This window comes from Bubalus kerabau, chromosome 18 (genome assembly GCF_029407905.1).
Source record: "Bubalus kerabau isolate K-KA32 ecotype Philippines breed swamp buffalo chromosome 18, PCC_UOA_SB_1v2, whole genome shotgun sequence".
Taxonomy (NCBI): Eukaryota; Metazoa; Chordata; class Mammalia; order Artiodactyla; family Bovidae; genus Bubalus; species Bubalus kerabau.
This window is the reverse complement of record NC_073641.1, coordinates 33,237,698-33,298,645: the sequence shown is the minus strand read 5'-3', so window position 1 is coordinate 33,298,645 and position 60,948 is coordinate 33,237,698. Positions and strand designations below refer to the sequence as shown.

General features: G+C 42.3%; 1 protein-coding gene and 1 long non-coding RNA gene across 6 annotated transcripts; one reads left to right on the top strand and one right to left on the bottom strand.

Annotated features, from left to right (window-relative positions):
* Nucleotides 1–6,362: 6,362 nt before the first annotated feature.
* HMGCS1 (3-hydroxy-3-methylglutaryl-CoA synthase 1) lies at nucleotides 6,363–36,457 on the bottom strand. Of its 5 annotated transcripts, XM_055554442.1 has the most exons (12): nucleotides 36,394–36,448; nucleotides 24,375–24,435; nucleotides 15,778–16,235; nucleotides 15,334–15,459; nucleotides 14,655–14,819; nucleotides 12,829–12,994; nucleotides 11,859–12,029; nucleotides 11,275–11,381; nucleotides 9,411–9,536; nucleotides 9,135–9,298; nucleotides 8,068–8,170; nucleotides 6,363–7,551 (listed from the first exon to the last, which is right to left on the bottom strand). In XM_055554442.1, the coding sequence occupies exons 1-11, from the start codon at nucleotides 36,419–36,421 to the stop codon at nucleotides 8,081–8,083; spliced, it is 1,662 nt and encodes a 553-aa protein (XP_055410417.1). In that variant the 5' UTR covers nucleotides 36,422–36,448; the 3' UTR covers nucleotides 6,363–7,551; nucleotides 8,068–8,080. The 5 variants fall into 5 exon arrangements, with proteins under 5 accessions (XP_055410417.1, XP_055410416.1, XP_055410418.1 ...); XM_055554441.1 differs by having other exon boundaries at nucleotides 6,363–8,170; nucleotides 36,394–36,457; XM_055554443.1 differs by lacking the exon at nucleotides 36,394–36,448 and adding an exon at nucleotides 30,775–30,916 and having other exon boundaries at nucleotides 6,363–8,170.
* Nucleotides 31,115–33,934, top strand: LOC129632766 (uncharacterized). Its single transcript, XR_008704660.1, has 3 exons — nucleotides 31,115–31,330; nucleotides 32,895–33,071; nucleotides 33,410–33,934. It is a non-coding gene; the product is annotated as an uncharacterized LOC129632766 (long non-coding RNA).
* Nucleotides 36,458–60,948: the final 24,491 nt, after the last annotated feature.

Below are 60,948 nucleotides of genomic sequence, written 5' to 3'. Positions count from 1 at the left end.
CTGTCATCCCTGCCTGCAGGGGGCGGTCGTCACTGAGCTTGTGGGAATTGGGGTGCCCCCCTCCCCACTGCAGTCTTTGTTCCTGTGTGAAGGCAGTGTCCTGGGAACTTAGGTGGTTCTTCAGTCTCACATAATGAATCCATTCTAACAGTAACACCTCTTGGAACTTTCTGAGCCTTTCCTTAATCGTGTAGCACAGCAGTTCTACTATCTCCACCTCGCTGGTATGCCAGACTCACATCCAAACCTCAGTAGCCATCCCAGCAGTGATATCAGGACCAGCTTCAGGTGACCTTCACCTCATGGGGACAGGCTCCCATGATAATAAACTCTCCGTCATCCTGCCTCAACCTCCATCCCCAGCTCCCTATCCTCAGGGTCTACTCGCACACATTCCCCTCTGGTTCCTGACAGTAGCATATTAGCCAGCTTCTTTAATCCCTTCAGTGTCTAGGTGCTTTCTCCCTGACAGAGGTTGTATTTCTCTGCTCAGACTATGTTGAGACAGGACCAGTTCCTTGTTTGGAGAATAATGGTATTGGAAGAACATCTTGAGGTCAAGCATCCTCGGTGTTGGTCTCACCAGTGGTCTTGGCAGGCTCTTCAGGAAAGGAAGTACGAGCTACTCCTACCAGCCCCACACTCGAGGGATCCTGGTCTTCAGCATTTGCAGGCTCTTCTACCCTGTTTGCCCTGCCTTGTCCTGCTCTTGCTATCGAGGCTGCGACTTTGATACGGAATGGTCAAGACTGAGTATTTCATTTCCTTTGCAGCTCAGCCTACCTTACAGTAGACCTGGTGCCTGTTTTATGTAGTGTTCTCTCTGCTGCAGGAGAGAAGCTCTCCTTAACTCGCACTTCAAAGGCTTTCAGTATACCTTGAGCTGATTGTTGTCACTGTTCAGTCTCAGTCATGTCTGACTCCTTGTGACCCCACGGACTGCAGCACGCCAGTCTTTCCTGTCCTTCATCATCTCCTGGAGCTTGCTCAAACTCGAGTCCATGGAGTCAATGATGCCATCCAACCATCTCATCCTGCCCCCCCATTTCCTCCTGCCCTCAACCTTGAGCTGACAGTTGACTTAAACCTATCATTGCCCCCCACAAACCCCAACAGGTTTTCGAAACAGTTAACAAAAGCTAGCCAACCAGCCCATCCAACGATGTGGGGCCTACCCAGGAGTGGACTGGCAGATGGACTTCACCCAGATGCCAGTTTCTCAAGGGTATAAATACCTATCAGTTATGATAGATACATTCACAGGATGAATTGAAGGCTTTCCCACCTGGACTGAGAAGGCTGAGGAGGTGGTAAAAAAACCTGCTCCATGAAATCAGTCCAAGATTTGGTCTGCCCAGGTCATTACAAAGTAACAATGGGACATCATTTACTTCTAAGGTCACCCAAGGAGTCTCGAAAGCATTGGGCATTGCTTATTATCTCCATTGTGCCTGGAGGCCTCAATCTTCAGGAAAAGTAGAAAGAGCCGATCAATTCTTAAAATCAGCGGTAAAAAAGATAACCCAAGGAGACCTCCCTGGGATGGAAGGAGGCTTTACCAATAGCTCTCCTCTGCACCCGCATTGCCCCTAAGGAACAGGTTGGTCTTAGTCCTTATGAGATGCTATATGGGAGACCTTTTGTTTATGTTAATGAACTTTTCCTATATCCAGAGGTTCAGACCCTCCAGTCTTATACCATGGCCATTGGGAAACTCCAACAGGATATACGCTTGTGGGGTATGAACCAGGACCCAAAAGATTCTAAAGAGTCACCACTATATGCTCCAAGAACTCAAGTCCTTATTAAAGTCCAGCCCACATGGAAGGGCCCCTATCCTGTAATACTTTCTACCCCCACAGCAGTCAAGGTACCAAGACATGACTTCTGGATTCACTACTCACGAGTCAAGCCATGGAAGAAAACAGAAGAGGACACTCAATACACCTGTGAGCCCCTGGGAGATCTCAGATACCTATTAAGAACTACAAATGACTGCCATTCTAATGAACACCCCCAAAATCTGGTTTCTGGGGATAACATTTCTCAGGATAACTCTAAGGAGCCAACACAGCTTGACAGAGATTGTACTCCAAGACAGATACGAGATAGATCTTCTGATCCCTGAACAAGGAGGGACTTGAGCTATCCTGGCGATGTGAATTTAAAATTGACCAATGTCCCTACTAGTCCTTGTTATGCTATATTGATGATGATTATGATTATTCCATGTACTGTCAATTGTCTAACCTGTTTTGTCTCTGCCCAGGTCAACCAGCTACAACATGCAGTGCCAGTTCAACAAAGATATAAAACTACAGCTAACCATGGAATATATCACACACCCTTGGACACTGCTATAAGGGCTCTGAGGATTGAGACTAGCAAGAGGGGGAGGCCCAATACACCTCACCGCCCCAGTTCAGCAGGAAGTAGCCAGAAAGACCTCGACGCCCCTATTCCCAAAGAATTGGGCCTCCCATATCTTGAGGGGGGAATGTTAGGAAGGTAGAATAGGGGAAAGGAGTCCAAAATGGCGGTGGCTAAGACAAGGAAGGTCCGAGGACCAGAGTGAAGACTTCAGGCAGAACAAACAGAACAAACAGCACTCCTGGCTAAGCCCAATTTGCATAGGGCAGGCCCAGGTGGAGGAAAAAACATATAAAAGGAGGGGCCAAAGCGCTTTCTCTCAGACTCTCTCTCCCACGTGCGTGCACTCTTTTCTTTCTCTCTCTCTCTCTCTCACTCTCCTGCTATCTTCTAAATAAAATAGAGCTGTAACACTGGGGAAAAAAAAAAAAAAGCTAGCCAAATCCAGAGGCTTTATCATTGCCCCATTCCATCAGGTGCCACAGGTGCCACATGATCCAGTATTTCACCTTCTATCTGTACCTACAGACCACAGGCTCAGCAGGAGTTGTGCTGCTCCTGCAAGCCAGGGTTGTCAGCACCCTGCTTACCAACAGCACATCAGCTTTCTATTGACAGTGCTGTGAGACAAAAGTCCACCATGTGTCTCTTGGGGCTAAGATCCAAGTGGCATCAGGCCTGATTCCTCGTCAGGGGAGCACCCACTGCCTTGCTTTTACCTGCTCCTAGAGGTGGCCCATCGGAGAAGGCAATGGCACCCCACTCCAGTACTCTTGCCTGGAAGAACCCCATGGACGGAGGAGCCTGGTGGGCTGCAGTCCTTGGCGTCGCTATGAGTTGGACACGACTGAGCAACTTCACTTTCACTTTTCCCTTTCATGCATTGGAGAAGGAAATGGCAACCCACTCCAGTGTTCTTGCCTGGAGAATCCCAGGGATGGGGGAGCCTGGTGGGCTGCCGTCTATGGGGTCGCATAAAGTCGGACACAACTGAAGCGACTTAGCGGCAGGAGCAGCAGCAGAGGTGGCCCATATGCCTTTCCTTTCCCCATCTTCAAAGTTAGCAATGGGCCATCTCTTTGGTCATCCTTTTATAGTCACATCTCATTCAGACTACAGCCCAGAAAGGTTCTCTGCTTTTAAGGGACCCTGTAATTATGATGGGCCAATCTGGACAATCTAGCATATCTCCCCGTTACAAGGTCCTCAAGCTTGATCACTTGTGGTTTTACCATGTAAGATCACATATTCATAGGTTCCCAGAGGCAGACCTTTGGCTGGGGCGTGGGAACCATTCTGCCTACTGCAAATAGCAGTGGGGTTTTTGCCATGACTGTCAATAAACCAGCTCCAACCATCTATCCTGAGAGTCGGGCTGTTCTGGGTACCAACTGTATTAGCCTGGCTTCTCCAAAAGAACAGAGCCTGAGACAGAGGCTTCCATGTAAGTCATTTATTTGGGAAATGTTCCTACAATGCAGGAATGAAATATAAAAGAGGCAAGCCAATAAAAGGATGTATTGCCAAATTGGCTGAAGTGAAGTGAAGTGAGTCGCTCGGTCATGTCTGACTCTTTGCAACCCCATGGAATTCTCTAGGACAGAATACTGGAGTGGGTAGCCTTTCCCTCTCCAGGGGATCTTTCTGACCCAGGGTTGAACGAGGGTCTCATGCACTGCAAGCGGATTCTTTACCAACTGAGCTGCCAGGCGCCTGGTGGTTCAGCAGAGGAACTGCCAGCCTGGAAGGCTTCCCTGCCCAGGCGAGGGAAGGGAGGAAGCATTTATCGACCAGCAAGTAAGGGTCCACTGTTGTCAAGAGTGGTCCTGTGGGAACTTAACTTCTCTATACTTCTGGGCCATGAAATTATGAGTTCCAATGACCTCTGTGTGGACTTCGTATCACCGTGAGACCAAAATGAGGGGTGTGCAGCAGGAATCCCAAGAGAGGTACTATCATATTCTCTGAGATCCCACTCAGAGACCGCATGGACATAGCTGTCACAAATGCGACTGCTGTAGAAGGCAGGGCAAAGGAGGCCTGCAGTGGGGCCCACGGACCGAAGGCGCTAAGGCTGGAGTAAGTGAAGTGCAAGTGTTAGTCGCTCAGTCATATCCAACTCTTTGCAACCCCATGGACTGTAGCCTGCCAGGCTCCTCTGTACACGGAATTCTCCAGGCAAGAATACTGAAGTGGGTAGCCCTTCCCTTCTCCAGGGGATCTTCCTGACTCAGGGATCGAACCTGGGTCTCCTGCACTGCAGCTGGATTCTTTACCATCTGAGCCATCAGGGACACCCAGGGTGGAATAAACTTGGCATATTTGAGGAGCAGAGAAGGCAGGGGCAATGAAAACACAGGAGGCCTTAGTGGTACTGAGTAGGCAGTGGCCAGATGCCTCAGGACTTGGCAAGTTTGAAAAAGGAAATCTGATATGTAGGGTGAGAAGTGCTTACTACTCAGGTAGTCCAGGCAGCCTTCAGGGAGGAAGCAGATCTTGAGCAGAGATCCCCAAAGGTCAACAAGGCTTTGCTAAGATGAAGTGGAGGTGCTAGTTTAATAGCATGCAGAAACAGCTGGAGGCAAAAGGAAGCTTTAGTTCAAAACTTTCATTATTTTTTACTCTAGATGCCTGCACAGTAATGAAATAAGACAAAGAAAAGGTGAATTCTTTGCTTTGCACTTCTAAACATTTAAAATGAAAAGTACATTTTTTGTTATAAGCTAGACCCCTGATAATATATAAACTTTCTGAGGCTTGGTATTCATAATCTTCAGCACCACAGTATTGACTTTGTACTAGTTTGAGGGGGAAAAAACTAAAAAATCACAGGTCAATTATTTCTTTCTCCCACTAACTAGGAAAAAAATAGGAACTTCTAATTAAGAGTGGTTGCTAGAAATTTTAAAGGAAGTGTTTGCTTTTATATGAAGATTACATAGCTCTAATTATTTAAAGATCCTGTTACATCCCTTGGTCTCTCCACTTCTACTTTAGTGTGTCAGGACATTTCAAACAGCAAACAAGAGATGAAGGGTTTCAACCGAGTCCCAGGAGGATCAGAAGTAGCTGTCTGCATCTGTGAGTTCTGTCTAGCGTTCATCTTCAACGTAGTCATCACGGTTCATGAAATAAACAAAATCCAGAAAGTAAAAAAATAAAAAGTTAACTGCAAAAACTCCAAAAAGGAGAAGGGGAAGGATAGAATTCTCAAAGTCATATTAATTAGGATCTTAGACTTTGCAGAATTAGGATCTAGAATTCCTAGAACTGCAGGATTAGAGAACACAGGCCTTATCTTCTATCACCCAGAGAAATTGGGAGATGGGCCCCAAAAATAAAATCATTACTAAGTATTGAGTCTAGACATGACAATATGATAAAATAACTGATCAGTACTAGAAATATTCTGATTTAATTCCCGATTCACATAATCCTAAAAATTGATAGCGATTGAGATTATCTTATCCAATATTACTGCCAATGTAAAAATTCTCTCTATAAAACATCTGGGAGAACACCAGCAACCTGAGACACTCAGGCTGGAGGCTCTAGTTGGTAGTAGGCAGTTCTATATTGGCTATAAAATCTGCTTTTAATGTTTAATTGCCAACCCTTAATCTTAGGTTGTTGTTAGGAAAACACAGTAACTCTCTTCACAACTATTTATGGCAAAATTTATACATGTTAATTTGGGAGTTAATTTCTTTGTTTGAAGTATAAGAATAATAAACTATCAGTATATGTTCCTCCATACTAGACAAATAGCTCCTTGAAGGCAAAATCATAGCTCTTGTAAGTCTTTATTTCTGACTTAAGTGCTATAAGTAGGGTGCCCTGCTTATATCAGGTTTACAAATTTTGGTGAAAGAGTTAGTGAATCAGTGAACTGAAATGAAATGGATGCCTGCACTTAAAAATAGCATATTAGCTGCTTTCTTGCCTTAACTGTTAGTTCAGGAGGGGGAAAAAAAAAAGAATATTCAAGTATCTAAAATATTTCTCTAAAACTTTATTCAAAGTTACCCACCTCACTGTTAATAAGGTGTACAATTGATGCTCTGTGCCAGTTTCACTAGGCCTGCCCATTGCCGGCAATGGACTTTGAGAAAACCCGTTTCCTGACACCCCCAAAGTTAAATTACTCTTTTCAAAACGTACTGAACTCCTGATACTTGCAAAAAGTATTACATGCACCATGTTCCCATCAATCTTTAAATCTGAACTTACATTATTAATCTACATCAGTGTATGTTAAAATGAAGTCATTTCAACAAATCATAACTGTACAAATCAAAACACCACTAGTTAATATTAAGAGTATTTTACAAACACTACATTACATATTACCTTGCAATCTGAAACATTACATTTCATATTTGTGTAAGTTTATTTTAGATAACTGAAACTTCACAGAATTCAACGGCAAATAAAGTTTAAAAAATTTAGTTCTGTACATTAGTTCCAACTATCTCTATTTTACAATCTATAAGGCTCATGTCATAGTTCAGCACCAGAAAGATCTAAGAAACTGTCGAACCAGTCTTCTTATTCATTCCATGTGATCGTTTGTTACTGTTGCTATTTTTAAGGTGAAAATCTGAGAAAATGCTTTATATATCCTACTTCTAGACCTTGAGAAGTGGAATACTTTTTGGCTGGTCATACTATGTAAAAAACTTGAGTTGTATCTTTTCATTTAACAGATACAAAAACAAAAAAAGGAAAGGAATACTTACAACATGAGTTGAGGCTGTCAGTCTTTAAGTTGAATTTATAATACTGAAGCATCAGAAATAACTTCACAATGCCCTGTCCCTGTCCTTCCTTTTTGTTTTAAAATTTTGAAAGGCAGCCAGAAAAATGTTTTATTTATTCCTCAAAATAAGGGACAAGGGAAGGATCACAGACACAAGCTTTCTCATACACAGCTTCAATAACATCAAGGCTCTTCCGCAAAATACACTTTGAACTGAGTCAGGAGCAGACCTAGGGAGCAGACCCATAGCCCCCAAAGGTACCATGTTTTCCATACCACAGTCTGCTCAGTGCTGGCATCCCTCTGTTCACAGAGGTCATGACAGTAACTCATCACTGCCAGCCTGGATTTAAAGTAACAGTTTCCAGAACCAGTGTCACCGTTCCCAATTCTTCTCTCTCTCTCTCAAGGATTCACAAATTCTAGAAAAAGAGTGTGTTTGTCTTGTCATTTTCAAACCGGGTTTGTGCATATTACATTAAAACCACACATTCCCTAAAAACTTTTTTTTTTTTTTTTTTTTTTTTCAAAAACCACAGGAACCTTCAGTAATCTTGTTTGTTCAAAGTATAAAATTCTTACATGTTTAAAAAAATTAAAATTGGAGACTAGTACCACTGCTTTCCTCACCAGAAGTGCACGATTTCAGGCTACATTTAAAAACTAAGCTTCATGCATACACATGGCCAGAGAGGTATGAAGTCTTACAGAGCCCTTAACATCCATCATTCGAGTACAGTCAGCATCGGCTAGATCACAACAGGAAGCATGTTAGCAAACTGAGCAAAGAGACTTTCTCAAGGACACGATAGTTTTCCAGGCTCCATGTCAGTCACGTAAAAATTTAAGCAATATGTAATCTTTTAAAATTGACCCCAGATGTCCCGTTCCCCCAACCGTTCCCATACACTGCCCCGACGCCCCCTGCAGTCCCCCACCTCACAGAAGTCTCTAATGCTGCCCGTTACTGACGACAGCTGCTGCCACTTCTGCCGCTGTTGCAGGGAGTCTTGGCACCTTCTTAGCAGGGCTTGGAATATGCTAAAAAGAAAAAAATATATACGGTCACCTCTTAAGAGTTTTTTTCCCCAGGAAAAATCATGTTGCTAACCAAAGTTCTAATAGGAAAAGGGCAGCTCTGGAGAGAAATATATATATATATATATATTTATACATATATAAATATATATTCTGTAGAACTTTTCATGGAGGGAGCAAAAATGTCCATTCTTTACCTTATGGTGAACGTATCATATGATTACCCCGTAGCAAGGGAGAGGAGGGCCACGGAGATCTATCTACCATACCCAGCATTTCCCTTGTTATAGCTTGCCTTTGATTTCAAACACGCGTGGCTTGATTTGCTACCTCAAAGAGCAAGACTATGCATTCAGCACATTTGTACTGAATGGATAAAATAAATAACTTCCAAGTTTTTAAAGTCCTCAGTTTGAAGCCTGGCTCTGATCTTGGTCAAGTCTCATTTAACTTCTTTCAGCTTCATCTCTAAAATGGGCACAGTAGCATTTACCTCAACGGGGTTTTTATAAGGGCTTATGTAGAAAACCTAAAAAGTGATTAGCATGCAATACGAATTCCAGTTATAACAATTACTATTCCTTCTTGACATCTGGAGATAGATTAGACAATGGCCTGAGAGAAGGGATGTGAGGGGCTCAACACCCAGCCCCTGCTTCATCTCTCACCAAGACACAAACCACAGGTGAGCCTTCTCAGTTTTGCTTTAAACTTTGGTATTGCTAAAAAAAAACAACCTAGTATTTACTGCGCACTGAAAAACACTAATAACTGCAAAGCGCTGCATACAACTGGAAAATGGCACAGCTGGAACCCACTCCCAGAGCCCTGGTTCTCAATCACCCTGCTTTACTGACATTTCTTTAAGTGGACAGATTTCAGTGAGGTCACCCTAGTCAGGAGATCTGGGGATGGAGATTTTCTTATCCCATCAAAGCCCAAGACTAACACAATAAGCTTTACTTACCTCGGCTGTAGTGCTTGGGTGCACAAGGCCTACTCCCTCATCCAAAGTGTCGTCGTTTAGAGAGGGGCGCCGAGCGTAAGTTCTTCTGTGTTTTTCGTCTACTCGAACTAGGTACCATGTTCCTTCAAAGAGGGAATCTATGGAACTCTGGGGAATGTAGTTGGCTAAAGGAAAGGCAGAGGATATGAAAAATGAGTTATAACGTATAACTCATCTGGTACTAAAACAGCCCTCCAGTAGGCTTCTAGGTGTATATTAACAATTTAATGTTTTTACCCAAGTGATGAGTATCCTCTCGGAGCTTCATGTTTTCAGCAAAAATATCTGGTGCCACGCAAGTTCTTGAGTCAAGCCTTGACTTAAGATCACATATGCTCGCTACTATTTTATCAAGAGCGGACCCTAAAATAGCAAACAATTGCAACATTAATATAGTAAAAATAGTATACATATCCCAAAGCCTGAACAAAATGCTGCCAAAAGGAAAAAACAACTTTTCATTTCTTTCAGAACTACAGGCTATTGTTTAGTTAAAAGATAAGATGTTATTTATTTGATGTAGCTTCCTATGAACCTTGACTAGACATTTGTCCAGCCTTGGCCAGCAGACAACTGAGGAAATAGGTGGGATGTGAAACTATAAATAACTTGTCTAGAGTCAACGAACAGTTTCAGAATAATGCCAAGTCTTCCAACCGTTTTTCTCTGTATTTTTGCTCCTTCCTGCTTAGGGAGGGCACAAAAGTATCCTTAAATACAGCTAAGATCACATCCCTATAAACATTAAGATAACTTAATAAACCACCAAGCCTACAAGAAATGGCCTGGTATTATTCACTCCTATGATCAGTCTCTGGAGAAGGCAATGGCACCCCACTCCAGCACTCTTGCCTGGAAAATCCCATGGACGGAGGAACCTGGTGGACCGCTGTCCATGGGGTCGCTAAGAGTCGGACAAGACTCAGCGACTTCACTTTCACTTTTCACTTTCATGCATTGGAGAAGGAAATGGCAACCCACTCCAGTGTTCTTGCCTGGAGAATCTCAGGGATGGGGGAGCCTGGTGGGCTGCCGTCTATGGGGTCACACAGAGTTGGACACGACTGAAGCGACTTGGCAGCAGCAGCACGATCAGTCTCAATCATTAGTGTGGAGACTCAAAAGCTGCCCGCCTTAAATAAAGACACTTCCTTTTCTATCTATGCTTTAAAAATGCCATAAAAGGGACTTCCTGGGTGGTCCAGTGATTAAGAAACTGCCTTGCCATTGAAACATGTAAAATATCATGTATGAAACGACTTGCCAGTCCAGGCTCGATGCACGATACTGGATGCTTGGGGCTGGTGCACTGGGACGACCCAGAGGGATGGAATGGGGAGGGAGGAGGGAGGAGGGTTCAGGATGGGGAACACATGTATACCTGTGGCAGATTCATTTTGATATTTGGCAAAACTAATACAATTATGTAAAGTTTAAAAATAAAATAAAATTAAAAAAAAAAAAAAAAGGCGAGAGGTGGTGATGGGGTGGCAGCCGCTATGAATTTTATGATATGTGAATTATATCTCAATAAAGCTCTTATTTTTAGAAAACTTAAAAAAAAAAAAAAAGAAACTGCCTTGCGATGCAGAGGAAGTGTTTGATCACTAGCTGGGGAACTAAGATGCCACATGACTCAGAGCAACTAGGCGGGCATGCTGCAACTGCAAAGCCCAGGCACTTGAGAGCCCGTGCACAACTACTGAGCCTGCACACCACAACTAGAGCGTCTAAGCACTGCAACTAAGACCCCACGTGGCCCAGAAATAAAGATTTTTAAAAATGAGATAATAGATTAAAATAAAATTACTTGCCAAAGAAGGAAAAGTCAAACACTATATCATTAAAAAAAAATGTTTAAGCTCATTATACAGTTTTTTTCCTGACTTGGAAAGAAAGAAAGATATTCTGACTCAGACATAATCCTGCCATTTACCCAGTTAAAGCAGAATTTTTGGGCAGAGTGTTGAAAGAAGTAATAAAGATTAAAATGTCATAAAGATCTATGGAAGAGAGTTAAATGTTTACTTGAGAAGCCTGCTAAGTCAGCCTTACCACAGTAGGTTCTCAATACATTGTTGTTAAAAGACTCAGCGTTTACCTGGTGTAGCATCTTGTGTAACTTTGAGGGAGTACAGAGTGGCAGCCAAACCAGAACCGTAAGAAAACACGCCGATCCTCTTTCCTGCCAGCTGCTGAGGTGAATACCTATGTAGGAGGGAAAAAAGCTCTTAAATTAAAGTTTAACTCATCCTACTACAGCAGATAGAGAACCACAGCTGGAATAAACTTCATCCTAAGCCTAGGGATCTGACCTAAAATTTTACTGTTTACAGTAAGCAGATTGAAAACAAGAGTTCTCATCTCTTTAGGAATGATGGAGTTGAGAAAAGTTATGCCCTAAAATAAACTACTTTGTCAACTGGGGATTTATGGTTCAACTGTAGGTCAAGAATAATAAGACCATGAGAACAACAGCAGGGAAAGCTCGTGTGAAATTTAGTACTCTGGGATAAATAACTATAGCCTCACTCCATATCTCCCTCAAGTCAACAAAGAGGCTAGAGAGCCTGAAAGGAAAAGACCATTCTGTGACCTGCCACCAACGTGCCTGGTACCAGATCTGGTCTTAGAAATGTAACATCCCCAAACAAGCGGACTGAAGCAATGGAAATCCATACTTACTGTGCGAGAACAGAAGCCAGGGAGCCGTACACTGAAGATGTGTACATATTTCCATTTTGATTTGACACAAGCAAAGATGCCTTTGTTTTCTGATTGAAGAGTTCTGAACTAGCTTTCATAAATGCCTTTTCCACATCTCTGTCAAAGTAGGTATCTTCTAATTTAACATCCCTGAAAAGTTTAGAAAAAAGATAATCTTATAGTGTCCAAAGACTACATTTTTATTATATTACTTACTAGACCTAACTACTATTCTAATAGAAGTATATGATGCTGATTTCTATTTATTAAAAACCAAGTAGCAGTATGCTAATTGCTAGATAAGATATAACAGTTGTACAAATGTGGTCCTTTTTCTGAAAAGTTTTTTTTTTCTTTAATAATCAAGACAACATAATTCTAATGGGTTAATAACCCCCTACAGCTCTGTCATCACCAAACAGAATATACTACTATTTCAAGTCCATAATATTGTCTATTTAGTTAGAAGAGTCACATTTATAGGAGCCAAGTGTTAAAAAATATTTTATCAGATGGAGAAGGGACACAGGAGAAACAGCAAGAGTTTAACAGGCATAGCATGCCAGGAGGCCCCAAAAGTGGGGAAAACGGAAGCAGTATGAGAGCAGATATCAGGAGTGGCCAAGGGCAGAACGGATGTAGGCAGAGGAGAGGCAGGGGGAAGAGTGAAGATGCTGCTGTATAAATACAGGCACTTGAGGGGCGATATTACCAAGGTGACAACAGGAACAGATCTAAAAGGAGTTAATAAGAAAACCTGAATAGAAAAGACTAAAGAATTCATATAGGTGAGCGACCACCTCTCTGAACTTGGTTTCTTCACTGATTAAATAGGTTAGACAAGATGACTTTTTGACTCTAAAATTTTCATGTCTGTATAAATAGCGGTTTAACCAATATAAAAAAAATACTCTCACATAGAAGGGAGAAAAACCATAATTCCTCTTACCCAAAGGCTTCTAGGCCGCTGTAGATACTATTTTTATCTCTGTTCTGGTCATTAAGGAAGTCATTCAGCAACATTCGAGCTAGAGATTTCTGAACCAGTTTACAATAGGGTGAGTGGAATATCATGAAACCAAAATCATTCAAGGTGAAATCTCTATCATTTCCCTCTGAAAGAGAAATCCAAAGAAATTATGAAATCCATTTAAGCCACTAACTTTTGAAGTCTGATTTTAGAACATGGTTGGGATGTCTTTATATCTTTAAGTAGCAATAAAAAATATATACTATATAATGAAATATCTCCATGGTTTAAAATTTGTGTCAAAAAGACATCCAGAAATCAAACAACATACACTATTATTGGTTTTCAAACTAAACTATCACAATCCATTAGAGGGCTGTGTAATCAATTTAATGGATCAAGGCCAGTTTTTTTTTTTTTTTTTTTTTAATCTTAATAAATTAAGAGGTTGTTTTTTTGTCTGAATGAAAAAGAGTAGAAAAGAGTAAACTGTATAACTTGCAGCATGGGCAAAAAAATTTGATGACATTAGTTTCCATTTAACTGCACATAACAATGCAAAGTCTATTTCTTACTGCAGATTCTAATAAATGTTAGAAAATCACTGTACTGTTAAATACTGGTAAACAGTATATATTACATACTTCAAGAATGCTTCTTATCTAAAGCCACTATGTTTTCTAATATCGGTTATTGAATCTTATTTTTAACCCTGTCTCACAAACCCTATAAAGCAAAGCTGGACTATGGAAAAAGCATACTTTATATAATACTGTGTGCTTTCATGGTTTTAATTCAAATACTGTCCTTCTCAGTATCTCAAGCACTTTCTCAGGGTTAAAGACAGAGATTGATGATGACACTAAAAGAGCAAATATGAATTCACAGAAGTGAAGTGAAAGTTGCCCAGTCGTGTCCAACTCTTTGCGACCCCATGGACTATACATACAGTCCATAGAATTCTCCAGGCCAGAATACTGGAGTAGGTAGCCTTTCCCTTCTCCAAGGGATCTTCCCAACCCAGGGATCGCACCCAGGTCTCCTGCATTGCAGGCAGATTCTGTATAAGCTGAGCCACAAGGGAAGCCCATGAATTCACAGCTCAAGTACAAAAAGACTATGTGGGGAGGTGGGGGTCACTTTGGTAATTTATTTTCATTAGTTTTCTTCGGATCACAGTTGCAAATTAAAATTTGTTTGCAACTGTCTACCTCTTTTAGAATATGTACCAAATTCAAGTTACTTTCTTTTTTTACCTTACTTTTGATATTTTTACTGGGTTGCTGCTGCTGCTGCTAAGTCGCTTCAGTCGTGTCCGACTCTGTGCGACCCCAGAGACAGCAGCCCACCAGGCTCCCCCGTCCCTGGGATTCTCCAGGCAAGAACACTGGAGTGGGTTGCCATTTCCTTCTCCAATGCATGAAAGTGAAAAGTGAAAGTGAAGTCGCTCAGTCGTGTCCGACTCTTCGCGACCCCATGGTCTGCAGCCTACCAGGCTCCTCCGTCCATGGGATTTTCCAGGCAAGAGTACTGGAGTGGGGTGCCATTGCCTTCTCTGCTTACTGGGTTAAGTCATCCTAAGTATTTTTATAGAAATAAACTTCATTTGCAAAGTTTACCTGTTCTCTTAAATTATACATTACCAGAAACTGCGGGAAAACTATGCTATTTGGTGGGTGAGGAAGCAATGGTTAAAGGAAAACACTAATGAAGGATGCCCACGAAGCAGTTTCTCACTAAAGACACTGAGTACATTACACTGCCCTCGACAGATAGCAAAACCAAGGAAAACTGATAAAACCCACCTTTCTGCCACCGGGCACGGATCTTCTTGCGGTAGACAGAATAGCAGCGGTCTAATGCACTGAGGTAGCACTGTATGGACAGTTTTCCATCTACTATAGGATATTCAGAAAGCATATCAGGCTTGTAAAAGTCATAGGCATGTTGCATATGTGTCCCACGAAGTCCTATTAGAACAAAAAAGCAAGAGGTCCATGTAACTCTGCTTCCTGATGTTATGTCAGTAAGCAAATTGCATTATCTGGGAACTTTTCTTAAATCTAGTCAACTCATCACTTGCAGAATAGAAATCACAAGGTGAAATGAGTATGTGATTGAAGTGAAACCTAACAATAGCCATGGACAGGCCTAAGCCTCTTGATATGCAACATTTTATGCAAGTTTCATACACCTAACTGGGAGATCACAATTGCTCTGAATTGAAAACAAATTACTACATGACTATGGGCAAGTTACTTCTCCCAGTTGTTAGCAACCCTACTTAAACCCATTTTACTCCTTTGTAAAATGGGGATGACATCACTTATGTCATAGGATTGCTATGAAGACTAAATATGATAATACACATAAAGCTCTTAGCAGGTAGTGCCTGCATTTAATGAACACCAAGTACAAGCTTCTAATTTTTAAATTTCTCAGCATATTGTGCAAGTTAAAAAAAAATACTTCCCGAACACTCACCTCGTTCAAAAATTAAAGGTGCATTAGGCCCAATTAGCATAGCAACGGCTCCAACTCCACCTGTAGGTCTGGCATTTCCTGTGGCGTATACAGCAATATCCCCTGCAACTACCAGGGCATACCGTCCTGAAAAATATTATTTGTTAGTATACAAGAAGGTGATTGACACCCTAACTATCATACATACAAACTGAAAGTATTGTATTTTCCCAGAATGTATCATATTTTCCCATCTTTGGTAAAGAAAAAAAAAATTCTGACTAAATTTTGATAGATAATTTTATCCTACATGATAAAGAGAACTAATTTCTAAAGCAAATATGTTGAAAGTCATAGCTATCTTTCTGAACACATTCAAACAAGCATAACTGGTAAAAGTCTGCAAATGGTATTTAGGCCTATTCCTCCTCAAGGATAGTTTCTTTGGGAAAATATGCAACATACCATCCCAAGAGCTGGACTCAATCCAGTTAACAGCATTAAAGACAGCGGCTGTGCCTCCATAGCATGCATTAGTTGTGTCTATTCCTTCTATATCCGTATTCCCAGACTCCTCAAAGAGCTGCATCAAATTCGTCTTCACTGACTTTGATTTGTCGATGATTGTCTCCGTCCCAACTTCTAGCCGCCCAATGCAGTCATAAGAAAGGCTATTTCTCTCCATAAGATTCTGGACCACAGTCATGCACAGAGAGTTGATATCTTCTCTATCTGTGCAGAAGCCCATCTTGGCTTGGCCCAAGCCAATAGTATACTTTCCAGCATCTACACCATCGTATTTTTCCAACTCTGCTTGATCAACATATTGAGAAGGAAAATAGATCTCAAGGGCAACAATTCCCACATCTTTGGGCCAGCAGGCTTCTGCATTCAAAGGAAGCGACCCAGGCATGGTGAAAGAACTTTAGAAAGAAAAATAGAAAAAACAAAACAAAACATTGTTTTAGATTATAGGTTGTAGACTGTCAAGTTCAAACTTGAGAAATCAACATTGATATTAATTTCTAAATTTAGTATATTCTTAGGACAGTCAATTTTAATATGTGGAGGTAGCAATGATAGTATGAGCAAAGTTATTGACTCCAATATTATTTAAAGTTATCTTTTAGAAAGACTTACAAGTTATTCAAAACTAGGTATCTTTAAAGTATGATTATTAGAGGTAAAGAAAACTCAAATAAGACTCATCTATGTTATAAAGAACTATAAGCTAAAATGAGAATTTAGTAACATGGCCCACAGATCAGAACTCAAGTATATGATCTATTCCTGGCCACTCTAAAAATTTAAATCATTCATTCATTTTCATATATGGATTATTCACAGCTATTGACTTTATGGGACTTTACATACTAACAGTTTTAGTTAAACTAAGATACTAAACTAAACCTGTTACGTACTAACAGTTTTAATTAGGTCAAACAGTATTGCATTCTTTATTGATCTAAACAATCCCAATACCTAGAAAGGCCACACTGTCAAGTCTGCCATGGCACTCTATTCAAGGCCCCTGCTATTAAAATCTCAGCCTTCCAAAGTAACCTCCACCCCCACCCCACCATCTAGAACCCAGATGATTACAATTTTAAGCAAAGACAAGTCCCAGACCCATAACAGGACAAAAGTCAATATTCTGTACATTTCACAGCTAGTGTACAGGTGATAAATGATCATGAGATCACAAGATTATCATTTCGCTTCTACATCAGGCAAAAGAAAACAACTGATCCAAATCTGAAAACTGGTACCATAATCCACATATTATTTGCATGGCATCTTAGACAACACCTCTTAAAATAATCCCTTTTTTAAAAAAAGGGCCTTTAAAAGTTGCACTGTTGCCACACCAACGTTCAGTAGTGTTTAGATTCATTTACCAATAGTGAAAAGAAAATGTGCTAGCCACTCAAGGGTGTTGCTATGACCTATGGGCAAGTCACATAACCTATCAGAGCCTCAATTTCTTTAGAGGTTATTTCAATCAGAAAAAGAGAAATTACTCAAAATGTTTCTAACAAGGATGAGGATTTTAACATAGAGCAATGGTTACCACTCCGTTGGCCAGGCTACAGGAGCAAAAGTGGGGAAGATGGTTACTATTCAGACCCCATGAGCACACACTCCTACTGAGGCTGCACCTTGGCTGCTGAGTGAGAGCCAAAGCCCCACACTCTCGCCGCTGCTGCCACTTGCAAAAGGCAGATCCTGTATTTATGTCATTTTTCTTCTGCCAGTCTGCCAACACAGGTGGAGTATTGGCGATAATGAAATCACAGGCTATACCATAGTGAGTTGTTAATTATTGAAATCTTGAGAAAATATCTCAAGCAGAGAAGCTGTCCTTAAATCATGAGATCTACCCTTAGCCTGTAGGTTATCAAGATATGAGTGTATTAAAAGCTGAAAACTAAGCACCTGGAAATACAGTCACAAAATTTTAAGTTAAAGGCCTTAAGGGACACCAGTTGAATCTTCCTTCTAAATAAAAGAATCTTATTTACATTTTTTCACCCATCCAAACAATGACAACATGTTAAATGCCAAACATTCGGGATAAGTTTAATAGGAGGTAACCCTTGCCCTTTCTAATATTCACTGTCTTGTGTGATAGTAAGCTACAAATATAACAATAAACAGGTGAAACGATAGAGACAGTCCATCTCATTCTGTTAGGAGAACTACCTAACCCAACTGGGGAAGGAACGAGAAGAAAGGCTTCTTGGTCGAGTCTTAGGAATGAGTTGGAATAATTAGTAAAGCTCTGCAGAAGCAGATGGTAGTAGTTTTCACAGGATGGACAACATAAACAAAGGCACACCACAAGGAACCACGGAAAGTTACATTAATTTACTGAAGTGCAATGTGAGCCCAATGAGTAGATCAGGCAAGTAGTGGGTCAGGAGAGCTAGCTAAGGGTTGAGTCATAAAGGTTCTGGCATGCGATGTTAGCGCACTTCAGTATCATCATGAAGGCAGAGAGAAGCCATCAAAAGAGTTTTAAACAATATGGTTACATTAGGGTCCAGATCAATCTTTTTCCAATTCTGGAATCAATTTAGTGAGCGTCAAACGACATCTTTTTAAAACAAAATAGAAAAGAACAAAATATCAGATTGCATGGCACATAGTAAATGCCAAGAATTTTTCATGAAAATTTTGTTTTAATTATTCACACGTATTCTGGGTTGCAATACAACGTGGATTGCTTACTGAGGGTCACAGCCAGAAAAGTGTGAGTCCCCATTTTACACAGTCACTAGTGCTATGTGGAGAATGGATCTGAGTTAGGAAGTTGATATGGAAGCCCAATGAGATATAGCTCATGAAACAGAGCAATTACTGCATGAAGAGAAAAGGAGCAGCTTCAGAAAATTTTGGAAACAAAAAACTGGCAGAAATTGTGATTGACTAGATGGTAGGAAAAGGATGAAATATTTAGGGTAGATAACTCCCAGATTTCTAGCCTCCACTGTTGTATTTCTTGACAGAATCACTCACTGGCAGATACACTAAAGTGAGCAGAGAAGCACCTCTCCACTTTGTCCCATCTCTTCCCTCTTATAGGCAAACCCATTGATTTTATGATAATCTAAACTCGGCTACACTGAGGTTTAAATGAAGACCTAAAGGGACTATCTAATGTGTCACAAGGCATATTCTAAGTTTATAATAAAATATGTTTAAGTCATCTGCATAGTCCACAGAAAAGAACTCTAAAACTAGTGTTAAAAACAAAAAGCAGCCCATATACTTATAAAAAGAACCCCTCCTATATGCTACCCTTTAAAGCACCAAAACAGAGGCAGTAGGATTAACCACTTTTCCAGCCTTTCCCCAAGGTACCCTTCACATTCTTTTCAGCGCTTCAAACTGCTCTAAACATGATGAGGACAATATAATTTTCCCTGCCTGGTCCAATACCTTGCAGTGCTGTTGGAAATAAAGTGGAAAAATACATATAATCTGAAGATATGAACCAGTTTACGCCATAAAGCAAAGCTCTAATTCCAGAATTAATCTATGTTTATCATAATCAAATCAGCTCTGATTAGTTCTTATTATATGGTACTTACTAAATAAGGTTTAACTCTATTATTAAGCCTAATACTTCAGTATTCTTGCCTTGAGAACCCCATGAACAGTATGAAAAGGCAAAATGATAGGATACTGAAAGAGGAACTCCCCAGATCGGTAGATGCCCAATATGCTACTGGAGATCAGTGGAGAAATAACTCCAAAAAGAATGAAGGGATGGAGCCAAAGTAAAAACAATACCTAGTTGTGGATGTGACTGGTGATAGAAGCAAGGTCCAATGCTATAAAGAGCAATATTGCATAGGAACCTGGAATGTTAGGTCCATGAATCAAGGCAAATTGGAAGTGGTCAACAGGAGATGGCAAGAGTGAACATGGACATTCTGGGAATCAGCAAACTAAAATGGACTGGAATGGGTGAATTTAACTCAGATGACCATTATATCTACTACTGTGGGCAGGAATCCCTTAGAAGAAATGGAGTAGCCATTACGGTCAACAAAAGAGTCTGAAATGCAGTACTTGGATGCAATCTCAAAAATGACAGAATGATCTCTGTTCATTTCCAAGGCAAACCATTCAATATCACGGTAATCCAAGCCTATACCCCAACCAGTAACCCTGAAGAAGCTGAAGTTGAATGGTTCTATGAAGACCTACAAGACCTTTTAGAAGTAACACCCAAAAAAGATGTCCTTTTCATTACAGAGGACTGGAATGCAAAAGTAGGAAGTCAAGAAACACCTGGAGTAACAGGCAAATTTGGCCTTGGAGTACAGAATGAAGCAGGGCAAAGGCTAATAGAGTTTTGCCAAGAGAACACACTGGTCATAGCAAACACCCTCTTCCAACAACACAAGAGAAGACTCTACACATGGACATCACCAGATGGTCAACACCAAAATCAGACTGATTATACTCTTTGCAGCCAAAGATGGGGAGAAGCTCTATACAGTCAGCAAAAACAAGACCAGGAGCTGACTGTGGCTCAGATCATGAACTCCTTATTGCCAAATTCAGACTTAAATTGAAGAAACTAGGGAAAACCACTAGACCATTCAGCTATGACCTAAATCAAACCCCTTCTGATTATACAGTAGAAGCGAGAAATAGATTTAAGGGACTAGATCTGATAGACAGAGTGCCTGATGAACTATGGACTAAGGTTCCTGACATTGTCCAGGAGACAGGGATCAAGACCATCCCCATGGAAAAGAAATGCAAAAAAGCAAGATGGCTGTCTGGGGAGGCCTTACAAATAGCTGTGAAAAGAAGAGAAGTGAAAAGCAAAGGAGAAAAGGAAAGAGATAAGCATCTGAATGCAGAGTTCCAAAGAAGAGCAAAGAAAGATAAGAAAGCCTTCCTCAGCGATCAATGCAAAGAAATAGAGGAAAACAACAGAATGGGAAAGACTAGAGATCTCTTCACGAAAATTAGAGATACCAAGGGAACATTTCATGCAAAGATAGGCTCAATAAAGGACAGAAATGGTATGGACCTAACAGAAGCAGATGAGATTAAGAAGAGGTGGCAAGAATACACAGAAGAACTGTACAAAAAAGATCTTCATGACCCAGATAATCACAATGGTGTGATCACTCACCTAGAGCCAGACATCCTGGAATGTGAAGTCAAGTGGGCCTTAGAAAGCATCACTACAAACAAAGCTAGTGGAGGTGATGGAATTCCAGTGGAGCTATTTTAAATCCTGAAAGATGATGCTGTGAAAGTGCTGCACTCAATATGCCAGCAAATTTGGAAAACTCAGCAGTGGCCACAGGACTGGAAAAGGTCAGTTTTCATTCCAATCCCAAAGAAAGGCAATGCCAAAGAATGCTCAACCTACCGCACAATTGCACTCATCTCACACGCTAGTAAAGTAATGCTCAAAATTCTCCAAGCCAGGCTTCAGCAATACGTGAACCATGAACTTCCAGATGTTCAAGCTAGTTTTAGAAAAGGCAGAGGAACCAGAGATCAAATTGCCAACATCCGCTGGATCATTGAAAAAGCAAGAGAGTTCCAGAAAAACATCTATATCTGCTTTATTGACTATGCCAAAGCCTTTGACTGTGTGGATTACAATAAACTGTAGAAAATTCTCAAAGAGATGGGAATACCAGACCACCTGACCTGCCTCTTGAGAAACCTCTATGCAGGTCAGGAAGCAACAGTTAGAACTGGACATGGAACAACAGACTGGTTCCAAATAGGAAAAGGAGTACGTCAAGGCTGTATATTGTCACCCTGCTTATTTCACTTCTATGCAGAGTACATCATGAGAAACGCTGGGCTGGAAGAAGCACAAGCTGGAATCAAGATTGCCGGGAGACATATCAATAACCTCAGATATGCAGATGACACCACCTTTATGGCAGAAAGTGAAGAGGAACTAAAAAGCCTCTTGATGAAAGTGAAAGAGGAGAATGAAAAAGTTGGTTTAAAGCTCAACATTCAGAAAACGAAGATCATGGCATCCGGTCCCATCACTTCATGGCAAATAGATAGGGAAACAGTGGAAACAGTGTCAGACTTTATTTTGGGGGGATCTAAAATCGCTACAGATGGTGACTGCAGCCATGAAATTAAAAGATGCATATTCCTTGGAAGGAAAGTTATGACCAACCTAGATAGCATATTGAAAAGCAGAGACATTACTTTGCCAACAAAGGTCCATCTAGTCAAGGCTATGGTTTTTCCAGTGGTCATGTATGGATGTTGAGAGTTGGACTGCGAAGAAAGTTGAGCGCCGAAGAATTGATGCTTTTGAACTGTGGTGTTGAGAAGACTCTTGAGAGTCCCTTGGACTGCAAGGAGATCCAACCAGTCCCTCCTAAAGAAGATCAGTCCTGGGTGTTCTTTGGAAAGACTGATGCTAAAGCTGAAACTCCAGTACTTTGGCCACCTTATGTGAAGAGTTGACTCATTGGAAAAGACCTTGATGCTGGGAGGGATTGGGGGCAGGAGGAGAAGGGGATGACAGAGGATGAGATGGCTGGATGGCATCACCAACTTGATGGACATGAGTTTGAGTAAACTCCGGGAGTTGATGAGGTACAGGGAGGCCTGATGTGCTGCGATTCATGGGATCACAAAGAGTCAGACATGACTGAGCGACTGAACTGAACTGAGAGTTAAACAAGTGACTTGTTTCACTTCGGGGGGAAAAAATGTAGCTAAACTAAATTAATCCATACCAGTCAAAGTGAATCATGAAGTGAATCATGACTCAGACTTTGGTGTGGAAAATTTTTTACATTGTCTACTTCAGTCAACATTGCTCATTCTCTGAGGATTTTTGATAGCCAAAGTATTTTCATTACATTCTTGGTAAGTTAGTGACGTCTAAGTTGCTCAGTTGTGTCTGACTCTTTGCAACCCCATGGACTATACAGTCCATGGAATTCTCCAGGCCAGAATACTGGAGTGGGTAGCCTTTCCCTTCTCCAGGGGATCTTCCCAACCCAGGGATCAAACCCGGCTCTCCCACATTGCAGGCAGATTCTTAACCAGCTGAGCCACAATGGAAGTCTTGGTAAAACACCATCTAATTTGAAAATATTTACCTTTTGGTTGAAACTGAGGGAGAGTGAGAAAAGTAGAAAAAGAGAGGAATATTAATTCAGAAAGTAATTGGCTTCATGGCATTTAAAACAACAAAAAGATTGATATAGTTTCTGGTCTAAAATCTTTACTTTATTCTATTAAGTTGTGCTCTTATGTCGTCCTCTCAGATGTCCTCTGATATAGGCCAGACATAAACTAGAGGAAAAAAAAAGGCCAGCTAAAGATTTGAGATTTTAAATAAAAAGATGTAAATTTTCATTTAAAATTTCTTCTTTACAAAGAAGGAGAAAAATACACTTTTACCACAGAACTCTGTGAACCTTGCAAAGCTATCTTCCAACAAAGACCAGAAGACGACTCATTCTGTCCTAAAGTGAAAGCTCACCCCCTCTGGTGGACAGGAGGAGCTCCAGGTTCCACTTCCTTGTGAACAATTTCTGAAAGCTTCCTGCCTAGCAGGACACAAGATGGACCAATATGATCCGCTGAGAATCTTTTAAGTTTGTGAATGACAGACAGATGGGAAAAGCAAAAGGAAAAAAAAAAAAAAAGGCAAAAAAGCAGGCAAATCAGCTAAGGATGCTGATATAAGGGCAGACCTAGCTCCTCAGGGCTCATTAGGGAGGGACTTCGGCATCAGTTCCCAGGACCATGATGCCAGCCTCCTGAGCTCTCTGCCTCCATCCTTCCCCTGTCCTAGGATCACCTTTCTAAAATGCACATCTGACCTTTGATAAGATGCTATTTAAAACTATTCCAAGCCTCTTCCTTGCATTGCACAAGGAGCTTCTGGAAAGCAAGAAGTGTTACCTTGTTCATCTTTGTGTTCCTAGTCTCCAGCCCAACGCTTGGCATAGGCTAGAAGCTGGATGTTGAATAAATGAAATCCTACTAGCCTTCTAATCTAAAATTAGTAACAATCATAAGAAATCATAAAGCCAAAGCATAAAAAAGCAGAATCATAAGAGGAGCTCCATCATTACAGAAGAAAGCAATAGCTGCAAATAATTAGATTATTGGTTCAAACACATTTATAACTACTGTCCAGTCTCACGTAATTGTAAGCATTCATCCGTAGCCCAGATGGTTATCTTTTGAGGCTGTAATTCAACATGCACTATTGGTACACGTGCATACCTGTGACTGTTTCTGATTAAGCAGTTTATAGGATTACATTTTATTATCTACATTTATGTCCTCTTATGAGCGAACACTAATTTTGAAAATTAGTTTCTAGATTTTAAACATTAGTCTAATAAACACAAAATTAGTCTTCTGAAGCATTATGGCATTAATCAATATTTAAAAGATAAAATTCTATAATGGGTTTTAAGAATGTATAGTGCACACAATGGTTATTTGTCCTAGCATAAAAATTAAAATTCCCCCTTCCATTAGAGAGGAAAACTCTCCTTTAGCAGCATGACAGGATGCCATACCTGTGTGAGGGATAAAGAACTGCAGTCTCCAGGTCTGTCACTCTGTCTCCTCCTTCAGGCACTAGGAATTTCAAATAAGAACCTTTTTTAAAGTCATATATCAAATAATGACTGCAATTCAAAGTAAGTTAAAATAAACATTTCCTGATCCAATTACATTATATAGAACAGAATTTGACTTTGCTTAAGGAAAAAAAAACAATCCCAAAGAAAGGCAATGCCAAAGAATGCTCAAACTACCGCACAATTGTACTCATCTCACACGCTAGTAAAGTAATGCTCAAAATTCTCCAAGCTAGGCTTCAGCAATACATGAACTGTGAACTTCCAGATGTTCAAGCTGGTTTTAGAAAAGGCAGAGGAACCAGAGATCACATTGCCAACATCCAATGGATCATCGAAAAAGCAAGCAAGTTCCAGAAAAACATCTATTTCTGCTTTATTGACTATGCCAAAGCCTTTGACTGTGTGGATTACAATAAACTGTAGAAAATTCTCAAAGAGATGGGAATACCAGACCACCTGATCTGCCTCTTGAGAAACCTCTATGCAGGTCAGGAAGCAACAGTTAGAACTGGACATGGAACAACAGACTGGTTCCAAATAGGAAAAGGAGTACGTCAAGGCTGTATATTGTCACCCTGCTTATTTCACTTCTATGCAGAGTACATCATGAGAAACGCTGGACTGGAAGAAACACAAGCTGGAATCAAGATTGCCGGGAGAAATATCAATAACCTCAGATATGCAGATGACACCACCCTTATGGCAGAAAGTGAAGAGGAACTCAAAAGCCTCTTGATGAAAGTGAAAGAGGAGAGTGAAAAAGTTGGCTTAAAGCTCAACATTCAGAAAACGAAGATCATGGCATCCGGTCCCATCACTTCATGGCAAATAGATAGGGAAACAGTGTCAGACTTTATTTTTTGGGGCTCTAAAATCACTGCAGATGGTGACTGCAGCCATGAAATTAAAAGACGCTTACTCCTTGGAAGAAAAGTTATGACCAACCTAGATAGCATATTGAAAAGCAGAGACATTACTTTGCCAACAAAGGTCCATCTAGTCAAGGCTATAGTTTTTCCTGTGGTCATGTATGGATGTGAGAGTTGGACTGTGAAGAAAGCTGAGTGCTGAAGAATTGATGATTCTGAACTGTGGTGTTGGAGAAGACTCTTGAGAGTCCCTTGGACTGCAAGGAGATCCAACCAGTCCATTCTGAAGGAGATCAGCCCTGGGTGTTCTTTGGAAGGAATGATGCTAAAGCTGAAACTCCAGTACTTTGGCCACCTCACGCGAAGAGCTGACTCACTGGAAAAGACCCTGATGCTGGGAGGGATTGGGGGCAGGAGGAGAAGGGGACGACAGAGGATGGGATGGCTGGATGGCATCACTGACTTGATGGACGTGAGTTTGGGTGAACTCTGGGAGTTGGTGATGGACAGAGAGGCCTGGTGTGCTGCAATTCATGGGGTCGCAAAGAGTCGGACACGAATGAGCGACTGAACTGAACTAAACTGAAAGATTATAAAACTTTTTCTCCTTATTTTATTATCTCTTACAGTGGTAGTTTCAGTCCTGGTAATGAGTTGATATCTCCTAGAGTAAAGAGACTTACACGTTCAAGAGCTTGCTCTGCACTTAGGAGCTTGTGACTTTAATGACAGTCTGTGCCTTTCTGAGCTTCAATTTCCTCATCTGTAAAATGGAGCTAATACCTGCCCTCCAGGTTCATTGTAAAGGATGCTTGAGAAAATAAAATATGTAAAAAATATAAAGCACCAATACACTGATTATTATCTTAGTTCTTAGTATTTTTCAAACAAAAACAAATCTTTCTAGCAGGAGCTAATTACCTTCATTTATTTAATCTTATGCTCCTGGTTTTCAACATGGTCACTTTCACCTACCCCAACCTTTTAGAAAGTGATTTTCCTCTTAGAGCTTGGGTTAAAAAGGTAGATATTTGATATCAAGACCAAGGATCATTAAGCTTTATCATCATCTAAATTATGTGGAAACAAAATGGAAAGTGACCTTGGAGCATTTTCCTCTGTCCATTTACTTTGAAGGGTTGTTACTTGGAACAGTTCCTGCTGGACGCAAACACAATTACCTTTGTGCTCTATTTAATTGTTGGCAAATACAGCATCTGCCCTTGCCTGATTAACTGGAGAGTACTCTCAGATGCTATTCAGTAAAGCTTTACTGCTTTCACATAATTAGATCATTTAAGAGCTTATAGACTTAGTTCCTTTTACTTCATTAATCTCCCCCCACCTTAAATAGATTCTGAGTTTTATCGGAAAAGATAAGACTGCTGCTGCTGCTGCTAAGTCGCTTCAGTAGTGTCCGACTCTGTGCGACCCCAGAGACGGCAGCCCACCAGGCTCCGCCGTCCCCGGGATTCTCCAGGCAAGAACACTGGAGTGGGTTCCCATTTCCTTCTCCAGTGCATGAACGTGAAAAGTGAAAGATAAGACTACTGTATTCCAAAAACCTGATGACAGGATACTATATACAATGAGAAAAGAACTAATTTTGTGTTCTTGATTACCTCAAATTATGCTTTTGTAATCTGCAAATTGAGCTTTCCATGGAGACTAGTGGGGGGGAGCATGATCCCTCTTCTCTGAAAAATGTTGAAACTATTTAAATAACTTAATATTTCTTCTTGAAACCACGTATGTATATGCATTTGACACTATTTTAATCAAGGGAATTTCTCCTGAACTGCCAATATTTCTTCTTTCAATTTTGATTATTTTCATCAGGGAGGGAGCTTAGGTGGGAAGGCATAGAGCAAGCAGCAGGGAGAAGGGAGGGAGTGAACTCAGTGCACAAGAGAAAGCGAGGAAAGACACAGAAGATAAAAGAACCGCACAGGACTGCCCAGCTACTCAAGTTCTCAGGAGAAGTAGAGGCCTGGAGTAGACAGGAAATGGAGGCCGCAAATACGGCTTTGGGAAAGAATCAATACGAAAGGGACCTCCCCTCAACCCCGCAGCTTTCCATTCTCCTCTGCAGCTGCTAGGAGGCTTCTCTACCTGGACAAAAACAGCAGTGCCAAAGGCTCAAGCAGGTTATCAGCTTATTTCTAACAGGTCTCTTCAGAGCAAGCGATAGAGGCAAGCGGTATGGCTCAGGAGGCAGTTAATAAATCATAGGCATTTTGAGTTTGGCAGAGATTAAACCTGAAGATGGAAAAGGAAATGGCAACCCACTCCAGTATTCTTGCCTGGGGAATCCCATGGAAAGAGGGCCTGGAGGCCTGGATTCTATGGGTTCACAAAAAGTTGGACACGACTTGAGTGACTAGCACACACACACCTGGAGAATGAGACTGCCTAGGGCTAACCAACTTTCTCCTGGGGTTTATTCAGTGTTCTGAGTTCCTCCTCTGGCTCCCTTGTTAGCACAGATTCAAAGAGGTGGTCAGAGAAGTTCACCCCGTACATATTCTGGTACACAATAAACCACACGCAGTTACCTGCTGATCCTTTTCACCATTACAGGAAAGATATCCAGGAATCCTTCTTAACTGAGAATGAGCTGGCAACCTTTCCTCCTTAGGAGGGCCAGCAAGCAAAACTACTGTTAGGAAAGCCTCACTCACATCTGTACAACTCTGGTCTAGTTCTCTAAGAAAAAAATACAGACACCCTGCCTCCCCCCAGAGGTACTGGTCTGCTTATCAGTTACTCTACTCGTATTTCAAGGTCCTGTTCTAGGCTCCCTCTTCCAGGAAGGTTTCCTCTAGCTTTCTAATCAGGCCCTGCATTCACAATGACACTGAAGCCTTCAGAGTCTACTGTCAGCGGAAAGCTCGTTTCTGGCAGTTTTCTTAAGCATTTGGAATACTTAGACTCCTGTTGGGAGAAGGGCTATAATTTGATTCTTTTAAAATCCCTTTGAGATGCTGGAGTAAAGGGCACACAATTGCATTTTTGAGTGACTGAATTTGGAGTTATAATAACTAGAGGAAAAATCTTTTAAATTCAAGTAGTTACAGCAGGAACCCTCATCAGTGAATTCTTTTCACTATCCTTTTAAGATGAGCTGCGGCCCCAAATGGAGTCCAGAAGTTTAAAAAAAAAAAAAAAAAAAAAGGCTTTTCTCTGCTGCTCTTCAAAGCAAATGGTAAGTTTCAATTATTCCCTGAAAAATGTAAGGAATTCATATGGAATCAGAAGAGAACACTTGTTGGCCTTATGTCATTCCCAAATGCACACCCCTCCAGGTCCATGCCTTCCAAAGATGAAGCCTGTAAGCTCTGAAAGACTAGCTCCTCTACTGCTCTCACTACACTCGGTTAACAAGCAGCAAGCGGGCACTATCACAAGCCAAGCATTAGGATGACTACATTACTAAGAACTGAGTCCTATCGCCTTCCCATTAGATTGGATAATGTTTTTAATCTATACAACTGTCTTGAGAAACATAATATCACATCCTATGATGCTTGATTTTAATAAACCCAACATAAAATTAGGACTATTTTCTTTTTCAAATGAAACTAAAGATTCTCATATATAGCCCATTAAACTCCTCCATCCACAGCCCCAATGCATCTCCTGCATTCAGTTCTACTGGATTGCTGTTTTAAATAATGCTAGGGTCCCCAGGAAACACATATTACACCAAAATCAGGGTTTTGCATTTCCCGTGAGAATAGCTATCTAAAACATCAATCAAAAAAAAAAAATAAGTAAATCTCAAAATCAATCCCTCAGTTAAGAGAAACAAGATATAAAAGCACTCTGGAGAAATATTAAAAAAAAAAAAAAAAGAAAAGAAAAAACAAAGGCCCAGGATTAGTTCAACAAATGACGTGGACTTCTATGGCCCCAAACATAATATCCGTATAACTCACCCCATCTGAAACACCTTCCGAGAACTGGGGTTACTTACTAAACTAGAATTGAACTGAACTACACTGGAACTGATTTACGTGCAAATTTACAAACTTAGGAGAGAGACCTGCAAAGTTTAGACACACAGAAAATAAAGTCTTTCTCCTTTTCCATAAGATCTGCTATCCCTGCCCTCCTCATCCGCACAAAAAAATAACTCAAATTTAAAAAATAAAAACCACAAACTGCTTGGATATCTCAAGCTGCAAAGAACCATTTGGCCCAGATACAGGATAAGGACTTTCAGTTAGCCTTCTAACAGAAATCTGTGCAAAGAAGTCTAAACTCCACCTCAGAAGGAAAAATCTGCTTACTAGCCCTTCCTGTGTCTTAATCTTCTCATTTATCGTTCCATTGTTTTTCATAATTCATCCCTGAAATAGAGCAAATCTTACTCAGCGGCGGCTAGAACATCTCAGGTGCAGCAGGTTGGCAAGAGCATCAGTCTGAGGGAAGAGTTGATGCAGAGGTGAGCGAAGAAGCCTGTGATGCCCTAAACCAAGGCCGCCGGGCAAGTGTAACCAACAGGGACAGCCTCACATTACCTGTTGTCCAAAACCCTCCCCCAGGGTGGGTCAGCATAATGCCTTCTCTACCACTGGTCAAGGCAGTTCACACGTTTTTCAGACTCCATATATCGAGTTTTGAAAAGCCCTTGGTTCAACCCAAAGCCTACTGTGTGTGAAGCCCTATGCGTGCCTGCCCATTACATCATCATAACAAGTCAGGCTGGTTCTGAAGCTATTAATATTAGCAGGAGACACGGACTTTCAGAACACGGAGGAGACATATATATATGGGTTTAAAAAATATGGAGGCAGGAAGGTGGGAGGCAGGAACCTGTGATATTGGAAGCAAGCACAGACCGAAGCAGTCTAGAGTCTGAAGTACTCAGCCAGGTTAAACCGCGGTTGTGATGCTTTCTCGCACCTAAGCTAGGGAAGAAGAGCAACGCTGCCCACCTCCCTTCCTCCCACTCACTCTCTTTAAGTGGCAAGACGACACACCCCCTGCCAACCTGCAAGGCTCCAAGTGTGATCCTCCGCATCCTTCGGCGTCCACCCTCAAGCCAAGGCTCCAGGAACACCCTAGCAGGCCAGCTCCTTTCTCGTCCCCCTCATGTACCCACCCCCATCCCCTCAAGGTGGTCACAGCCACTCCCCTGGCACCTCCAGCTCCTGACCATGTCATCAGAAGCCTACCCTCAATACCCTCTCTCCTTCTCCCCTCTGCGACTCGCCTGCCCACATTAATGCCCCCGTCCTCCAGGACCCACCGCGGTCGGCCTCAGGTCCCTGGCAGGGGAAGCCCATGCACGGCCCCCGCTCCCGACGCCCTATCCTCCAAGTCCAGGTCCAAACCTTAGCCCTGACCCGGACGGAGCCGGAGCTCCTTCGGGCCTAATCAAGGACACCAATCCGTCGTGCCCTCACCCTGCCCGCGAGGCCTCAGCAGCCCGGGTTGCCTCCTCCACTCGGGACACTCACCCAAATATGACCGGGCGGTGGCCGTAGAAAGTGAACGACCAACGAAGGGGTAGTGCGAGCCACCTCCCCTCCGCCACTAGCTTTATAGCCGCGGACCCACCAGACTCCGGCAAGGCCGGGAGTCGGTGAGAGGCGGGACAGTGGCCCCAGCAGCCAATCGTGGCCGGCAGAGGAAAGCCGGAGTGCCCGCCCCCTAGTCGGGCTTCAACCAATCCGAAGGAAACTAGAGGAAGCACTAGCTGGAGGTTTTCCCTCGTGGCTGGAAGGACGGGGGAAGGGGCGGGGACAAAGCCGGAGGGCAGAGAAAATGGGGTGAGAGAGTGACGTATGGTGGCCCGAGAGCCGGCCTACCAATGACAGAGCGGCGAGACACGGCGAGAGCCAACGGGAGCGGAGTGAGAGGTTCTCCGGCCAATTGAAGCTCAGCGAGAGGAGATGAGAACCAATGAGGCCTCCGCGTCCCACCACTGGGGAGAGGTGGTCTAGTGTGGGAGGCAAGTTGGTCCCTGCTGGAGAGTCCGTCAGGTTGCCTAGCAACCAGAGCTAGGCTTCACCTGTAAGATTTCTAAAATACTTGATTTAAATTCAATCTTAACGTTTTCTAGTTTCCTAGAGCAGCCAGGCGTGCCCACATACAAGCTGGAGCATAATACATCACCAAGAATTTGTAAACTTATTCTAAATACCAGATTTGTAAATAATATTGTAACCTCTATACAAACGAACTAAACCTAAAAGCATGTTGGTTTGGGATTAGACACCAGTGAGGAGGGTAAGGGGCCTTGCCTAAGCAGGGAGTTTGTCCTAATTCTTGGATTTTTGCTAGCCCATATCATAAACTCTGAGGAAAGTGGCTCCACCTGGCCCATTCTCCACTGTATCTGCTGAGCTTGATATGTGGTAGTTGCTGAATAAAAGGTTGTTGAAAGAAGGAAGGGGTCTCATAATTCTCAGTATAGCAAACCCACAGGATAAGCACCATCTAGTTCCCCCAGGAAAGAGAGAGGAGCAATTCAAGCTGGAGGAAAACACTGAAACACTGGGAGAATCCAAAGGAGGATAATTATGGCCTTAAGTAAGACTCTGCCTCATCTCCTCAGATAGAGAAACTGTAGTACTTTGGTGGGAAACCATGAGAGTTTCTGAGTTGTTTGTGTCTCCCCTTCAGTTTCATTATGACACAGGAATGCTGTTGATAAGGGGTCACTGATGATTCGATACATCACACAACTACTGTTATGTGAAATTTCTTATCCACTATAGATAATAACCTAGTAAGAGACATTCTCAGCAGGAAAGTGGCAATGGAACCACTGTGGAGTGGTGGCGGCATAAGTTACTTGGGGGAGAGGACCACTCAATAATGGTTATACTCCATAATGTTGTTCATGACATTCGTTCTGTTCCAGAACCAATGTCACTGATACCTTCATAAAGTAACTAGGTGATAGAGACACCACTTGATTGTGACCAATAGCAATTTGAGGATGGGATTTAAACATTTTGTACATGCTAAAATTTACTGAAAGACATAAGGACAGACACTAGAAAGAAGACAGCTTTGTCCTTAGAAAAACATTTTTAGCAGTAGAGCAAATGTTTCCAACTCCAGGAGTACACAATAGGAAATAATTAGCTAAATAGTCTTGAAGATTATTTTGCACAACAAGAAATTCCCACAAAGCCCAGACTGCCTTTTTGATTGACTTAATCTCCAATTAAGCAAAGTGAGCATGGTTGTTGATTATTGGGAAGTCAAGCAATAGACAATGAAACAGGTTAATAATTAAATATAGAACTTGTCAATTGAATTTTAAAACACAAGTCTCTGTGATTCTGTGAAATATAATGGTAGATTATACCAGGCTACATATACATTAGCTATCCGTGCAACTGAGGACAAAATATACATACATTTATTTTGGTTGCAAGTATAAGGATTTTTGAGCTACAATTTGACATAAGCATGTCATACTTGAATGTGCATTTTTAAGCTTGTTAATATATATTTAATTATATTGTTTCTAAATTTAATGCCAAGTAGTGTTGGTAAATCACTGTAGATGATATATAGCAAAGGGAAAGTATACTTTATTGTTCTGCCCTCCCTACTTTGAAAGGAACAAACTTTAAGAAGCAAGAAAAGAAATATTGCCTGCCATATCAGTAAACAAAGGATGTGGCAGTAATCACTGATTGGAGCCAACTGCCATACATGAGCTGGTGAGCCCTGAAGGAACTCAGGAAGGAAAGAATACCTGCCAACTGTAGCCATGTGACTGCAGCCACTCCCCATGGTGAGCCCTGAGAAAACTCAGAATTTAAAAATACAGAATACTGAGATTGCTGAGCTTGCATATCAGAGGAATAATTTCAGTGAGTCCAGACTCTTGCATCTTCCCATACACAAAAAAGCCCTAACTTCCTTAACTTGGGATATCTGTTTTTCTTAACAGTAAACTTTGGAAGTTCTAACTACATGGTCTTTGTTGCAAAACTTCTGTATAACCTGGCTCCCCCATTGATGCCTCAGAGCAGTTTTCTCAGGGTTTCTTAAGATGCTGCCTCCCAGGATTAAAGTCCTAAAAATTCCTACCAAATAAAATATAACTCTCAACTTTTATGGTGTTCCCAGGTAGTGCTAGCAGTAAAGAACCTGCCTACCAATCCAGGAGACATAAAAGGTGGGGGTTCAATCCCTGAGTCGGGAAGATTCCCTGGAGGAGGGCATGGCAACCCACTGCAGTATTCTTGCCTGGAGAATCCCATGGACAGAGGAGCCTGGAGAGCTACTGTCCACTGGGTTGCAAAGAGCTGGACACAACTGAAGTAACTCAGACTCATGCATGCTCAAGTTTTAGGTTCTGAATTTTTCTTTTAGTCAACAATGTAATGATAACATTTAGTATTATAAATTCATCTCTTGAGCAAGCATTTACTTTTTACTCTGTGTCACGAATTGTGCTAGACCTATGCTGTCCGATAAGGCAAGTGCTACCTATACATAGCTTGTGAGCACTTGAAGAGTGCTAGTCCAAAGTGAGCTGAGCTGTACTGTAAGTGTGAAATAAACACCAAGTTTTAAAAACTTAGTACAAAAAAGGAACTCTCACTAATAATTTTTATATTGATTACTTGTTGTAATGATACTTTAGTTATATTGTGTTAAATAAAAATTATTATTAAATTAACTTCACCTGTTTACTCTTAGTTTTTTGCTTGGCTGCTAGAAAATGAAAAACTACACATGCAACTCCACTTATGACCCCCAATGAGCTACAGTAGAAAGATACAATTGAAAGACAGATTCTGTCATTAAACTGTTTATAGTCTAAAGAGTGAAGGAGAGAAAAATAAAGGGCTAGGTTTCCAGCCACTGTCTCACTAGATAAAGGTCAGGAGAGGATGGAATAGAAGGAATCTTTGGATTTTTCAGTTAAAGGTATCTCTGTCTCTTCAGCTTTAAGCAGCTTTATCTCACTTAAATATTTTGTCAGTTCAAAAGTCAGTTCCCTATCAGGGCTCTATCTCTTGAAGCCCTTTTGCTTGGCAAGATGGCAATTGCCAGGGCTCACCAGGTTGTTCTACATCAGAAGAGGGCTCAGTCCTAGCTGTGCGTTCTTGTACTGGCCTCCCTTAGATGAATAGGACTTGGCCTTGGTATTGTCTCGTGCTGCAAAATCCCAGAGCTCACTTTCATTTATACCCTACCCAGTAGTATGCACTCAGCAGCCCACTACTAGGCTCATTCAGCCCCTTTTGCAGCAAAACTCCTCAACAGTGCCAGCCAGAGTTTCAGCTGTCTTCTTTCCTCTGCATGGCATGAGGCACCTGTAGAGATAATCCTTCTACATGACTTAAGAAGCTGAGGGAGGCTTAGGGCCTAGTCCCTACCTGACTGTAGACTCACAGTCTGACAGACTGACAACAGCAATTCTGCTGCTACAGCCAGAGATTCTCCTCTCACCAGAACCATCTGACCACCCCTCATGAGAACTTGATTGAGAACCCTACTGATTTAGCACTCCCACCCACAAAAGCCATTCCTGTTTCCAACACTACTCCCCTCCAGGGTTTTACTTCTTACTCTTCTCACCTCTGAAAGGGTTAGTACCATTTGAGAATCCTGAAAAATATTTTTAAAATAGCATAATTAATAATTATAATACTACAGTTCAAGTGCTACATAAAGAAGCATGCCCAAGGACTTTCCTGGCAGTCTGCAGGGGACGTGGGTTTGATCCCTGATTGGGGAACTAAGATCCTGCATGCTGTGCAGCACGGCAAAAAAAAAAGCATGCCCAAACAACAATGGAGGTCCACAGAAATATCTAGTCAATCCCGGTGGTTAAGGCAGGCTTTCCAGAGCAGGTGATGTTCATTCATTTATCACATTCAGGAGTCTTTACTGAGCACAACTGTGTGCCAGGTTCTGTTCTAGGCTCAGGGGATTCTGTGTGCTAAACAAGACAGACACAATATCTAACACAGTCAAGTTTGGTTTGTGGAGACTAAACATTATGTGAGAAAATAAGTTGCAGTATCATCAGGTAATGATAATACTATGAAGAAAATAATGCAGAGTAATGAGACAGACACTGGCTGTCGGATGGGAAAGCAGTCAAAGTGGTTAGGAAAGATCTCTCTCTGAAACAGTGACACCTGGAGGATAAGAAGGAGATAACATATGAAGCTCTGGAGGTAGAGTGATGCACAGGGAGGAACTGGCCTCAAAATAGGAAACAAAAGCCCCATGTGTCCAAGCTGAGTTTTGAAGAACTAAGAGGCTATCTAGGTTGCAGACCAGAGGGCAGGAAGGAGAGGAGTGGGGAGGAAATTTCAGGAAAAGGGATCCATCGGCTATATATGCAGGAGCTGCAGCTTTAATCAAGAATGATAAAAATAAGTGGAAATTATGATAACAGTGAGATCTCCCTTGAGCTAGATTTTTCAGGTAAAAGGAGTGTTAATGGATCAGGGTTAAACATTTTTCTCTGTGTTATTGGGAAGAAAAGGAGTAAGTTCAATGGAACTTCCTTCCCACACTGTGATCTTGAGGGCAGTCTGTAGCACCCTTGTCAACATCTGTAAAGAGAATTTATTGAGCATCTACTCTCCCTTCATTTAACCCCACTGAATAACCCCCAAATTACAAATTTGGAGATTGAGGCACTGAGTGGTTAGGTAGCTTGTTGCAAGTTTATTACAAAGTAACAAGCTGGGATTAAAACCTAGGTCTAGCGACTTCCCTGGTGACCCAGTGGTTAAGAATCCGCCCTGCAATTCAGGGGATGCAGGTTCAATCCTTGGTTTGGGAACTAAGATCCCACATGGCTCGGAATAACTAAGCACGTGCACCTCAACTAGAGAGCCTGTGCACCACAGTGAAAGATCCTGAGTGCTGTAACTAAGATGCAACAAAGTCAAATAAACAAATACTAAAAAAAAAAAAAAGCAACAAAAAACTCGGGTCTTAGGATGCAAAACCCATACTCCTTCCACCATTCTATGTACAAAAACATAATTGTACTCAAAGTTAGAGTGAAGTGGTAGATATCAAATAAGGAAAGGTAGGTAACTTCTCCTAGGACAGCACTTATTACGCTTGGGGTATCTTACCGTAGTACAGGTTTGGTGCTTGGTTCATGAGCTCAGCAGACCTCTTTTATCAGCTTGCTAGAAGTAAGTCCTCTGAGGAGTGTACCACATTAACCAAGTTGATAATGCATAAAATCAGAATGCCAGCCTATTAGTTATAGTACAAAAGGGACCACAACCTTCAAAGTCTACGTGCCTCACCCTCTAGATTACACACAGGAAGTCAAGTCATCCTCAGACGATTGATTGGTAAACGGAATTGGGAAGATGTTAGAAAGAAAGCTCTTTCATGCTATTGGGTTAAGAAAACATGAATTATCCATTTCTCAATAGAATGGTCTTCCCTGTAGGAGGGGACATATGCCAAGGCCATAAACCATCAATCGCCTTCACCCAGGCCCCTTTAAGACCTGCTTTGCTGATGAGACTAGAATACTTGAAATTTACTCCTAAACTCTCTTCTTCTGTGGACTGTGCTTAATCCAACACTGTTTGCCTTCGAACCTATGGCTTTCCTTTTTACAAGTCCATGGCAGATCATCTCCTTCCAGAGTTCAGTTCTCTAAACAAGTCAGTATAATCAATCAAGTTAAAGTCAAGTCTTAATTGCCTTAATTCTTTCAACTAACTTTTTCTATCTCTGCTCTGGTATGTGTCAACTTTCTAAGGCTAATTCCACTGCAGATATTCTTAGGGGGCGCCTCACGGCAGACTCACCTACCTGGCCCACACACTGCCTTCATTCTCCCTCATGGTGGGGTATGGAAGGTACATATTAACAGCATCCAGCCCACAAACAGCCTGAAGTATGCAATGCAGTTACCAGTAAGTAACCAGTGGCTTCTAAACTGGTGAAAGAAAACCTTTCTAAAATCAACCACCACCTGCTTTACCTTCACAATCTAAAAAAAGACGGGGTGCTGAGGGTAGAGAGAGAGGGAGGTCAGAGTCATCAGCCCTGGGAGGAGGCCAGTGTTTTGGGAAGAAGACAATTTCTTCCTGCCCTGTGGAGGAAGGGAGGGTAGGTCTTCTTTTATCCATTCTGCCCCCCACCCCCAGGTTAAATCCAGGTTTGGGGTTGTTGACAAGAATCAAGCATTATGGGGGAATGCAATGATCATAATTAGCTTTAGCCTCCCCTAAAAATTGGATTCTGTTCATCAGGAGGATGGAGCAAAGGACTGAAGATAGGCACGAAGGGTATCTGCCAATGTGGGGGAGTCTCCAGCTGGAAGCTGTTCCATTCGAGCACCCACACTTCCTACGTGTGGATGTAGGTCCCTGGGGCTACACAGAGGCCCAGCAATCACAGGATTCTGCCAGCCAGGCTTGCAGCTTTATGGCAGTTCATTCCTTTTAAACCGTAATTGGAGGCTGGTTGATCTGATATGGAGACTCCATTTATTAGTGTATGAGTCACTGTTCTGGTTGCAAAGAATAGAAACCAACAGGAACTAGCCTAATCAAATTGATTCACATGAAAAATCCAGGAGGTTGGTTTTGTTTCAAGGATAATTTGATCCAAGAAGTCAGTCGATGTCTTTTATTATTTTTGTGGTCTCCATCTTTCAAGAATGCTTTCCTTGGAGCTGGCATTTTTCTCTGAAAGTCTCCTTTCTTGCTCGAGATTTCCATCCTTATAAGGTTAGCAGTTGGAAACAAGACAGAACAAGTCCTTGTTCCCAGCTATTTTCTAGTGGAGTGGGCTAAAGCAAATGCATGGGCTTCCCAGGTGGCTCAGTGGTAAAGAATCCACCTTCCAGTGAGAGAGACGCAGGAGACTCCGTTTTGATCCCTGGGTCGGGAAGACCTCCTGGAGAAGGAAATGGACGGAGGAGCCTAGCGCGATACAGTCCAGGAGGTCGAGAAAGAATCAGACACAACTGAGCCACTGAGTATGCACTAAAGAAAACACAGTCTTGTGTGTTTCCTCCACTCTCAACACTCTGCTATAACACAGCTTCACTTCTGAAATCAGACCTGGGTTTTCTACACATTAAGCTAGTCTTCAACACCAGCTGGGTGCCCCACAGTTTAACTCAGTTCTACAGGTTAAGGGTCTAGTCCCACAAGACTGCCCCCCAGCCCAAACCACTTCAGACACCAATCACATGTTTAGGTGGTTAGCTGTGTTTCTGACTTGCCAGCTATGAATCAGAAATTCCCATTCTGCATCCTCAGGTTCAGTTAATTTGCTTGAGTGTCTCATGGAACTCAGGAGAATATTTTATTTACTGGATTACTAGCTTATTACAAAGGTTAGTAAAGGATACTCACCAATAGCCAGATGAAGAGATGCACAGGGTGAGGTCCAGAAGGGTCCCACATACAGAAGCATCTGTATCCATGGAGTTTGGAGTGGGCCAGCCTCCTAGCATGTGACTATGTTCCTGTTCACCAATCTAGAAGTCCTCCAAATCTTATCCTTCGGGAGCTTTCTGGAGACTTCATTTTTTAGGCATTGTTGATTAAATCATTGGCTGCTATTAACTGAATTCATTACCCAGCCCCTCTTCCTTCCCCAGAGGTATTGGGGGTAAGTTCTGAAAGTTCCAACCTTCTAATCACCTGGTTGGTTCCCTTGGCAACCAGTCACAGCCTTAGATGCTTTTTAAAAATTCACTTTATTAATATAAACTCAGGTATGGGTTGAAAGAGGTTTGTGATTGAGTAGCAAGATACCTTTATCACTCTTATGACATAGGAAATTCCAAGGGTTTTAGGAACTCTGTGCCAGAAACAGGATGAAGATCAAAAATATATTTCTAATTATGAATCACTATCTCAAACATTCAGAGGCACCAGGTAAATATATATAAATAAATCCATAATAGGATGGAATATTTCCACATTGCATATTATTAAGAAAATAAACCAGGACAATAAGATAGAAGCTGATTGGCTGGGAGGAGGATGGTGATACCTGAGGAAGTTAGAAAAAAAATTCATTTCTAGGACAGCTGATCCAGGAAATCAATGATGAGAAGAAGCCAGCCATACGAAGCTCTGGATATTGCAAGAACAACAGCCAGTACAAAGGTTCTGAGATAAAAATAAACTCTGCCTGTTTGGAGAATGGACAAAAGGCAAGTCTGACTGAGGTGAGTTTTGAAGAACTAAAAAGAATTAGCCAGACTTAGAACCACACATTTGGAGAAGGCAATGGCACCCCACTTCAGTACTCTTGCCTGGAGAGTCCCATGGACAGAGGAGCCTGGTGGGCTGCAGTCCATGGGGTCACTAAGAGTCGGACACGACTGAGCGACTTCACTTTCACTTTTTCACTTTCATGCATTGGAGAAGGAAATGGCAACCCACTCCAGTGTTCTTGCCTGGAGAATCCCAGGGACGGGGGAGCCTGGTGGGCTGCCGTCTATGGGGTCGCAGAGAGTCAGACACGACTGAAGCGACTTAGCAGCAGCAGCAGCAGAACCACACATTTAACCAGAAGAGAAAAAGTTATCTTAAAAGTAACAGTGGAACTTGAGAATAGGGGGAAATGTGGAAATTACAGTCAGTAGCTTAAAAATCCTCCTGTGTGGGGGTTTTTCCTCTTCTCTGATCTGGGCAGAAAAAATGAGTTCAATGGCATATTCCTCCCTCACTGTGATTCTAGGAGTTACTTGCCAATCACATGAAAACATTTTAATACCAGCCATCATTTATTGAGCATCTACTATTTTCTAGGCATTGTAATGGGCAACTTAGGTACATTATCTTACCCACCAACCTGTAAGCAGATAGTATTCCCAATTTACAAGTGAAGAACTGAGCCGCAGACAGTTCTGTGTCAAAACTCACTCTCTTTCCACTATTCTGTGTACCACTCCACCCCTCCAAACAAAAAAAGCACAGTTGTGGCCAAGGACAGAGTGAGGTGGTAGACATCAGAAAGAGGGAAGGTGAGCAGCTTCTCCAGAGATGCCACACAAGCCCAGTTTTCATTTCCTTTAGAAACGGTACATACTCAAGGACTTGGCACTTGGCCCTGGGGGCTCAGAAGCCAACTTCTGGTAAAAGGCACAGAAGTAAACTCATCAACCAAAATTCTGATGTGTATTATAGTCAGAATGCCGGTTTTAAATACGGCTGCCTAGAAAAGCACAGAAAAATATAGTCTTACATGTAATCAAGAATGCGTGTGCCTGTGTGCTAAGTCGCTTCAGTTGCATTCAACTCTCTGCAGCCCCACGGACTGTAGCCCGCCAGTCTCCTCTGTCCATGGGATTCTCCAGGCAAAAATACTGGAGTGGGTTGCCATGCCTTCCTCCAGGGGATCTTCCCAACCCAGGGATCAAACCCATGTCTCTTATGTCTCCTGTATTGGCAGGTGGGTTCTTTACCACTAGCACCACCTAGGAAGACTGTAAACAAGAATAAGAAATGCCAATTCACAGATGTTTAAAAATCACTTTTTGGAAAATATCTTTGATGCTTGCGGGTGTGTCTTGTCCAGGAAGGATGTGTTTCCTTTCTTTTGGAAAAGTGCAAGGAGCTCTAAACTCTCCCAGCTGCCAGCCTAGCAGATGAAATGTTATTCTTCAGAAGTTATTTTCAAATACTGTTTATATTCTCTTATAATCTTACTCTGAAAACACATCCCCAGTTGTAGCAACTGTTAGGATCATTGGGATAATTATGGAACAATATGCTCAGAACAGTTATCAACATGATTACCAAATCTGAGTACTTCAGAAAAAGACAGAAAGGAAAAAAAAAATGAGAGCTTGGTGGCCATTTTTGAATATTGGCTTGAGGCTCACTTTCTGAACTGAGAAAAGAATGTTAAAGCACTGTCTTCACATACTGAATATGTCCAGTTTAAAAACTAATAAAAATGTATGGTATAACTATTAATATTTCTTGGTTTACATATTTTTTTGATTTGCAATTGGAATGAAGGTAAACATTTATTGCTGTATTAACTTTTTATCTTATGGACTTTAATTCTTTAAAAGTCACACTTTGTGGGGCGTTCTCTGGCAGTCCAGTTGTTAGCACTTGGCACGTTCAATGCTGTGGCCCTGGGTTAAATCCCTGTTGGGGAACTAGGATCCCACAGGGCTTGAGGCCAAAAATAAGTAAATAAAAAATAAAATTCACTGTGTACTTTTTAAATTTTATTTTTAATTGGAGGATAATTGCTTTACAATGTGTTGGTGAAATCAGCCATAAGTACACATATATCCCGTCCTTCTTGAACCTTCCTCCCACCGCCCCCTCCATTTCACCCCAGTAGGCCATCACAGAGCACCAGGCTGAACTCCCCGTGTTACACAGCAGCTTCCCACTAGGCATCTATTTTACACACAGTAATGTATATTCACTGTATATTTTTTTTGAAAAGTCATGCTCTGTGTTTCATCTCTCTGGTGATCATAAAGCTACTACACAATACAAAATTGTGGGTTTAAGCAGGACCTACTTTAATCCATGCAAACATTTGGTTAATTGCTCCAATGCCAAAAATAGTTGGTTATCTGCGCTAACGCAAAAAAGGACAGTGCACATTTATCATTCTTTCCTCCTTACTTCTTAGCACGTAGACTTCTTTCCTATAGTTAGGGAATTCCCCATGAATGTTTCTTTATGTCTCCCCCCCCACAATCAGATGAGAACAGCAGGTAATCACTGTTCCAGAGCACCTAAGAGTTAGGGAGAAAGGCATCCGTCAGGTGCATCCACCTGGGACTTGAGTCTGGAGCGAGTGCTGCAAAGAAGTGGAGATCTGATAGTGGCTGGGCCATGGGTTTCCCAAGGGCGAAGTCCAAAAGTGTATTCATGATCACTTCCCGACTGGCATGACTCTGGCTGTAGTGCTGACTGGCTGACCTCCCTTTCTGGTTTGAGGATGGGCTAGTTCAGAAGGAAAGGGAACTCGAAAGCATGCAGGAATAGCAGAGAAAAGGAGCAGCCACCACCCTCAGGGCTGAGAGAGAGCACAGAAGGGGAAGCCCTGCTCCCCCAGGCTGTGATCCCCACATTCTGTTGGAGAGAGCTTGGCTGTGGCTCATGGAAGGACAGAGAAATCACTGTGGTGCCAGGTCTTTTAATAATTTGCTGGAAATTAACTGTCTGGAGTGGTGGGGAAGTAGTCAGGGCTCACCAGAGGCACTGGGCTACAAAACTGCTCAGGACTGGGGAGCCAGTATAGGGGAGTGGAACAGCTACTGGCCTCTGGGGGCCACCCCCATGCACCCCACCCTCCCACACCCTCCACCATCCCCCATGCACCCAACCTGCACCCTTACTACCTGCCATGCACCCTACTCCCCACGCCCCCAACCACCCCCCATGCACCTCAGCCCCCCATGAACCCCACCCCACACACCTCCCATCACCCCAGGCACTGTGTCCTTGAGAGCCACACACAGAATTAGGATGTAAAAAATCTTTTTCCTCCTCCAATGTCTTTCTAGCACGCTCTCTGTTGAGAAAGCTTAACATCATGGCAGCTGGCAAAAGAAAAGTATCTAAAGGTACCAGAACTGTTTTCAAAGAGCAAACAAAAATGTTGCATTTGTAGCCAAGAAGCAGCAAATATGTAACTGGCATACCTTGATATTAATTTGATTGTATTTTGTGGTGATATCAAGTCAATTATATTTTATGACACTCTTAACTGCTTTAAAAATTCAGGGTAATTTTGCCTGGTGCCTGGTTTCTTAACTACAAAGAATATCAGGAAAATATTGTGATACATCTTGCATATTTTGTGTGAAGTGTCTATCCTTTGTGTGTGTGTGTGCTCAATTGCATCCAACTCTCTGAGGCCCCATGGACTGCAGCCCACCAGGCTCCTCTGTCCACGGGATTTCCCAGGCAAGAATACTGGAGTGGGTTGCCATATCCTTCTCCAGGGGGTCTTCCCAAACCAGGGATTGAATCTGAGTCTTCTACATTGGCAGGAAGATTCTTTTACCACTCTCAGTGGTCCCACTGAAGCCCCACCTCACTTGAGGGAAGGAAATCAAAGCATACCTCCCTCCAAAGAAAGTGTCCACACTGTATTGTTTCTTAAGTCCTCCTCTGTCAACGCATCAATATCCTTTGTCAGGGTTCAACCAGAGATAGAGAGATAATAGGAGATGTACACAACGAGACTAATTCCAAGGCATTGACTTCACGTGGTTGTAGAGGCCAATCCTTAGGGCAGGCCTCCTGGGAGGGCAGGCTGGAACTCCCTGGCAGGAGCTGAAGCTGTTCTGCAAGGGGATTCTTCAAGAAGCCCCACCTGTGCTCTTCAAGCCTTTAAGCTAATTGAATCAGACCCACCCAGATAATCACCCTAAAAGTCAATTGACTTTGGATTTTAATTACAACTACAAAGTACCCTCTCAGCAACACCTAGATTAGTGTTAGATTGAGTAACTGGGGACTGTGGCCTAAGCTGACACATAAAACTGGCCATCACACCCTCATTACTACGGCTTGAATGCTTTTGGAATTCTGAAACAAGTGCTTTAGTATTTCCCTCGAAAAGCTGGATCTTATTCTAGCGCTCACTTTGGAATTTTCAGTTATATCAATTTAATTTCCTTCTATGACCCCTTGATGCCCAGCATGAGCAAATGAATAGTCCAGGGACTTCACCAGCAGTCTGGTGGTTAAGACTCCACTTTCAATAAAGGGGGCACAAGTTCAATCCCTGGTCAGGGAACTAGGTCCCATATGCCATGGGGTGGAGCCAAAATTTTTTTTTAAAAGAATGAACAGAGGAGCCTGGTGGGCTACAGACCATGAGGCCACGTGACTTAGTGACTAAACAACAATAAAGGAGCCTCTTATAGTTTCCTGACCCTCCCAGTCTTCCCATCATCTTATTCCATAGCTCACTGATCAGAAAATCTCTTGGCCTCCCTGGTTCTTAAACTGGCTATAAGTTCTGTCCATTCTTAGTCTGATGCATCTCCCATTTCTCCTGGCTCACACATTTCCCTGGCTATGCTTGTGTTGTTCTACTTAAGCCCCGTATTCTCATAAGACACTGTGGTTCCCCAATTGTTCCCGCCTCATTCAAGGGGCATTCCCTCCCCCAGTCCACTTTATGCTCTGCGTCCACACCGGGGGTAAGTGTGCCTCTGACCTTCTTACCACTCTGCAGTGAAAGCACCAACCCGAGCCAGATAAAGGGCCTCCTCTTCCCTACCAGAAGCACAAATCAGGCACTCCTCATCACTTATAGGGCTTCCCTGATAGCTCAATTGGTAAAGAATTCACCTGCAATACAGGAGACCCCGGTTCGATTCTTGGGTCAGAAAGATCCCCTGGAGAAGGGAAATGCTACCCACTCCAGTATTCTGGCCTGGAGAATTCCATGGACTGTATAGTCCATGGGGTCGCAGAGAGTCAGACATGACTGAGAGAATTTCACTGTCACTTTCATCACTTGCAGAATTAAATACCAAAGTCAAAGGCATTCAAAGACCTAAGTCACAGACATTCAAAACCCTCTGTGATATTATCCTGGCCGATTGCAGAATTTTCTCCCTAAACCAGTGGATTTGCTCTTGCTTCCCTCATAGCTAAGTTAGTAGAGAATCTGCCTGCAATGCGGGAGACCTGGGTTTGATCCCTGATTGAGATCAAAGGATTTGAAGAAGGAAATGGCAACCCACTCCAGTATTCTTGCCTGGGAAATTCCATGGACAGAGGAGCCTGGCAGGCTACAGTCCATGGTGTCACAGGAGTCAGACAAAACAGCTTCTAAACCACCAATGCAGCCTGTTCTGTACTATCCCACATTTCTGACTTGGCTTGTACCCTTTTTCTGCCTAGAATATCTCCCCCAACACCATGTCCACCCATCAGAATCTCACCCACCCTTCAAAGTCCACCACGAATGATATCGCCTCCATGAGTCCTTTCTTGATATACTTAACTGGATGTCATACCTCCCTCATTACCACCTTATACCTCTTACTTCACATGTATACTCTTCCTTACATTATAGTTACCCCCATGCTGCTGTTCTTTCCCACCCATCCCTATATTGGAAGCTCCTTGAGGATACCTACTGCTCTAGCTCATGTTTCTATTACCTCTTTGTCCAAAGTAGATCCTTGATAACTATATTCTGATATGAATATAGTTGATCTGGGTCATTATTTCTCTATGAGTTTTGTGTCATGAATTGCACATATGCTATCTGAATCTGGAAACCCAGCTTTGTGCTTACCCTTGTCAACCTTATATTTTATGGCCCTCATTCTCTTTATCTTTAAAATGAGAGTTTTGGGCCAGATGATATTTAGAGTTCCTGCCATGTTCTTAAATTCTAAGATTTTTTTAAATGCCTAAAATTAGAATGCTTTCTTGTTTTCACAACTCCTTAAAGAAAGTGTCTTTGCTCTGAGAAGAAAGACAAGTTATTAAGATGATAAAGTTTGAGTTATTGACATGACAGTAAGTTGGCAGTCTTGACCTGCCATGTCTTGTTCAGCCTAGGGCATCACACCACTCACAGCTACCAGTCTGGCAGCTAGAAACCTGGTCAGATGTGCTAGGATGAAAGCAAGCGACATGGGAACAAATGCAGGGCGAGAAGAGAAATCGAAGGCACCATTTCAAAGACAGGCAGGCGAACTAGAATTTCCAGGACTTGAGGAATGAGAGGGAAGAGATATGAATAAGTGAAACCAAAGCTAAAGAGCCTTTTGGAGAAAGTGAGAATTTTGTTAAGAATATCTACTTTTCTAATTTTTTAAATACATTTTTTAGATTAATTTTACATTTATTGAAAAGTTGCAAATGTCATACAAAAAAGTTCCCCTGTACTCCACATTCAGATTTCCCTATTGTTAATATCCTACATATGATACATTTATCACAACTAATGAACCAATATCAATACATTATCATTAACTAATTTTTATTCTTTAGCCTTTATCTAATGATCCTTTTCTGTTTTTGATCCTAACCAGGATACCACATTATATTAAGTGGTTGTGACAGTTTGGGCTGTGAGAGTTTCTCAGACTTTCTCTGTTATAGTTTTATTGTTGTTGCTTTGCTTTCAAGAATTTTAAAAAATCGTATTTATTTATGTCTGTGTTGGGACTTTGTTGCTGCTCGGGCTTTTCTCTAGTTTCGACAAGCAGGGGATACTCTCTATTTCTCGCGCTCTAGCTTCTCTTTCTGCAGAGCACAGGGCTCTAGGGTGCCCTGGCTTCAGGAGGCAGAGCACAGGGCTCTAGGGTGCCCTGGCTGCAGGAGTTGCAGCGTGTGGGCTCAGTAGTTGTGGCTCCCGGGCTCTAGAACATGGGCTCAGTGGTTGTGGTTCACGGGCTTCGTTGTTCCTTAGCATGTGGGATCATCCCAGATCAGGGATCAAACCCGTGTCTCCTGCATTGACAGGCAGATTCTTTGCCACTGAGCCACTGGAGAAGCCCTTGAGTATTTTTTTTTCTTTCACTTTTATTGAGATATAATTGAGATATAGCACTGTATAGTTTAAGGTGTACAGTATAATGACTTGACTTACATATACATATGTATATTTATTATGAAATGATTATTACAATGTTAGTTAACATCCATCATCTCATACAGACACCAAAAAAGAAGATAAGTGGTTTTTCTTCCTCATCATGAGAATTCTTTGGATTTACTCTCCTTGCAAATTTCTAATATATAAAACAGCAGCACTAACTAGAGTCACCATGTTATGCATTTCATCCTCAGAACTTATTTATCTTAAAACTAGGAGTTTGTACCTTTTGACCACCTTCATTCAGTTCCTTACTCCTCAGACTTTCCCTGGTTTTGATAGGTTTGAGAAAGCTGGTCGATTATTTTGTAGAATGTTCCTCAACTGGTATTTGTCTGATGATTTTTCCCAAGGTTAGGCTAGGATTATGGGATATTTTGGAAGAAGACCAGAGATCAAGGTGCTATTCTCATCAGATCATATCAAGGTTACTTACTATCAACATGACTCACCACTGTTTTTTGTTTTTATTTTGGCATGTCATGTGGGATCTTAGTCCCCTGACCAGAAATTAAATCTGTGCCCCCTACAGTGGAAGCACAGAGACCTGACCACCAGAGAATTAATTCTCCATGACTTATCTCTGTTGATGTTGACCTTGATTACCTGGCTCATGTTTGCCAAGTTTCTCCACCATGAAATTGTTGTTGCTGCTGCTAAGTCGCTTCAGTTGTGTCCGACTCTGTGCGACCCCATAGATGGCAGCCCACCAGGCTCCCCCATCCCTGGGATTCTCCAGGCAGAACACTAGAGTGGGTTGCCATTCCCTTCTCTGACCATGAAATTGAGGCAGGAGATAGATGAGTCCCAGGGCAAAAAGCCCCTTCTCCAAACAGAATTGGAGTTAATTCTCTGTGGACTGATACTCAAAGATGAAATTAGCAAGATGATTGAGGGAAGAGGCTGAGTCTGGCCCAGATAGAAGATTGTTGTGTTGTTGTTCAATCACTAAGTCGTGTCCGACTTCTTGTGATCCTATGGACTAGAGCGTGCTGGCCTCCTCAGTCCTCCACTATCTCCCAGAGTTTGCTCAAATTCATGTCCTTTGAGTCAGTGATGCTTTCTAATCATCTCATCCTCTGTTAACCTCTTCTCCTCCTGCCCTCAATCTTTTCCAGCATCAGGGTCTTTTCCAATGAGTTGGCTCTTCTCATCAGGTGGCCAAAGTATTGGAGCTTCAGCTTAAGCAACAGTCCTTTCAATGAATATTTCAGGGTTGATTTCCTTTAGGATTAACTGGCTTGATCTCCTTGTAGTCCAGGGGACTCTCAAGAGTTTTCTCCAACACCACAATTTGAAAGCATCAATAGATATTTCTCATTTTTGAAATATCTTACCATATTTCTCATTCTTGAAGTCAGGCGATCACCCCAACTACACATATACAGAAAAGCTCCTTGGAGGTCCAAAGGGGAATGATGCTAAGTGATGATAACCACCCTTAGGCCTCTTCAGGAGAATTCATCTTGGCTAAGAGAAGTGTGGGCATACACGGAAGGATCCTGTGATATACCAAATATGGACTCTGAACCAGACAAATAAGAATGATTGAAACCATTCTTCTGGGTAAACCCAGAAGAAACGCCCCATGTACGTGTTTAAAACTGCCACCAGAGTGCAGACCAAAGTGTGTGTCTTTCCACACGTACCGTACTCTTTTCCCTCCTAATAAGCACTTTATTTGTTTCACTCCTTTCAGTCTTTGTGGGAATTCTTTTCTGCAAAGCTGGAGAGCCAGCTTTGCAGCTGGCAAAGCTTTGCAGCTGCAGAGCTTTGCAGCTCTGACCACTGGTATAGAAGCTAGGATCTAGTGCGCTAACCACCACAACCCAACCTCAATCTGTTTCAACTTGCTACATGCCAAGACCACCTGAAATCCATTCTATTGTTCTGCTGGTGAGCAGATCCAGGTTTGGTTTCATAATAATACACCTCTGGTTTTATTTTCTCTTATCCACCAGATTAATCTTGTTATTCTCATAGCCTCTTTGTCACTCTAGCCCCATCACAAATTTTCTTCTACTCCATTCCTTGATGTAGCAGCATTTTCCCTGTGACATATTCCTGTGAATCCCCATGAAAAGAGTACCCCTTGCTCTCTACCTCCTTTCCACAGAAATATGAGATCAAACCAGTCAATCCTAAAGGAAATCAACCCTGAATATTCACTTGAGGGATAGATGCTGAAGTTCCAATCTTTTGGCCATTTTGGTATAAAGGGCTGACTCACTGGAAAAGACCCTGATGCTGGGAAAGATTGAAGGCAGGAGGAGAAGGTGGTGACAGAGGATGAGATGGTTGGATGGCATCATCAAACGTGAATCTGAGCAAACTCTGGGAGATAGTGAAGGACAGGGAAGCCTGGTGTGCTGCAGTCCATGGGGTCACAAAGAGTCAGACATGACTGAGGGACTGAACAATAATTGATGTGTTTATGTTGCAGGAAAGAGTGTTGCTGTAGAGGATGGTTATGTCCTAGGTCTCAGGTGAGTCCCTGGGACTGTCGCCAAGTGTGGGTTCTTGGCTGCATGCAGGAAAGAATTCAAGACTGAGCCATAGTGAAGAGGAAGAAGGCTTATTCAGGGAGATATGCACTCCATAGAGTGTGCGCCATCTCAGAAGGTGAGAGACCCCAGGGTAGGGGGTTGTCAGTTTTTATAGCTCTAGGTAATTTCATAGGCTTATAAGTGGGATGATTATTCTGGCAAGACGATTATTCTGGCTAAGGTGGCTCAGATGGTAAAGAATCTGCCTGCAATGCGGGAGACCCAGGTTCAGTTCTTGGGTCGGGAAGATCCCCTGGAGAAGGGAATGGCTACCCACTCCAGTATTCTTTCCTGGAGAATCCCATGGAAGAGGAGACCAGTGGGCTACAGTTCATGGAGTCACAAAGAGTCAGATACCACTGAGTGACTAAATAAAACTTTCACTTTTCACTTTGGAGAAGGGATGGGGATTTCTGGGAATTTGGCCCGACCCACTTTTTGGCCTTTTACGGTGGCCTCAGAGCTGTCATGGTGTGTTGAGGTGTTACAGTGAGAATATATGAGGCTCAAGATCTAGTGGAAGTCGACTTGTCCACCCTCTTGGATTTAGTTCATTCTAATGAGTTGATATGGGGAAACAGTGGAAACAGTGTCAGACTTTATTTTTTTGGGCTCCAAAATCACTACAGGTGGTGACTGCAGCCATGAAATTAAAAGACGCTTACTCCTTGGAAGGAAAGTTATGACCAACCTAGATAGCATATTCAAAAGCAGAGACATTACTTTGCCAACAAAGGTTCATCTAGTCAAGGCTATGGTTTTTCCTGTGGTCATGTATGGATGTGAGAGTTGGACTGTGAAGAAGGCTGAGCGCCGAAGAATTGATGCTTTTGAACTGTGGTGTTGGAGAAGACTCTTGAGAGTCCCTTGAGAGACTGAAAGGAGATCCAACCAGTCCATTCTGAAGGAGATCAGCCTGAGGATTTCTTTGGAAGGAATGATGCTAAAGCTGAAACTCCAGTACTTTGGCCACCTCATGCAAAGAGTTGACTCATTGGAAAAGACTCTGATGCTGGGAGGGATTGGGGGCAGGAGGAGAAGGGGATGACAGAGGATGAGATGGCTGGATGGCATCACTGACTCAATGGACGTGAGTCTGAGTGAACTCCAGGAGTTGGTGATGGATAGGGAGGCCTGGCATGCTGCGATTCATGGGGTCGCAAAGAGTCGGACACGACTGAGCGACTGATCTGATCTGATTTGATCTGAACGAGTTGATGTTGGGAGAAGGCAATGGCACCCCACTCCAGTACTGTTGCTCGGAAAATCCCATGGATGGAGGAGCCTGGTAGGCTGCAGTCCATGGGGTCGCACAGAGTCGGACATGACTGAAGCGACGCAGCAACGAGTTGATGTTGTGTCCCTTGGGCTAAGTCATTCGTTCAAAGGTTATGTTCTGCTCCCTACTTGTCTCATTTATTTAATATGATAGGTTGCACCCTGTTGAAATAAACCTTGTTCAGACCTGTCCTTTCAGGGAATCAGAACCTTGAAATTGGTCACCTGTGATCTACAAGATTTAGATATCTGAAATAATATCTTATGCAGCCAGCAAAACTTGCTCCACTGGATTGGAATGTAAATGCAGTCACATTTCTTTTATGCTTCCAATCAACTGATTGCAAATCAATTTACCTTTATTCCTTCTCAAGGCCACTCTATCTCTACTACTTGAATAGTCTAAGAATTCAATTCAAACAAGGCACACCTGCTTTCCAAACACCAGGTAGAGAGACTAGCATCTACAGTTGGTGTGGCTGCTAGGGTGTTGTCAGTGGATTCTGGGTCCTTTATTAGCATATTTTTTGCCCAACTACTCACCAAGCATCTGCTATGTACCAGTCGCTGCACCGGACACCAAGGACATAACTGGGAACACACTAAACCTGGCTTCCATTCTCATGAGACTTTCTCAACACTATGATCCAGAGGATGACAGCCAATGAACCAAACCACAGACCAGCATAGGGAGATGCTCTATGCTTGGCTCCACAGGTCACACATGAGCTCAGATACTATGCCAAACTGGCCAGGCCCTAAGAGCTTTGATTGTCAACTACACACTAAGGTAAAAAGGATGTACTTTGCACCCAAACATGGAGCCCTTGGTATCAAGCCTGAGTCATCAGCTGAGAAGAATCCTGTGGCTCAGATGAGGTTCCCTTAGTGGCAACTGGTGATTTGTCTGCCAGCAGACCTTGAGAAATTACCTTGACATTAACTCTCATTCCAGCGTTTATTAGAGTGTAGGTTTCCTCTGGTCTCCTTCTGCAAATTGTATAATCATTCCCCAGAATTTTACATAGATGAGTGGAAGAAACTGCTGCTAAGCCATAAAGGGAAGTGAGTGCCTGCTAAGTCCCTTCAGTCATATCCCATTCTGTGCAACCCCATGTACTGTAACCCACCAGACTCCTCTGTCCATGGGATTCTCCAGGCAAGAATACTGGAGTGGGTTGCAGTCCCTCCTCCAGGGGATCTTCCCCACCCAGGAATCGAACCTGTGTCTTTTATGTCTCCTGCATTGGCAGGAAGGTTCTTTACCACTAGCGCCATCTGTGAATAAAGGGGAGAGAGAGCCCTTATTGTGACTTTTGCCTACGCCCACTGATCTTACATTCATGCAGCAAATGAAAGCCATTCAGGAAACCCTCTGCAGAACCATTGAGACTAGCATATCATCATCCCAAGGTAACTTTCTGTCTCCCTAAAAAGAAATGGGCTGAGATCACTGAAACTATAACAGCACTGTTTTATCTGTCTTCATCTTTGGGGAGAGGAAGAGAGATGAAAGTTTCTTTGATCAACTCTAGAGAATTCTTACTTATAGGCTTCATTTTTTAATAAGCATTGTGGGTTTTTTTTTTTTACTAAGATATAATCAACAAAAAATGTTATATTAGTTTTAGGTGTACAAAGATGACAGTTTGACCCATATATATACTGCAAATGATTAATAGGCATCATCACACATAGTTACAATCTCCTTTTTCTTGTGAGGAGAACTTTCAGGATATACTTTCTCAGCAAATTTCAAATAGACAATAAAGTATTGTTCACTATAATCATCATGCTACATATTACATCCTCAGGACTTATTTGTCTTATAATTGGAAGCTTGAAGCTTTTGATCACCTTCACCAATTTTGCCCACTGCCCCTCTTCTGCCTCTGGCAACCAGCAATTTGCTCTGTTTCTACAAATTTGGGAGATTTTTTTAGGTTCCATGTCTAAGAAATCATATTGGATTATTTTTTAACTTGAGCAACAACTGAGCAAGGTGATGCCTTGTGGGTAGAGGTGAGGAGTTAAGAAAGAAAGGATGGTGTTGCAGGAAAGAAAGTGGGGCACAAGAGGAGGCTTACGTCCCACGTCTCAGGTGAGTCCCTGGGACGGCTGCCAAGCGTGGGTTCTTGATTTCATGCAGGAAAGAACTCAAGATTGAGCCATAGTAAATAGAAAGAAGGTTTATTCAGGGAGATACACACTCCATAGACAGGGTATGGGCATTCTCCCTGGGTGTGAGAGACTCCTGGTACAGGCTTGTCAGTTTTAATAGGGCTGGATAATTTCATAGGCTACTGAGTTGGAGTATTCAAGCTGTTTTGGGGAATGGGGTGGGGATGTCTGAGAACTTGGCCCAGTCCACTTTTTGGCCTTTTATGGTCAACCTTGGAACTGTCCCAGCACCCTGTGGGTATGCTCTTTAGCTATTATGATGGGCATATGCTGCTGCTGCTGCTGCTAAGTCACTTCAGTCGTGTCTGACTCTCTGCGACCCCATAGATGGCAGCCTACCAGGCTCCCCTGTCCCTGGGATTCTCCAGGCAAGAACACTGGAGTGGGTTGCCATTTCTTTCTCTAATGCATGAAAGTGAAAAGTGAAAGTGAAGTTGCTCAGTCATGTCCAACTCTTAGTGACCCCATGGACTGCAGCCCACCAGGCTCCTCCGTCCATGGGATTTTCCAGGCAAGAGTACTGGAGTGGGGTGCCACCGCCTTCTCTAATGATGGGCATATACTGAGGCTCAAAGTCTAGTGAAAGTCAATTCATTCACTATCTTGGACCTAGTTAGTTTAACCAGTTTATGTCATATCCTCAGCAGCTGTCATTCTTTTGAAGGTTGTGCCCTGCCCACTCCCTGTCTCAGTAGTAGTTTTCCACAAAAGCAAAGTGTGTGTGTGTGTGTGTGTGTGTGTGTGTGTGTGTGTGTGTGCCTATCATGCACATGTATTGTGTAGGGTGTTTCATATATATATATATGAAACACTATATATATATATATATATATATTTATGGCATTGTGTTCTCTATATGAAATTTCAGTTGCCCATCACTTTGTTAACCCATAAAGTTTAGAAATGGGCATTTCTGACGTCTTCCATACAAATCTTCAAGTCCCCATTCAGAACCGAGGCTGAAATGAGCTGAAGCTGAGTAGTTATCAGTGAGGCCAGCATGCTGAGATCTGCTGGCCAGGGTTTGGGATACAGCGGGTGTGGTAAAATACATCAGGCTTCAGCACTAGACAGACTCCTCAGCTAGATTCCCGGCTTCAGCATTTAATAGGTTTAGCATTGGGCAAGCTGCTTAATCTCTCTGAGCCTGGATTTCTTCTTTTGAAATACATGGGGGAAAAATATCAAATTTTCAGTTATTGTGAGAACTAAATACAACATTTCTGGTATGATCAGATCAGATCAGTCACTCAGTCGTGTCTGACTCTTTGAGACCCCATGAATCGCAGCACGCCAGGCCTCCCTGTCCATCACCAACTCCCGGAGTTCACTGAGACTCACGTCCATCAAGTCAGTGATGCCATCCAGCCATCTCATCCTCTGTCGTCCCCTTCTCCTCCTGCCCCCAATCCCTCCCAGCATCAGAGTCTTTTCCAGTGAGTCAGCTCTTCGCGTGAGGTGGCCAAAGTAATGGAGTTTCAGCTTTAGCATCATTCCTTCCAAAGAAATCCCAGGGCTGATCTCCTTCAGAATGGACTGGTTGGATCTCCTTGCAGTCCAAGGGACTTTCAAGAGTCTTCTCCAACACCACAGTTCAAAAGCATCAATTCTTCGGCGCTCAGCCTTCTTCACAGTCCAACTCTCACATCCATACATGACCACAGGAAAAACCATAGCCTTGATTAGACGGAACTTTGTTGGCAAAGTAATGTCTCTGCTTTTGAATATGCTGTCTAGGTTGGTCATAACTTTCCTTCCAAGCAATAAGCGTCTTTTAATTTCATGACTGCAATCACCATCTGCAGTGATTTTGGAGCCCAGAAAAATAAAGTCTGACACTGTTTCCACTGTTTCCCCAGCTATTTGCCATGAAGTGATGGGATGGGATGCCATGATCTTCGTTTTCTGAATGTTGAGCTTTAAGCCAACTTTTTCACTCTCCATTTTCACTTTCATCAAGAGGCTTTTGAGTTCCTCTTCACTTTCTGCCATAAGGGTGGTGTCATCTGCATATCTGAGGTTACTGATAGTTCTCCCGGCAATCTTGATTCCAGTTTGTGTTTCTTCCAGTCCAGCATTTCTCATGATGTACTCTGCATAGAAGTTAAATAAGCAGGGTGACAATATATAGCCTTGACGTACTCCTTTTCCTATTTGGAGCCAGTCTGTTGTTCCATGTCCAGTTCTAACTGTTGCTTCCTGACCTGCATACAGATTTCTCAAGAGGCAGGTCAGGTGGTCTGGTATTCCCATCTCTTTGAGAATTTTCTACAGTTTATTGTGATCCACACAGCCAAAGGCTTTGGCATAGTCAATAAAGCAGAAATAGGTAGTATTCAAAGTAAAGACTAATTATCAGTGCAGTTTGGAGGCATAAGTTATCTCTCTGCTTCCTAAGATTTTTGTAAACTATAATGTACCTAAAGCTACTCGTCACCCTAACATCCATCTTCCCATTCTTCCCCTAATAATAGTTTTAGTGGGGCATATGACCACCAGAGAGGAATGTATGTCCTTTTTCTTTTTAAAAAAATAATTGTATTTATTTATTTTTGGCTGTGCTGGGTCTTTGTTGCTAACGCAGGGTTTTCTTTAGTTGAGGTGAGCAGGGGCTACTCTCTAACTGTGGTACACAGGCTTCTCATTGTGGTGGCTTCTTTTGTTGTGGAGCACAGGCTGTATAGGGCAAAGGGGCTCAGGAGTTGTGGCTCCCAGGTTCTTGAGCATAGTCTCAGTGGTTGTGGGGCACAAGCTTTGTTGCTCCATAGCGGGGCTTCTTCCCAGATCAGGGATCAAACCGGTGTCTCTTGCATTGGCAGGTGGATTCTTTACCACTGAGCCACCAGGGAAGCCCTTCTTTTTTTTTTTATTTTTTTGAAGTTGGGTGTTTGTGTGGTGAACTCCTGGCAATGGATTCGAGGCAATATGGTATTTAACCTCCCAATCATGCCCTTAAAAGAAAAGAGCATTTCCTCCCTCACTCCCATCTCACTCATCCTCATTTTCTGGGTTGATTGTCCTCCCCACTGCCAAATTCTAATGTTCAAGTCCTAGCCCCTCTTCCTCAGTACTCAAGAATGTGACCTTATTTAGAAATAGGGTTGTTGTAGATGTAATTAATTAAGGCCACTGGGGTGGGCCCTCATGCAATATAACTGGTGTCTTTATAAATGGGAAATTTGGGCACAGAAATAGGCACACACAGAGAAAAGATGATGGGAAAAAACACAGGGAGAAGAGGACCATCTGCAAGCCAAGGAGGTTGCTGGGAGCCTCTCCCTGCCCTCACAGACCTCAGAAAGACCCAAGAATACCGACGCCTTGATTTCAGACTTCTAACCTCTAGAACAGTGAGAAAATAAATTCCTGTTATTTAGGTTATCCCGTCTAGACTACTTTCTTATGACAGACCTAGCAAAATTACTGCAGCCTGGGGGTGGCCCCAACTCATGGTGGTGAACCATGGGACAGGCTCACCTGTGGACGAGAGCACAACAGAGAAACAAGGCAAATGACACCACGAAGCCACCATTTCAACCTCGGAATGAAGGCTTGTTTTACACCTGGAGTGCTATGCCAGGAGAGAGAAATAAACTTCTGTCTAGTTTGGACTACTTTTGTTTCAGCATCTGAACCAGAATGCCAACTAACAATGATTCCTAAACAGCCTGATTACTGTAACTCTTCGCTAAGGGGAATGTTCTATTTTGGATGGAAGACATTTATCATTTGGGGTTGGAAGAGGGGAGAAAATGGGCACACTCACTCCTGTGAACTAAATACAGCCATTCAGGGACTTCCCTGGTTATCTAGTGGTTAAGACACTGTGCTTACAATGCAGGGGATGTGGGTTCAATCCCTGGTGGAGAAGCTAAGATCCCACATGCCGTGCAGTGTGGCCAAAACCAAACAAAAATAAAATAACTTACAAAGGCATGAAGTCAAAATTCTGTGAACTAGTCTCATGGCATTTCGTGGTTGAACAAAATGGTCTTGTCTAGAAGTTTTCTTCAGATGACTGGTTCTCACGCCACTCAAATGAATTCTTGTACTAATTACTATTATTATTGTGTTTACTAACTATTAGCCTCCTTCCCATTAGGCCTTTCTTTCTTGTAAGTGTATTTTTTTTTTTTTAATATTTTACCCTCTGGTTTGGGCTTTGAACTTCCTGGGGAACTGCCATGGATAAGGCTTCTTGATCAGAATCCTAAATCAGCAGAATTTAGGCTGAGTTTGATAAAAAAAAAAAATCAAGCAATTATTGGTATTTTTATGTTCAGATATATGATGCCATGTCAATGTCAATAAAAGATATTTTATTCAAGTATTTGGCTTTTATATAGTCAGAAATGAGATCTTCTCAAATTATTAAATAAGAAACAATTCCTCTTATTCCTCAGTGTCCTTCCTGACATCTCAAGATAATAGCAGTTTTTCAAACCTAAACACTCCATTAATCTTCATTCCATTTGGCTTCAGATATCCTGTCACTCAGGTTTCTGCCAGGCTTGGAATACCTCTGTCTGAAGTTAAGCAATTCCTTTTTCCTCAGTTTCTCTTGGCCTTTTACATCAATAGCTCCCACTGTCGACCATATTTTCTATTAAAGCGTTTAAAAGAAGCTACCTCACCTGATTCCCAATCCTCAGTGTGTGTTCTTTAATTGTAGAATCTTTGGACTTCCCCGGCAGTCTAGGTTTGATCCCTGGTTGAGGAGCTAAGGTGCCACATGCAGCGGGGTGTGGCCAAAAATTAAAGAAAAAACAAAAAAGAAGAAGAATGAGACTTCCCTGGTGGTCCAGTGGCTAAGATCCCATGCTCCCAATGCAAGGGGCCTGGGTTTGATCCCTGGTCAGAGATCTAGATCCCACATGCTGCATCTGAGAATCCGAAAGCTGTAACTAAAGATCCTGTATGCTGCAATTAAGACTCAGGATGCAACCAAAAAAGTAAAAGAATAAATAAACATTTAAAAAATACTTCAGGATTTGTTACCATTTTCTCTGATTACATTATCTCTTTTATATTCATTATCTACTGCTGCATAACCAATTGCCTCAGAATTAATGGCTTGACACAACACACCTCTATTATCTTACAGTATCTGTGGGTCAGTAATCCAGATATAGCTGAGCTTGGTCTTGTGCTTCAGACTCTCTCAACAGGCTCCATCAAGGGTGTTCTGTGATGGCCTACATCTGTCTGGGGAGTGTGTCTTTCTATCCCCGGAATCTTCCAGGGAAGAATACTGGAGTGGGCTGCCAGTTCTTCCTCCAGGTGATCTTCCCAACCCAGAGATTGAACCGGCATCTCCTGCATCTCCTCCATTGGCAGGCGGATTCTTTACCACTGCGCTAACTTGGAAGCCTGTTGCTAGATCGTATGGTAACTCTTGGGATTTTTCATTTTAATTTTTAACTTTTAAAGGAACCTCCATTGTTGTTTAATCGCTGAGTCATGTCCAGCTCTTGCAAACCCATGGACTGTAGCTGGCCAGACTCCTCTATCTATGGAATTTTCTAGGCAAGAATACTGGAGTGGGTTGCTATTTCCTTCTCTCTTTTAACTTTTTAAAGAACCTCCATTCTGTTTTCCACAATGGCTGTACCAACTTACATTTTCAACAACAGTGTAGGGGGTTCCTTTTTTTCCACATCCTCTCCATTAATGAATGTAACATTTTAAATCTGTCCGTTCTACTTTGGATGAGCACTTAGTTCTCATTTGTTGCTATGAATATTCTTATGTATGTGTTTTGGTGAACATATTTATTTAACTGGATATTGCTTAAATATAGAATTTATGGGTCATAGGGTAGGTGTCCAACTTTAGTAGATATTACTAGACAGTTTTCCAAAGTGATGCAATTAATTTACATCCCCACCAGCACACATGAGTCCCAACATTTGGCATCTTCTTAATTTTAATTTTAGCCATTTTGGTGAGTCCAGGGTAACTCTGAAAGCTGAGACTCAAATAGGAAGTCATCCTTTTTCTTCACCTTTTATAATCCCCAAGACCCCCACTTCCTCCTAAACCTACTTTTCTTGATGATTGTACAATTTGCCTTCAGCTGTCTGGTCTGGGTTCAGCAAAGTCAACCTGTCGTAAGCTGTTTCTTCTGCCCTACTTCCTTCTGCAGAGAAGGTTCTGTAATTCACTGATCCAGATAGTTATGACCTGGGAGAACGAGAAACAGAAATGGAGATAAAGTTCATTTTATGGACAGGCTGATGTCAGAGCTATAGAGAAGAGGTAAAAGACATACAAATTCTGAAAATTCTACAAATTCTGTAGAAAATCTTGAAAACAATGGAGCCCAGTCACACTGGGTTTAGTTATTGTCATCCCCCAGGCCAGACCTTGCGGCATTTAACCCTTAGTATCTCTCTCTCTCTTCAGTAGAGGCTGGTCATTGAGGAATGCAGGACTCTCATGGTGTCTTATTTTCACTGTAATTGTCCAAACAAGAGGTCAGTTGCCTACACATGTTTTTTTAGTACATATTTATTGAGTGCCTATTATGTGCTAAGCCCTGGATGGAGGAAGGGGATGTTTATTGTTTCAGTAGTTTCTGCAGCAGTAGAATAGCAACAAGATGGAGAGACTACAATATGTCAATTGATCCAATTATCTGTCAGTGAATTAAAAGATAGAGCATAGTCACAGTATTGGGGAGAGACCAGGATGAACTTGGAATTCTCTTACATTTACTACAGGGAAAACCTGATTTTACAAAAATTAAAAAAAGAAGGAAATTGCTACAATTGTCAAAAGAGCATCAGATCGGTCATATAAATTATGAAATGTGTCCGAGTTCTATTTGTTCATGGATATTATAAAAATCCAGAGCTCACAGGGAGGCCTGGGCAAACCTGAGAAAGAAGTCAAATATCTAAAGCACACAAATAATGTAGAAAGCAGTTGTGTTTTATCAGGCTCAAGTTGCCTGAATAGTGAATTATGCAGGGTTCATTTATTGAGAAGGATATTAAACTCTAGCACACAACTTGACCTGGCAAGCAAACAATACTTACGTAGTCAGGAGGGTAAAAGAGCCACTCATTGGTTGTGCTGGCTTCTTATTGTTGCATTAAGAAAGTTCTATGAACTTACCCACTTAAAAGAAGTGAAGTGAAAGTAGCTCAGTCGTGTTGGACTCTGCGACACTACAGACTGTAGCCTGCCAGGCTCCTCTGTTTATGGGATTCTCCAAGCAAGAACACTGGAGGGGGTAGACTATCCCTTCTCCAGGAGGTCTTCCAACCCAGGAATTGAACCGGGGTCTCCTGCATTGCAGGCGGATTCTTTACCAGCTGAGTTACCAGGGAAGCCCATTTAAACCACACCCATTTAGTAGCTCAGAGTCTGTAAACCAAAAGTCCAGACAGGTGATGTGACTGGGTTCTCTGCTTAGGGTCGCAGAAGGCTGAAATCAAGATACTGACTGGATTGCATTCCCTCTGGAGGCTCTGTGGGAGTATCTGCTGCAAGCTCATTCTTATTCCTGGCTGAACAAGGCTCCTTGTAGGTGGTGGTGGTGACGGTTTTCATGTGTGACTCTTGTAACCCCATGGACTGTCACATGGGGTCAGTAAGGCTCCTCTCCATGGGATTTCCCAGGCCAGGATTCTGGAATGGGTTGCCATTCTCTTCTCCAGGGGATCTTCTCGACCCTGGGATTGAACCTGGATCTCTTGCATTGCAGGAAGATTCTTTACCATCTGAGTCAGCAGAGAAGTTTCTGTAGTTATAGGACTGAGGTCTCTACTTCTTTGCTATCTGTCATCTGGGGCCCCCTTTTAGTAACTGCAAGCCACCCACATTCCTTGGGACTTGGTCTTTCTCCTGTCTTTAAAGCCAATCATGGCATATTGAATCCTTCTCATGTTTTGAAACTGAGACTTAGTCTTACAGGGCTCCTGTGATTAAGTCATTCCCACCAGATAATCTCCCTATTTTACAATCAACTGATTTGTTACCTAAAAGTGCAACACCCAGATTAGTGTTTGGAAGGTGTGTGTATACCAGAGCAGGGAATTATGGGGGTCATTTTAGAAAATTTCCAGCTACATAGTT

What these genes read in the sequence shown, in the direction of transcription:
- HMGCS1 (XM_055554441.1), bottom strand. Translation starts at nt 36,421, where the DNA reads ATGAACCAAGCACCAAACCTGTACTACG. An exon ending in TGAGTCCAGCTCTTGGGATG is followed by an intron (nt 15,460 to 15,777) that starts GTATGTTGCATA and finishes AATATTTTTCAG; the next exon opens with GACGGTATGCCCTGGTAGTT. An exon ending in CTGGCTTCTGTTCTCGCACA is followed by an intron (nt 11,382 to 11,858) that starts GTAAGTATGGAT and finishes CCTCCTACATAG; the next exon opens with GTATTCACCTCAGCAGCTGG.